At 45.7% G+C, this 71,780-nt stretch overlaps 1 protein-coding gene across 1 annotated transcript; it reads left to right on the top strand.

Moving 5' to 3' along the window:
* The first annotated feature begins 14,285 nt into the window (after positions 1 to 14,285).
* On the top strand, positions 14,286 to 65,393 carry LOC121172503 (methylthioadenosine phosphorylase). The gene is made up of 8 exons (XM_041004550.1): positions 14,286 to 14,368; positions 28,612 to 28,698; positions 29,967 to 30,025; positions 34,315 to 34,482; positions 49,693 to 49,795; positions 54,260 to 54,499; positions 59,112 to 59,234; positions 64,268 to 65,393. The coding sequence occupies exons 1-8, from the start codon at positions 14,336 to 14,338 to the stop codon at positions 64,304 to 64,306; spliced, it is 852 nt and encodes a 283-aa protein (XP_040860484.1). The 5' UTR covers positions 14,286 to 14,335; the 3' UTR covers positions 64,307 to 65,393.
* Positions 65,394 to 71,780: the final 6,387 nt, after the last annotated feature.

Below are 71,780 nucleotides of genomic sequence, written 5' to 3'. Positions count from 1 at the left end.
TGATTGAGAAGCTTCTACTGGCTGGCATGAAAATTGGAAATTAATTATTTAAAGCGGTGGAAGTTTTGTTAGGGTTTAATTTAATTTCTATGCAAGCTGAAAGGTTAGAAGATTTACTTCTGTCTGGTCCTTTCCAGCCTTAAAATACTTTTTTAAGAGTTATTTCTGGAGTATTCTCACAGAAAATTTTGGGAAAAATTAAACTTCATTTCCTTCTTTCCAAAGACTAATTGAATTACCTCTAAGAATTAAGTGCTTCCTGGACTGTAAACTTGCCATTCTACCACTTAAGTATATTCCATATCACTCTGCTTAGTATTATAATGATTTGTTCATGGGCTAAGTTCCTCTTCTAGACTGCAACTTCTTTAACGATAAAAATCTTTTTTATCTTATTTTTTTTTTGGTCCAGCCTTGGACAATTTTAAAAACAAAAACTGTATTTTAGTAAATTTTCCAGAATACGTGTAAACATTGACTGAAACAAGTAGTTTGGGCTGTGTGATCATTCTACCAATGGCCTCCCTCAGAAGGCATAATATTGGTGCAAGTGTCCGTAACCTTTGGCCACAGATAGACTTGAGTTTGGCAGCAGCAGCCTGCTTGACCTTGAGCATGCTGCTTATTCCCACTAAACCACAGTTTCCTCTTCTGTACAAGGAACACAATATGAGTATCATCTCATACCACTTGGAGAATTTAATGAGAATTTGTAACACGTGCTTAGCCCTAATCACATTATATACAATAACTGAATCAAATATCTTGCTTTATTCCATTTTTTTTTTTCCCTTTCAAGTCTTATTTCCCCTCCTACCTGTTTTTTGATGACTTCCCATTCTATTTCCCTTTGGTTAGAATAGCTTTAAGAACTTTCTGGATTTTGCCTTTCGGTTTTATTTTGATGGCAGGAAGACAGAGTTCAACTCACTCATTTGTTTAGAATTTACAAAGGATCTTCTGTATGCTCAAAGTTGTAATGGACATGTGTGCCAAGAAACCCTTTCATAAATTTATCCATTTCTGTACCTCTTTGCCCAATTTTTTTCCACTGTCTCCTCGGAGTACCCATTTTGAAATCTGTTTCATGTGTATGTTATCCTTAATATTTACACAATCTTGATTTCCTTGAATTGAGTTGAATTCCTCTGGCTTTACTTTGAAATGGCCTCCACATTGGTAAGCTCTGGTGAGGGTATCATGCTGGTTTAGTCAGTCATGCAGTCATGAGGATGATCTGTACCCATAGCTATGAACAACTAAACTAATCCTATGTGCAAGATGTAAGGCCCTTATCATTATTCTCCAAATCTCATCACTTTGGTTTCTCTGAAGAAAGCAAAAATCTTCTTAGGACTAGCACTGTTTTACTTGACTTCCCCAATATCCAATTTCCTGTTGTTCTTTACCATCAGTCATTTTTGGTGACACTGTGTGTAGGTACCATTAACCTGAAATTTGTTACCAAGTAAAGAAAATAATGCTCCAGCTTAATGAACTCATTGGGTGGACAACAAATTCATATTTCTGAGCTAGCGCTACAGTACAGCAGGTAAAGCCGTGGTGCCAACATCCCATATGGGCACCAGTTTGAGTCCCAGTTGCTCCACTTCCAATCCAGCTCCGTGCTAAAGCACTTGAGATGGCCCAAGTGCTTGGGCCTCTGCACACATACGGAGGCCTAGAGGAAACTTCTGGTGCCTAGCTCAGCCCTTGACATTGCTGAGCCATTTGGGGAGTGAACCAGTGGATGGGAGATATCTTTCAATCTCTCTCTTCCCCTTCTCCACCTCTCTCTCTGTAATTCTGACTTTCAAATAAAAATAATAATAAATCTTAGAAAAAATAAGTAAATTCATCTTTCAAGAAGTCAGTTAACTTACACAATCCTCTTTCTGTTGTTCTCCGTGTCTAGCGACGATAAAACCTGTTGTGGATGCATTTAATGTTAATAAGGCACTAAAAACAACTTGTCTTTTTATTTTCACTGGACTTTTGCAGATCCAGTAAAGGTACTCTTCAGAACACACACATGTCAGTGAGAAAAGTGGTATGTCAGTCCAACCCACAAGTTGATGTGAGAACATATTGGCAAATGGTAGCCTGTCATTTTCTACAAGTGATCTAGGAGACCGTAATAGAAATTTAAACATATTTGAGATTTTTGTTTCCAACTTATAAAGTTCAAAGGAGTTATACAAAGTGTATATTTAAGTAAATACATTTTAACCTGCCAGATATAAGAAACAGGTGATTATTTTGTTGTGAAACACACTTAGGACAACTGGAGTTTTCTAAGAGTTGAATTTTGTAATTTAAGAACACTGTCTACAACTCAAAACTTAAAACACTGAATGGTGAGCAAGACCTAAGAAACAGGAAATCGTGAGTGTCAGCCAACACTTTTATAGTTACTCTAAAGTGAGTCGATTTCAGACACAGCTTGTCATTACCACCAATTCATAGATAAATGTGAAGCCCCAGTTGCTCCACAGATCTGGCTTGTATGGCCAGATGCCATGCTGCCAGCAGGCTGTAGAGAGTTCCTATGCCTGGTGCCACATGTCTCACTCTACCTCTAATATAATTTCTCATACTCCATGTACTCGTTTGTATGATAAGGAAAAGAAGGAAAAGACTAGTAAATGTTAGCATATATCATGTAACAATATATTATTTTTTTACCTATACCTTAGCAGTTATTATACCATGCTCGTCTTATAGATAAATGTAATAAGGCTCAAAGAGTTTGTGGTTCTTGGTAAAATAGACTCAAAATGAATGAGTAGATGTCTTGAAGGGTGGAAATTTGCCCGAGGTCTCACATCTTCACACTCAGTGCCTGTTCCACCATGCTGAGTTGTCTCCCCAGGGGTTCTTCTGCAATAGACCTAGCAATAGACCCCAGAAGCAGAGTAATTGGCATAAAGCTTTGCGCGAAGCAGGTATGAGCATTTGTTAAATAAATATCGGAACTCACAGATAGATATTAGATATAACTGGGAAGCAGGTTCTCCCTCTTCCTCCAAGTCATACCACGCTAACCAGCCTGTCTGCTGATGTGATGTTTAATTCATGTATTATTTTGAACCAGGTTATAGTGCCCAGTTATATGATAAACACTATTCTAGCTTTTGCTGCAAATGTCCATTTTAGATGTGGGTAACATTTAAGTCTGTAGACTCTGAAAGGTGCGGATTACCTTCATAATGTGTTTGAAAATCATACGATCAATTGAAGGCTTAGGAGAGAAGACTGAAGTCCTTTAAGAAAAAGAATTCTGCCTCTTTACTGTCTTCAGGCTCAACCAAGCACCATCAGCTCTTCCCCAGACTGCTGACTTGCCCCACAAATGTCAGACAAAGCGTCCTACAACTATATGTGCACACATACACATATGTAGCCATGAAGAGAACAGTAATTTTTGGTTTGTATATATATACATATTACACATACTTGTACATGCATGTGTACATTTGTATACACACTGCTGGTCCTGTTTTTCTAATATACCGGGCACAAATATTCTGCTAGGAACCAATCAATAGATAGATATATAGATTATATATATAAAATAAAATATATGTATCTAATCTATTTTATAATATATATATATAATTAAAGCCAGAGAACAAGCATACGATTGATTCATCTTTGTTTTCATGGTTACCTTACCAGAACCCTACTCCCTAGACCAAAAGGAAGTGACTGTGGGATCTTTCGTGAACACCGGGTATTCTGGGTTCGTATCAGAGCACAGCTGCTTCTTCTCTTCCTCTCTGACCTCCAGGAGTCTGAACTACATTCCGGAAAAGCCCTTCCTTTATTTTCAGCCCTCAGTTCATTCACTCTTGTCTGGAGAAGAGAGGTTGTTGCTGCTGGTAAGGACAGGTTTCAGATTGCAAAACCCACTCTACCTAAAATGTGTGGTTCCCTCGCCGTTATTGTTGCTTTAAACAAGTCCTTTCCTGTTGTTTCTTCATTATCAATTCCAAGGGGTGAATGAAACTTACAGGAGCTGCTTTAAACTGGGGTGTCATTTCCTCTTAAAATTCTAAGCTTCCTGTGTATTCTTAAAACAAAAATAATACAGCATCGACTGGAAGCTCAATCACTTCTCTGGAACATAACATTAATCTTGCCCTGTTCAAACTTAGTATGTTATTAGAAAGGATTCTATTTTCTAGTCAATTTTAATAGGAAAATCCAGTAATGCTAACTTGCTCTTACATGTGGCCAGCCACCGCTTTCCATAAAAGCAGAAAGCAATTTCTCATCTTGTTGTTACATCCATCCTCAACACAAAAAAAAATGCAATTGGCTTAGTGTGGAGCATCTTGCTTACGGCACTCCGGGGCGCTGCATGCACAATAGAATGAAATCAGAACTCCTCAGACTCAAATCAGCAACACTGATATTCATTACCGTGCTGAAAGGGAGGTTAGTGACCAAGTGGAAGGGGAAGAGCTCTGGGACAGTCCCAGCAATACGTACAACATGAATGGATACTGTGTGGAATTAGAGAACATTTTTTTTATCACACCCTTCATATTCTATAAAAAAACTTACGAGTCCAGATTTTTCCATGAAGAGTATCTTAAATTTTAATTTTCCAATATTTTTCAGAGACTTATTTATTTTTATTGGAAAATTGGATACACAGAGAGGAAGAAAGAAGAGAGAAAAATCTTCTATCCATTGATTCACCCCAAGTGGCCGCAACAGCTGGAGCTGAGCTGATCCGTATGAAGCCAGGAGCCAAGAGTTTCTTTCAGCTCTCCCACATAGATGCAGGGTCCCAAGGCTTTCGGCTGTCCTCCACTGCTTCTCCAGGACACAAGTAGGAAGCTGGATGGGAAGCAGGGCCGCCAGGATATGAATTAGCACCCATATGGGATCCTGGCATGTGCAAGGGACTTAAGTCACATGCAAGGAACTTCAGGACACGCACCAGGCCCTAACTGTTCAACATTTTTTAAAAACGTTGAATGAAACCTAAAGAAATCTAGTTTTCAAATTCAGCCCATGCATCCCTCTTTGCAATGCTGGACTCAGATCTCCAGTCAACTATAGGGCTTCTTCTCTCACTCTGTATTTTTAAAGACAAGCCCCATAATCTGAACATACTTCAATAATGGCAACTGAATACATTTACCACAGTGACTCTCATGGCGGTGGCTGCAGTCATGTTTCCCAGTCCAACCTTTAGCCATATGTTTGAAGGCTCCCACTTGCCCCTTTTCTCATCTCTTAACACATGGTCATATAACATGACTTAATTTACCCCTTCCTCAAGGCATGCTTCACACCTACAGAACTCTGCCCCAAACTTTACTGAATCTCCCTACTGCACCTCTAATAGCTTGCTCTGTTTCTTTACCTGATTCTTCCGAGCAGACCTTGAGCTCCTCGGAGGCAGAGTCTTATCAGTCTCTTTACTCTCAGCACTTTACTCTTAGAGTACAGTACCTTGCACTCTGCTGTCATGCTCATCATCATTATCATCATCATCATTATCATCACATAAAGTACTTATCATGATCCAACTGCTCCACAAGTATTAACTTGAACTCCTGGGCCAATCCTTCATAATCATCTCATTTTGGAGGTAAAGAAACTGAAGCACAGACCAGAACATGATTCAACCCCAACAGTCCAGAGTCAGAATCACATTTCAAGACCATATTTCCTAAGATATGTAGCAATCTTCTTCTTGGAAAATAACATTAAATCTAAGGGACAAATATTACATATTTCCAATCTCTTTCTCATAAAGCTTTCAGTTGCTAATCAAATAGACAGGCTCAGAGACAATTTTGCCAAGAAAGGATTTTATGATAATAGTGATAAACTAAGACACTTTACCCACTCAGCCCTCCTAAGCTCATCTTCCCTTATTTCAGCCTTGGTGAAAAAAACAAACAACAAAAAACCAAAAACAAACAAACAAACAAAAAGAAACCCAGTGCAGTCTGACCCAGTGATAACCCCATTAGGCAGGTTTTTTTGGTTCAAACAGCAATTTAAGCAAACATGCCCTTTTGTTATTTCTGGTGCTCTTTGTCACTGTAGTAAAATCCAAGTGTGGGTTTCATGTGGGAAATCAAAGAGTCAAAGACAGAGGAACTTTTGTTATACACAGAAACACAACAGAATGTTTTTTTTTTATTCCCATTCAAGCACTTATTACTTCTCTGCATGACTAAGGAATAAAAGGTCTAAAGGAGAACTGAATACTAGACTGGCTTCTGCTCCTTCACCTAGGTGGAAGTTTCACAGGCGTGTTGAAAGTTTCGGGTCAAGTGCTGTCACTCTTGCAAGCCAGTGAGCCTGCATTTTCCTTTACACTGTAAGTACTCTAACTAAAACATTGTTCCAGTTTTTATCTGATTACAGATACCCAACGAAAGCAGCCAAATGTTTGGAAAAGGTGAAGATCTGATAATGCCTTAGAAACTCTGAGGCATTTTGTTGACACTTAAATAATAATGTAGCCAAGGACAACAGGGAACTGACTTAGAGCTATTAATTAGTAATCTAGAAGCATTGTATCTCTGTGTTATTGTCTCTTTCTTGGCTAACACGTGTAAAATAATCAATCATTGAAAATCTGATAAAGGACCATCCTATAAGTACATAGTAAAGTCCAGCGGTTTCCATAAACTGCAATTCATCTTTTCTAAGTCTTAAAGTTGACATTTAAAAACACTTCAGTCATAACCTTGCTTCAAAATGTGCAGTGCACCGGTGGTTAAAATTCTACCTTTCTTTCGTCAAAGATGTAATGTTTTTTCTTAATATTAATTTTACTTCAGTAGTTTTAAAAATAAAGATATGTATCCCCCTCCGGCTGCTTTATTTTTCACAAAAATCAAGTTCTGTATTCCTGATGCATAGGGAGTGCTACCATCTGGTGGCCATTGGCGTTATAATGATTTATGAACAGTGTGGGTCCTTTGAAAAAAGAGAACATGAAGTCATGTGCAAAGTTCACGAGGCAACTGACATGAATTACAAAAGGAATTTACTCACCACTTTAAAGGATCAGTGTTTAATTGATAAATTCTCAGCATTGTTCAGTCTCTCCTCTGAAGCCAACAATTCTAGCATCAGATATTGTTGACCTAACTTTGTGGGGAGGAGGTTTGGAAAGCAAACTTGTACTGCCCCCTGCTGTTTGGGTTACTTCGCATTTTTGTGCTTTTATTTTGTTCTGCTAAAAATTTGAAACATTACTAATGCGTGTTTCTGTCTTCATTTAGTCAGATATGCATTTTATATTTTATGTACCTTTGACCCATACTCTAATATTACAATTTTGTGACCCATGTAACAAAGAAGGAAAAATGGAGAATTTCAGGACAAAATATGAAAATCTGTGTTAGCCCATTGCTACAGTCCATCAGTTTAGTTGCACCAAATTTAAGATTTCTTAACAATGGTCTACAAAAGAGATGGGTAAATATGCAAGGGAAGAGGGGAAAGGAGGAGATGATGATAAACAAGGGGGGGCAATAGAAGAAGAAAGTGCAAATGAAATAATCCAATCACTGTACACCACAGAGAAAGTAACTTGTCATTTCCTCTCTAACTTCATTACAAACATAAGACTTTTAAATAAAGAGTTGAATGAGGTTATGGGAGAATATTCCTTTAGGAACAAAACGTTGTCACCAATAGACCTTGGAAAGAGTTTCTTAACCCTGGAGCATCAAAACCAACAACTATCAAAACCAATCAAATAACATCCTCAGAACATTCTTCCCCACACTTGGATTGAGAATTGGTAGATCACACATCTTTCTCTTTGTAGCTCATAAAGCCACAGCCCACAGTGGCAAGAATAATGTAGTAACTAAGAGTCCAGGCTTTGCAAGGCAGAGATTAGGTCTAACACAGATTAGACCTGAATCTAAGTTACTGTAGTTAATACATTAGAGAAGACATCTTAAATGTTCTGAATCTAATGTTCCTCTTGTGATGATAGGGACACCAATACACTTGTGCTTTTTTTTTTAAGGTTTATTTATTTTTAATGGAAATTTAGATATACAAAGAGGAGAGACAGAGAGGAAGCCTATCTGCTGATTCACTCCCCAAGCAGCTGCTATGGCTGGAGCTGCACTGATCCAAAGCCAGCAGCCTGAAGTCTCTTCCAGGTCTCCCATGTGAGTAAGGGTCCCAAGGCTTTGGGCCGTCCTCAACTGCTTTCCCAGGCCACAAGCAGGGAGCTGGAAGAGATGTGGAGCAGCTGGGGTTCAAACCAGCACCCATATGGGATTCCAATGCATGCAAGGGGAGGACTTTCAGCTGCTAGGCTAACACGCTGGGTCCTGCATTTGTGTTTTTGGAAAATCACATGCTATCTAGAATTCTGTAATATTCAATTAAGGATTACTTCCTGTAAAATTCACAGACCCCTAGGGAAAGTCACATTTAAACCCACTTTTGGACACTTAAAACTAAACAGAAGTAGCAGCAGGAGGGAAAAGACCTGTAGGATCCACACTGACAAGAAAGCTTCGGAAGATGTAAATTAGTAGAAAGGCTCTATAAACCAGGGATTGTAACGGGATCTGCATGAATAGCTGTGAAGAGCAAATAAAATACTCGGAGCTCTCACTAACTACCACCTGTTATTATTGCTTCTCAGATGCTCAAAAACATACACAGGATGTCTTACTCAACGTAACTTTTGGATTTTTGTTCCTGAACAGCGAATGAATTTTATGGGGCAGAAAAGTAATTCTGTCAGGGTTACTTCCTGTGTTTTCATTTTTTCCCCATTGCACACAGGTGTGCCTTAACTTCTAAAAGTGCAATAAAAGAACAAGTCACACTGGGACTCAGCACTGGGATATGCTTTCTTAGCTCAGATCCTGACGTGTTGGAGGGCATGTCAGATATCAAAATACATCTCAGAACCTATAGCTTTTCAGTTCTTCCATAAACAGCGCGCAGAAAGCAAGAATCGTGTCTCTTTAGATCCGGGTTGAATGTGCTCGCCCCTTCACCAAGGGAGGTGTTGGAATTAGGGTTTGCACTTTGCTTACCTTATAACAGAAATAATAAAACCTGTTTATAAGATGTAAGGATTCTGGGATAGTGGATGGACACCAGGATAGATGGCCATTCTGTCAAACAGAATACATTCTTAGTGTGCAACATTTCTTCTGGCAGTGGAAAACTGCTGTGGCTTTAATAAATCCAAATTATATATAATTTAAGTCATCTTTGGTAGAAATAACAGGATAGAGACCCTTTGAAGTGAACTTAGAGAAGCAATCAAGACGCTCTGGAATGAGATCTATTTCTAGAGTCAAATGAACTTAGCGAAAAAGAAAGGGAAGAAGGTAACTTAAAGGAGTGAAACCGTGTGGAGCACAACAAACCAACTACATAGGAAGAACTCCAGCTGTTTGGAACACTCCCTCCTTGTAGCAGATTGTCCAAACAGACCTGATTTATTGCATGGAAAACAATGGGGTTCTTCCCTCAAACGAAAATAAAAATACCAAGGAATGCCTTGCTACCAGAGCTTTCAGTTTCATTAAAAGACATTATAAGAAATTATAAGGATGTGCATATTCTTCAGAAAGCTAATATGTCACTTTTTTGCACAATATTACTTTAAGGGTAGTTTGGCATATATTGATCTATGTTTTGTTTCTTAAAAAACACCAGCCACATGGGAACACGCCCAGCTGGGGAGCTAAGGGGACACCCTAGCTGGGTGGAGGTTCCCACTAAGGGGTGCACGGGCTGGAATGGGGCTGCGTTCTGATTAGGATATAGTTGTAGTTTTTTGGCACAAGTGTGGACTAGGACTGGACACACTAAGCCAGGCCAGACTCCAACACACTCTGGTGTCCTGGAGGACCAGGCTAGATGTGGGATGGACTAGGCTAGGTCTCAACCCCTACTGAGCCATGTGTGAGCTATAAGTGGGTATGGACGAGCCATGGCTGGGCTGAAACATCCAATAGTAAGAACCAGATTGGGTTGAAGGCCAGTCAGGAAAAGCCACTGTTTCTGCTAGGACAGGAGGTGAACTGAGTAGTACTGGCTCATGGACCCCTGGTATGCATGAGATCGGGCACTGGGAGAGGTTCTGATGTAGGAGCCTGGGAAACTCCTCTGGCAAAACACAGACCCAGCAGGCAAGCGCAAGAAGCATGATAGGAAACAGCCCAGAACAGGCCATGGAAAGTTTTCCACTGGCATAAATTTGGCATGCATCGGGGGCAGACCAGGCTGAATCTGTTCACATCATCCACTGTCAAATCCAAGCACCAGAACAGAGTGTGGGTCAAGCCAGGTTGAGTCGCGACAAAAACTAGTGCACAATACAGAATGCCAATGTGAGGTTGCTTGTACTGGATGTGACCGCAGTACCAAATCAGCACCTGTGAGAACCAGGAAGGGAGGGGGCAGAGCCGGCAGGGTGAATATGGGGGGGTTCCCTTGCTGGACAGCTACTCCCACTGGAGGGCGTGAGCTGGGATGGGGGCAGAGCAGACTAAGCAGGGCTACAACACTTGTGGGCCTCATGTGGGTTAGATCAGAAAAACGTCAGGCTGGGCTGATTATTCCTACTGGTGCAAACAAAATTAGAGTGGGTGAGGATTGTTTGGGCTTAGCCACAGCACCAGCTGGCAGAAGCTGGCACTGGGAGCTAATTCTGTCAAGTTAAACCACAGAACCACCTGGAGAGAGCATAATCCGGGAGTGGGAGTGGCCTGGGAGAGAAATAGTGGGCTCCTCCCTCTTGGGTTACCACTGCCACTGGAGGGCACGAAAACTAGGAGAGGGGCTGGGGTGGCTAGACAGACACCCAACAACATCCATGAGGGCTGGATAGTTGAGCTGGTTAGATGGAACTGGGCTTTAATATCCATTGACATGTACGAAAGCTGAATGGGATGTAGGACAAACTGGGCTAGTCTGCTACACATACTGGCAAGCACGGGAATCAGGGTAGCGGGCAGGCCTGGTGGGGGTTATTATGGGTCTCTGACTAGGCTGCAGCTCCCACTGGTTTGTGTGAGGGCCAAGTGAGTGCTGGGCAGAACCAGGCTGGACTGCAACACCCGTTGGTTCCAGTGGAAGTCGGGGCTGAAAACAGAACCAACCCAGCAATCGCAACACCAGCTGATCATGACGATGGACTGTGCTGGGCCCTGTACGTGCTAGTACATACAAGAATCTGGTCTGGGAACACCTCAGACAAAGTTTCTTTGGAGATATCCCCAATCAAACTGCCAGACTCAGAACCCTAACCATGAAAAGAGAGAACAAGTCAATCAACCACCTCAGCTATACGTTGGCAGTGAAAAACTGTGCAAACGGAGACTCTATGATGGACTATGTCAATCAGTGGATTCTTCAAAGACCTCATCGGCTTGGAGTGGCAAGATTGGCAGCAATTCATAACTGTTGAAATATCAAAACCACTTGAGCAAGACCCTAGTAGCATGTCCCACATCAGGGACCTGGGGTGGGTGGGACCTGGATGGGCCTTCTCCCTTAATATCCCCATTTACCTCAGATACATGACGGAAACAATATGGAAATAATAGTCTTACCCACTTTCCTATAGCCCTTGAACCTTTTTACCCTAATTAACTATGTAAAGATTGCCAAAAATATAATTTAAAAAATGAAAAAAGAAAAAACCACCAGCCACAATCACCTTTTAAGTATACTTTTCTCCTTCTTAGGCCAAGAAAAGACTCAGTTTGGGGAAAATTTTTCTGAGAACGACTGCATTACAGGTATAGTCTCTGCTTGTGATCGTCTGCTTTTCCAACACTACATTGTATGCAGTGGTGCCATTAGGATTTTCACACTTGAATCTACACCAGTCTGGGCATCACTGCAGTCTTTGGGCTGGCATGGACTTGTCTGGTAAGGAATTTGTACAAGCAGTGATTTTTTAAATTTCTTATTGCTATTACCATTCATTTTTTTTATGGACTTCTTAAACTATTTTGACTATGTTCTGCTATATCCAGAATGGGTAGTTTTAGTTACTGACACAACTTTTCTTTTTCCTTTTAAGATTTATTAATTTTTATTGGAAAGTCAGATTTAGAGAGAGAAGGAGAGACAGAGAGGAAAAAGGAAAGATCTTTTACCCCCTGGTTCACTCCCTAAGTGGCCACAACAGTTGGAACTGAGCTGATTAGAAGCCAGGAGCCAGGAGCTTCCTCTGCGTCTCCCACACAGGTGCAGGGTCTCAAAGGCTTTGGGCCATCCTCAACTGCTTCAGGCCACAAGCAGGGAGCTAAATGCAAACAGGAGATTCATTTTCTGAAATTTTGTTCTCCATATATTCTAACCTTGTTAGAAAAAAAGGATTCAAAACTTGGCACAAAATATTACGGCCAGCTCTTTCCAAAGATGCCACGCTAAGGCACTGTCCAGCTCAAGGGTCACCTAGGTCTGGGAAGCAAGGATTATCTCATTCTGGCACTCCCCCCAGTGGCTGACAACGAACCGAGGCCTCAAACTGTTTCTCCTCTTGTGTTTGTATGGTGCAATCTGTGCGATCTTAGGTGCCCAGAAAACATAAAAATAAGACTATTTTGTCCTACATGAACATTTGTATGAAATTCACATTTTACTGTTCACCAACCAAGTTGTGCTGAATAGAGATGTTCATTGCATCAGGCACTGTCTGAGCTTTTGAGCCTTATTCATTTCTGAGTGCTTGCCTCTTGTTCTTATAATGCATTATGAGGGAAATTGCTGGGTAATCCTTGGGAGGTGCACCAAGCTTTCTTCAAATTCATGTACCGAGTCAGACAACCAGCTGGTGGGTGGCTGCCTGGTTTCTGAGAAAAGGCCAAAGAAAAGGCTTACATTTAGTCCAGAAGTAATTCTCTCTTCCCAGAAAATGGCCTGGAGATTGGATCACGCTGAACACCAGACCTGATAAGGGACAGCTTTCTCTTTGCATACAACATAAGCTCAAGATTAAATGCTTGAGCCCTGATCGGTAGGTTACAGTGGAAATAGCCTCAAGTCCAGTCCAGCCCCCTTCAACTTTCAAGCTCGTGCTAAGGGCCTTTTACCCTTACAGAATCTAACCTGCTTGTGGTGTCCTAACTTTTGGTAGAGGGGCAGTGCTGAGTGCCAGCTGGGCATGGTAAAGTCCGCACGCAGAGCTGGCCAAGACCCCCTGCTGAAGAGCAGTTGCTCTGCAGTACAGCAACCAGAGTGCGCCGACCACCTGCTGTTTCTTCCTGAGCCAGAAGATAAGAAACCTTTGCATTGTGAGAAAGTTACGTCCTAAAGCAAGCCATAGCAAGAAGGTGAACCGCCATACTGTGCTTAAGTGAGCAGCACAGCAGCTAATGCAAGCCTGGGATCTTGGGAATGAAACTGTGTTTGCGTTTTCTGTACCTGCTTCGCTGCTCTCCCTCCTCGGCCTTCTTCCCGAGGCCCCAGCATTTTTATGTGTGAGGGGTCATTCTTCACATCCCTGCCATCCAGTGTTTTATCCACTGAGGAAGGCGGAAATGAATTATGCCAGAAAGGAAGGGGCGGGAAGGGGGCTCTGAGACGAGCAATTACCCAGTTGGAGCGCTGGGAGAGTGTGTGACGAATGGAGATCCTACCAGAGTTGAGTGATGGACACCTGAGTCTGGATTCTGAATCCAGATGTATTGTTGGATGCTGCTCGGGCCGAGGAAGGGTTAAAGATGGCCTTGGCCTGGTACAGCCGGGCGGGGAGCTCAGCAGAGCTTCATTCCTCAAATACCAGTCTTTCAATCAGCACTCTGCTGATTTTCCTTTTATCAACATAGAGTCTGAGGTCAACTACACCGGAGCTCTAACCCGCAGCAGCTTAGGGAATCAATCACAACCTGGGTTGGTCTGCGGCATTGGAAAGGGCAAGCCCCACCTCCGCCTCCAGGCGCAGTCTCACCCTCGGGCGAGAACCTCTGGAACCGGGCTGGGCCCGTAAACCCATCCTACCGGGCTGGGCGGGCAGCGCCGCTCCTCCGGGAAGGGATTTTACGAAAGTTAAGTGAGCTCATCAAAATGCAAAGCACAGAGTGTGAAATAACCCTGGAGCTCTTTAAATGATCACCGTTATCATACATTCGTTTGTTATAACTGGAGGCGAAAAGAAACTAAACTGCAAACACCAGCCACGGGGGCGGGCCGCCGGGGAAAGTGCAATTGAGGAGGGGGTGGCCTGAGAGAGCCCTCCCCAGCAGCCAATCCAGCGGTGGCGGGGAGGAAGAGGAGGAGCCAGGCTGCCCCAGGACTCAGCTCGCTCCCGCCTGCCCTCGTGTTCCGCAGCAGCGCCTTGCCCAGCGCCGACATGGCTTCAGGCGCCGCCACCACCGCTGTGAAGGTAAGGTGAACCGTCTCTCCGGCTGCGGCCCACCTTGCCCGGTGCCCTCCGGCCGCTGCTTGGGGCACGGCGCCTCGGCTCGCTCCTCCTGGCCGTCTGCACCCTCTGGGCGCGGCGCCGGGGCCGAGTGGCCCTTGCGGGGAGAGGGTACCCCTGCAGACCGATATCCCTCCCCCCAGCACCACCACCACCTTTAGGGTCCTCTGCGGTTGCACCTCGCCGGTCGTTGGCAAGTCCTTTGGATGGGGGACTGTGGGCGCACGGGTGCTGCGACCTCGCCGACACGCGTTGCGGGCTCCGCTTCTCGCGTGAGGCGCGCTGGCTACCGCCAGCAGGTGTCCAGGGTGGCTGGGCGCCAGGAGCAGCTAGACCGTCAACTCGCGCCTTTCGGAACTCGGGCTTCCGCCCTTTGCCTCCTCCAACCGCGGTCCACGTGGGAGAACTGCGTACTTGCTCTTTTGCATGCTTCCGGCTCTTTCTTCGAACTGAACGCCTTCTCCTTGCTCAAGTTTTTCCCTGCAGCGCGGTGCTGTGGGCGTTCTCTGCGTTTGTTTAACACCGGGAAGGAGTCCTGGCTCCCTTGGTTCGGGGCTGCTGCCGGCCTGGAGGCCCGTGACTTGAAAATGCTTTCTTTGCTCCCTTGAAAGTTACCGGTCAGTGCTGGCGCTCCTAGGCCCTCAGGGCAACCCTGTGTGTTGGGGGAATTTGTTCGGGGAGGCCTGGGAGCTTCAGGGAGCTTCCCTAAGGCTTTAAAAAGCAAACACACACTGCTTTCCCTGTTGTTGGGAGAGAGTAGAATTAGGAAGCATGGCGAAAATGCTTGGTGGAGAGTTGTTGCAGTCCCTTTGGTAGGAATTTTTCTTTTGCCATTTGGAATCTTGCAATCAACAAGCTATCGAAGACCTGCAGTATTTCCAGAAGGCATCTCCCTGGGCAGAAAGCTTTCATGAAACTCATTGCAAAGTGTATCTAGTCCTGTTAATGAAGAGGGCGAGTTTCACTGCAGAATTTGCTGGTAGGGTTAGAGCTATCGCTGGCCTGTATTGCCACCTTATCAGACGATGGTGCTTCTGAGTAGGGGAACTAAAATCCGTTTTGGATGTTTCCTTGTCCAACAGTTAAGTGATTTAGCCACAGGTCTTTGCCTTTCTCTGTCCTGTAAGTTATCGTTGGAAGCAGAGGCGTGATATTTTCACATTGGCTCCCTTTGGTCTGGTGGCCATTCTCCCTGCCACGCGGCTCTCTGAAAGTAATGCAGTGATTTAAGTGCAGAATGGGACTAAAGCCCTGATGTAAATATTGAATGATGTGTATTTTGGGTCTTAGCAAGCTGCTGCATTATTAACTTTTTAAGAGACACAAACGTGCTAGAACAGCCAGCTGATTTGTCATTGGGCCGTTGGGAATCCTGGATGCTGGAGCCATATCCTCTGTGAAAAACCCAGTGTTGCTGGCCAGAGCACAACTGGCTGGTTCGAACCGCGTCTCATTGGCAGATCACTGAATGGCAAAGCCGAGCTGTTCACTCGAGACCAGATAGCCACATACCCCCCTAGGCAGCTAGAAGCTGAGCTCCAGGAAGGTCAACCAAGGTGTCCAGGACTAGGCAGCTGGACTTAAGAAAGATGTGGGCTTAGAACTCGACCTTCCACTGGGTACTTGGGAGGCATTTCTGGGATCTGAAACTTAGCCCTAGGCTGATTTTTTTATGAGGAAAGACGTCATGCAGCCGTAAAGAGGCGGAGTACGCAGGAAGCAAAGCAGGCTGCTGAACCCATTTCCATCCCTGCAGAACTGCCAGTCAAAGGAAGCACATGGTGTGTCTCGGCCCCATTTACAGCTCTGGCAGGTGCCCCCGTTTCTTCCAGTTGTTTACAGAACAACAGTTTAGTTGGAGGTGTAGGAGTAGGGGATGTTGCTGCTCAAATCAGAATGGTGAAGGGAGCTGTGGAGCCAGCCTCCTGTCCCAGCACCACGTGCTCAGCAGCCCCCCATGTCATGTACCTTGGTCCTGTGCTGTGGGTGAGCACCAGTCACAACTTCCCTGAGAGGCTGGAGTTGCTATGGTAACGTGAGACACAAAGTGTCCCAGCTCCGGGCACTCTGTTCCTGTCAGCCACAGTGCCTCCATTTTTAACAAACCTTACCAGGCCTTTGGAGCTTAAACTGATTCTCCTTTTCCTGCCTGAGAATTCAGATGGAAACACCATCGGGTTTGGGGTTGGCAGGCTGGTGTGTGGTCCGTCACTCACACCTAGCCCTCTGCTGGCGGACTCAGCCAAAAGCGTTTATTGGCTGCTTGCCAGCCACTGGGGATGCACATGTTCAGGAGTGAGACAGACCCTCTTCTCTTCCAGCCCGAATTCCAGTGGGTGGAGATGACCAGAAAGTGAAGCAGAGGGAGAGTCGGTGGGGATCAGAAAGACCTCTGGGCTTAAAACTAATCATCGCCAGCTGGCATTCAGAAGTGAGGACTTTGCTGAGTGATGAGGACATGGGATTGAAGCCCCCGTGAATGGAGCTGGTGCCCTTATGAAAAAGACTCCTCAGGGCTGGCGCCGCATACTCATCCTCCACCTGCAGTGCCAACATCCCCTATGGGCACCGGTTTGTGTCCACTTCCAATCCTACTCCCTGCTAATGGCCTGGGGAAGCAGCAGAGGATGGCCCAAGGCTTTGAGCCTTGCACCCACTCAGGAGACACAGAAGTTCTGGCTTCACATGGGTGCAATTCTGGCCATTGCAGCCATTTAGGGACTGAACGAGCAGCTGGAAGATCTCTGTCTCTCCCTCTTTCTATGTAACTCTCGAATTTCAAATAAAAATAAGTCTTTCCCAAAAGAGAGAGAGAGACCTCACTCCGGAGGGCTGGCTTTTTCCCTCCCTCACCATGTGAGCCACAAAGCAGGCTCCCACCAGACTGAAGGTACCTTGATGTTGGGCTTCCCAGCCTACGAACCAAGAACTAAATTTCCAGTCTTACAGCAGCCCAAGACAGGCGGATAGCTGGGAGGAGAAAAGGACTCCCCCCCAAAAAACGGGAAGAAACAAGGGTGAGGACTACTGGGAACCTGAGTCCCCAGTCATAGGGATGGCCGTCTCGCTGCTGCTGCCCCCTGAGCACTGGGTGACTGGGACTTTCTTGTAGACCCTGATGAGGAAGTTGGATTTTTTTTTTTTTTCCCTGAATGTTGTCATAGCCATTCAAGGGTTCTGAGCAGAGAGGTGGCGTGTGAATAACATTTTAAAGTGATTTTTTGACTGCCATTTTTAAAATAGCTCATGTAGGGGAAGAGCTGGCTCTGGCCGGAAGCCATGGTGCTGGTTCCTGAGTTTAGGATGACAGACGTGAAGAGTGCGGGAGGAGGACCAGGATGGTTTCTGGCTGTGACCTGGCGAGTCCACAAGCTGATAATACTGCTGGTGGATCATTGCACAGCAGCGGAGGGACTCTGCAGCAAAGAAGGACCAACCGGAGGAGTCATTCCTCTAAGCACCGGCTGGGGCGCCAGGGACATGAGATGCCAGGAGACCTCTTACTGTGAGAGTGGTGTGCATGGCAGGTTCAGGGAAGGAAGAAGCTCTTTCCTTCATGGCCCCCTCCCTCACTCCTCTCTCCATCTGTTCCCTCTGGTCTAGTTTCCCTCTCCTCTCTTCCCTCTCAAATTGATAACAAACATGTTTTCTGTGGTTCAGTGCAGGGAGAGGTGGTCCAACCAGGGAGTGAGGCTAGCACTGTGGAGGGAGCTGGAGCTGTGGGGTTAGCACCTGCTGTTGTCTGGGAGGACCTGAGCCATTCTCCGGCCTCAGTCATACGGAGGGCCAGCTAGGTCTTGGCAACCAGGTGGAGGGCGTTCTCGAGGGTTTCTTTAGTGCTTCATCGCTCCCCCAGGCTGCTCCCCACATTCCACCTGTTACTTTGGGAGATTTTTTTTTTTTTAAATAATAGCTCTTGTTAATCATGGTCGCTATGACAAGGAGGGGATTGGGTCCAGTTGTGGGTGGGTGCCAAATTATAAACAGTGGCAATAAGGGAGGCAGAAGTTGAAGTGTCTGCCTGGTGCGGAATCAGCCTTTAATGCTCTTCTTTTGGTGCTCTTAAGAGTGGCTGGCGAAAGCTTTCAGAAAAGTCCTTCTGTGGTTCTGTGACACTGGATACAACCCACAAGCCTCAATTGAGAATGCAGTGAACAAGCCTTCATTCTTCCCGTAAAGATTGATTTGTTCATTTAAAGAGTTATGGAAAGAGAAAGTGATTGAGATCTCCCATCTGTTGGTTCACTGCCTAAGTGACTGCCATGGCGGGAGGTGGACCGGAACCGGAACCGCATCAGGGTCTCCCACATGGATGCGGGGACCCAAGGACCTCTGCCATCTTATGCTGTTTTCCTGGGCGCATTAGCAGGGTGCTGGATGGGGCTCTTGAGCTTATACTCTGGAGAGCAGCTGCCATTCAGGCTGACTGCCCCAAGGCTGCAAGGGGCTGGGACCTAGGACCACACTCCCCTGGGCCTGTGCTCCCCCTCTGAGCAGCTGTCACGCAGGCTGGCTGCCCTTGAGGCACAAGGAACCTGGCCCTTTGCTCCTGGGAGCCTGGGGATGGGGGCTTGATGGAGGGAAAAGGAGATGGTGCTGACAGGAGGAACCAGCCTAGGGATCTCCCCACGTGTTGTGGTCTATAGATTGATCGGGGTGAGAGATTGGGAGAGGAGGAGATGTGTGAGAGGAAGACGGCTGAGGGAATATATTCCAGGCAAGGAATGACTTTGAAGGGAATCCCATTGACAAACTTACTTGTAGGTAAGTGAGGGCACTGAGACTGAGCAGTTCGGAGGGTGGAAGCTGCAGGAATTTTGTGGGTCAGACAGGTACACCAGCCCACATAGGAGATTCCAGCTGGGCTAGTTACCATGTATCTCAGCCAGCCACCACCCAACAATGCACACTAAAGCTAGGGCTGGGGGCCTACTGGCAGGGCCGGATCACAGTTCCCAGCAGTGAGAGTTGGAACCAGGGATGGGTAATGTTAGGTTGAGTCATGACGCTAACCAGCACATGAGAGAACCAGGTCTAAGGGCAGATTCTGTGGGGGATATGTGGGCCCACCCCTGTGGAACTGCAGTTTCCACTAGTTAGCTTAAGAGCTGGGGGTAGTGATGGGCTGAGCTTGATATGGTACTGGGTACTGGAGTTAACAGGCTTGACAGGTCCAAGCTGCAGCACCGGCAGGAGCACCAAGAATAGGGTGTGGGGCAGCTGGGCCACACAGCACCTACCATCTCATACAAAGGTTAAGACAAAGGGGACAGGCTATGCTGGGTAAGGGCCTACACCCACTGGTACATGTGAGATATGGGTCTGGGAATGGACTTAGTAGGGAAACCTGGGAAACTCCCCTGGTGGGCCGTAGCCCTACCAGAGAGCATGTGCTTCAGGCCTGGGTGTTGGTCAGGTCAGGCCAGGTAGCCCCACCCATTGGCAAGTGTGTGGGTTGGTTCTGGAGGTGGACAGACTGGGCATGGTCGGGCCAACTTACCCCGCTGGCAGGTGCAGGAGCCAGGCTGGAGTGGGGTCATGCTGGGGTAGGCTATTACTATCCCTGCCAGTTTCCATGAGCCAGGGATGGGGGCAGACTGGGCAGGGCCACGTTGCAGTACATGTCAGCAAGCATTGGGACTGGAGGCTGGCCAAGAAAAGTCAAATCTACAGCATCTGATGGCCAAGACAGGCAATGGGCTATGCCAGGCTGGGTCAGAGCAACCACTGGCACATGTGAGATCTGTGGTTGGGAACAGGCCTGGTTGGGAAGCTAAGGGGATGCCTTGGCTGTTCCCACTGGTGAGTGTGAGAGCCAAAATGGGGGCAGCGATCTGAGTTGGACATGATTGTAATGTCCCTTAGCATAGATGTGGACAGGGTCTGGGGTGTATCAGACTGGACTAGATTGCAGCACCCTCTGGTGCTCATGAGAGGCAGAGTGGGTATAGCATGAGCTGGGCTAGGCCTCTGCTCCTACTTAACCACACCAGAGCTGTATCTAAATGTGGACCAGGTGTGGGTGGGATATAGCAGCTATGGTAAGAACCTGAATGGGTGTGAGATGGTTGGGTAAGGCCACTATTCCTGCTAGGACAGGAAGTGGACTAAGTCGGACTGGGCCAAGGATCCACCCTTGTGCATGAGACCTACCACGGGACGGAGACCTGATGGAGGAGCTTGAGGAACTCCTCTGTCAGGGTGCAGTCCCTTCAAAGGAGTGCAGGCAGTTAGACTGGAAAGAGCCCATAACAGGCCAGGTTATGGTGCCCACTGGCATATATGCAGGTCATGTCTGGATGCAGGTCAGGCTGGGCCAGCTCTTAGCACCCACTGGCAGATCCAAGAACCAAGATGGACTGGGTTGTTCTGCAACAGCAGCTGGTCCACATTAGCTGGACCAGCAGCTGGTCCACAGTACTGGGAGCTGAATGGGCTGGGCTAAGCTTCAGCCCTCACCAGATTGAGTTGGAACTGGGGGTTGCCTGGGCCAGGCCAGGTTACAGCACCCGCTGGCAGATGCTGAGGTGAGGCGGGCCATGGCAGACTGGGCCACAGCACCCCCCAGCACATGTGAGACATGGGGGTTAGGGGTGTGAGCCCAGTAAGGGAGCTGCAGAGGGCTCCCCTTCTGGGCCACTGCTCATGCTGATAAACGTGAGAACTGGGATTGGAAGCAGACCAGGCCAGGCAGGGCTACAGTGACTGTTGGCCTGCATGAAAGCTGGGTTAGAGAGAGAGCCAGGCTGGACTAAATGACCCTACCACTGGTGCATGCATGAGCCAGAGTAAGTGCATGCTGGTTGGACTTTACCGCAGCATCAGCTGGCAAGTGCTAGAGCTAGGGCAAATCCTGTCAAGCCAGAATGCAGGACTATATGGACAGTGCAGCATCCGGGAGTGGGAGTAGGCCCAGTAGGGAAACTGGGCAGTTCTCTGATGAGTTACAACTCCCACTGATGAGCATGAGAACCAAGGCTGGGGGGCAGGCCTGGCTAGATAGACGGTGGCACCTGCCAATACAAATGTGGTCTGGTTACTGGGGTTAGTTGGGCTGAGCTAGGCTTCAATGCCCATTGACATGTATGAGAACTGAATGGGATGTGGGACAGACTGGACCAATCTGTTGTATGTACTGGCAAGTACAGGAACCAGGGCTTGGGGCGGGCCTGGTGGGGGGTTATTGGAGCCATTCTGATTAGGCTGCAGCTCCCACTGGTGTACATGAGGGCCAAGTGTGTGGTGGGCATGGTCAGGCTAGGCCGTAGCACCCACTGGTTCGCATAGGAGACAGGGCTGGAGGCAGAACTGACCCAGCAATTGCTACTACCTATATGTGTAGTCTGACATGGATGATGGACAGAGCTGGACCCCATACTGCAAGGCCACACAAGAATCAGGTCTGGGATTACTTCAGACAAGGATTCTTTGGGGATTCCCCCAAGTGAACCATTGAACTCGGAAGTCCAACCACGGGGAGAATCACAGGATTTGTGGTCTGATCGTGAAATGCATGTTCAGTGGCTTAGACAGAGCAGTGGATGGCATGCCCAGATGCACATGGAGGGTACTGCAGTCCATTGGAACCTGCAGAGGACATTTGATAGCATAGCAGAGGAAGGAGGGCAGAACAAATTGATCAACTACCCTTGCCAAGCGTTGGCAGCAAAAGTCTGGTCGGGTGGAGACTGTAAGGTTCAGCCAGTGAACCTTGGAAGGATTTCCTCATCCTTGGAGTGGAGACTGACAGCGTTTCAGAACTATCGAAACCACCTAAGCAGAACCCTCGGCGCATGCTCTGTATCGGACCCTGGGATGATAATAGGTGGCTGTTCCCCATCTCCTGGTACTGCGACAGTTGGAAGCTGGGTACACCTTCTCTTATCTTCCTCCTTTCCCCAGACACACACACACACACACGCACACGCACACACACTCACACATGGAATGCTGGATGGGAAGCAGAACAGCTAGGACACAAACTGACACCGATATGGGATGCTGACATCACGGGCGGCAGCCTTACCCAGTATGCGATGTGCTGGCTTCAAGCCTTTGTCTTTTTCACCTAGTCACACAATGTGTGTTTGCTCAGTGTTTCAAGCACTGTACTGCTGATTGTCTCAGGAAAGGTGTATGTAACCCGTCCTCAAATGTGCCCTAACATGCCCACCCCACAGCCGTGGCTGTGACAGCCTGAAAAGCATTCATGTGCCGCACACCTGTGGGAGAGCTGTGTGCACGAGAGAAATGCTGTGTGCGGAGGAGAGGGGGCCCAGCCAGGCCTGTGGTGAGGGACACCAACACCAGGAGATCGCCGCTTTGAGTGTTTGCAAGAAGCTTATTTTGATTGTGTGTGTTTTGGTTGGAGGTAGGAGGGTGTCCGTGAACAGGAGCTGACCGCATCGTTTCATTGGGTTCTCATGAGAATTCAACAGATTTAGCCAAAATCGTGCCCTCCTGGGTGGGTAGGATGAGGGAGGAGGTAGGCAGTGGCCTCGGGTCCTCGATGTGGCTATGGGCACAGTCCTCTGGGCCTGGGGCATCCACAGCAGGGCCTCTGTGGAGACATCATGCGGTAACTCGTCAGAAATGCACGTGTTGGAGGTCAGAAGTTCTAGGCGTGGGGCCCAGGAATTTACACTTTGCCAAGCCTAGAGAGGCTCAGGTGCCCGCTGAGTGTCAGAGCCAATGGCCTGGGAACTGGGAAGAATGGACTGTTGAGCAGGCTCTCCACGTGGGGCTCAGGATATCCTGTGGGTTTCCTGTTGTAATTTATTTTAAAAATGTATTTGAAAGGCAAGATGAAGGGTGCAGGGGAGCAGGTGGAGGAAGAAAGATCTTCCATCCACTAAGTCACTTCTCAAATGGCTGCGGTATCTGAAGCTGCTCCAGGAATAAACCAGGAGCCTTGAACTGCATGTGGGTCTCCCACAGGCGAGACAGGGGCCCAAGCCCTTTGCTGCCTTCTCAGGCACATTAGCAGGGAGCTGGATCAGAAGTGGAGCCGCTGGGACTTGAGCGGCCCTCTAATCATAGTGCTGTTATTTCATGTAGCAGCTTAATCCGCTGGGCCTCGCAGCCTCCCCAGTGTGGTTTCCTATAGTCCTGGAGGCCAGTAGTCCAGAAGGAGCCTTACAGGCCCAAATCCAAGTGTGCCTAGACTTGATACTCTGGAGCCACTGCAGGGTCCTTTTGCTTTCTTCTTTGGGCCTCCAGAGGCACCAGCATTCCTGGGCTCACATCACATCTTCCTCCACATATTCCCTTCCTTATTGACCCTGCTCCCTTTGGGTAAGGACCTTGAGATTACATTTAGTGTCCACTTCAGGTCATCCGCAATGATCTCCCCATCTCGGGATCCTTAATTCAGTGATGTGACAGTAAGTTTTGCAGGTCTGGGAAACGGGACATAGATGGACCTTTTGGGAGTAGCATCCCTTTTACCACACTCAGCAAACCCTATTTTTGAAATCTTGGACCCAGGAGCAGGGTGCTGGGTTCAGAACCCCTGAAGAGCTTTGGAGGAAGCCAGGCCTTGCCCAGTTGGTCAGAATCTGCAATCTAAGACCTGGTGCTGTGATGTGACACCTCGCAGCGACTTGAGCCGACTCAGAGCACTCAGAGCCTGCTGCTGCACGGGCACAGCAGGGCTCCGAGGGCTACTCTGTGTGCCCGGAAAACCCTCCTGCAGGCCAACCCCCCAGAGACCGTTGGCCATTTCAGCAGGAAAGGTGCCTCCCTGTCCAGTGCTGGGGAAACTTTTTTATACAAAGGGTCATTTGCATTTCTGTAACGTCATTCATGGGCCAAAGAAAATGAACAACTTAAACATTAGCCTGCTCTAGATTTTACTGAATTTTGAGGCTGCTTTGGTAGGCCAGGCCAAACGATCTCACAGGCTGGACGTTCCCCACCCTGGCATTAGTCAGAGTTGCTGGCCTAAGGGACCATTAGTCAAACAGAAGCTGTGGGGAGATGTCTGGGCCCAGCTGGCCAGCAAGGGCTGGTGCTACCTGCCGGGCTGGGCAGACTTGCTGGGGACAGACAGAGCTGCACTGAGGGGCTCGGGTCAGGAAGGGTGTGCGCTGTGGTTCTGGCTCTGACCTTGTCACGAGCTGGAAGTGCTTAGAGGGCAGCAGGGGCCACCCTCAGCGCGTCAGGCCTGGGCTCTCAGTGTTGGGAGAGCGCGGCTTCCTTGAGGCAGGCCCAACGTGCTGCTGAGTGGCTCCTGAGATGAAGAGGGCTTGGTGAAGTCTCCAGGAGCCAGGGACCAGAAGGAGATGTGGGCTGGGGTTCGTGTTTGCCCTTTCAGCCTTGCCAGAGGAAGCCATGGCACTGTCCCAGAGAACAAAGCAAACCTTCCACTCTTTTGTGGAGGTGGGTTTGGTGGTCTGTCTGTGGAAAAAAAGTGGGATGACCACCGGCTGTTGAGATGTGGCAATGGCTTTGACTGACCGGTAGGTCCATTTTCAGAACGTTTGGAGGGCTGATGCTGTGGCATAGCCCGTGAAGACGACGCCTGCAACGTTTTCATCTCGTGTTGGAGCACCAAAGTCCGGGCTGCTTCACTTCCGGTTCAGTTCCCTGCTGATGGACTTGGGCTGGGGAGACCCAGCTGGAGCTCTTGGCTCCTGGCTTCAGCCTGGGCTGCCCCCTGGCCATCACTGACCTTGGGGGAGTGAAAGGAAGATCTGTCGCTCTGTGTGTCTTCCCTTCCTCTCTTTCCTTCTGCCTTTCAAATAAGAATTCTCCCCTGTGTAATGAAAAAGTCCTAACCAAGCAAGAAAGCTACCATGGACCACCTGAGCCGCCGGCAGCCCCCTTACCTGGGTGCCGTGTGAGCCTGGACTGTGGGCTGAGCCTGGCAAGGTCTCGTGGTTGTTGAGTGGACATGAGGTTAACAGTGATGCCTTTCTGTCCTGTGAGATGGTTCACTCAGGTAGTCAGGTTAACACGGAGAAAATGAAACTTTCCTGATCGGGTGTGATGTCATGAAAACGCACATTGGTGGTAAGCCTCGAACACCTGAGACCCTCTCCCAGCCTTGCTCCTTCTGATTTGGTCTTGGACAAGTTGCCTAATTCTGCACTTCTCTTTCGCTGTGTGTAAAATGGATATGAACCACTGGGCCTGACTTCTAGGGTGGTTGTATTGGTTGAATGAGGTAAGGTCACCACAGCGCCGAGCACGGAGCCTGTGCTTTAAAACCCCCTTCATCCCGGCTGTACTTTGCTGTTTGGCCAGCAGGTGGCGACATTGGCCACATCTTGCCACTGCAGGCCTCCATCTTAGAGGTCGCGGTTCCTAGGATGGCAATACTTAATTGCTTTGTTTCCCTTACAAGATGTGAGTTGCCATAAACAACTAGAGGCAGCTGGAGGACCAGATGGGCTGGGCCTGAGTAGTTCTCTTGTCTTGCTTTCATGCTGGGTGCTACACTGTGTGTGCTGGGGGCCAGATGGTGGCTACCTGGTCAGGGTCCTCTTACCCCCGCTTAGGGCTGCCGCAGGTGAACTCAGGGACTGCATTTCAGCAGGATTCCTGGTTAGCCTGAATGAATTACTGCTGCCAAGCTGCACTAGTTCATCCATGGAAGTAGCTGTTTCAAAGCAAAGGAAAACAGCATGTGGAAAATGAGATTAAGATGTGGGCTATGTGGCAGAGAGCATGACACGGCACTGAAGCAATGCATCCCGTACAAGAGTGCTGGAATCGAGTCCTGCCGCTTGTTCTGATCCACCTCCTGGCTAATATGCCCTCTGAGAGGCAGCTGTAGGGGCTCAACGTAGTTGGGACCCTGCCACCCACATGGAGACCTGGCTGCCGCCCGGCCCTGCCCTCACACCTGCAGCCTTTTGGGGAATGGAGCAGCTGGAGGAAGAGCTCTGTGCCTCTCTTTCTACTGTTTGAATAAATCGGATTTGGTCTTAAATGAGTTCAGGGAGGACACCCATTATCAAAAAAGCTGTCATGGAGTTCTAATACTTTTTTTTGTGAGTGTTTGTCAAAATACTTTTTGAAATTCTGTTTTTCCCATGAACTTTTGAAGTACCTTTGTTTGAGTCTGAGGCCCAGGATTGGAGCGGTCATGTCCTGGGGATAAGCCGCCAATTCAGAAGCCATAGGACTTCCTCTGGGCCAGCGTGGGGACACGGGCCACAATCTCTGGCAGCCTGTACGGCATGTGAAAGCAAAGTGAAAAAAAAAAGCGAAAATTTTGAAAGTGTGGGTTGAACTGGATGAGTGCATATTGACTGACTCAGTGTGCACATCTGTTTGGTTTGGAAAGTAACACTAGTCTTCACCTGTTGACAGCATATGTGGCTTGCTGTGATTTCAACAATGCACCACAAGGTGGCACTAACGGTAAGGTTTGGATGCCTTGCACATTGAGAAACAGGGCCACACTTCAGGAAACTGGCGGATTTCTTTAGAAACCACTAAGCTGATGTTAATTGTTATTTTGTTAATATTTTTCAATATTTAAAACTGGCAGCCACAGTGGCAACCATTTTCCCACATAATGATATAAAGCAATACATAACTAATAGCAAATAAATTATCTGATATGTTATTTGACTCAAATGTTCAGTTCATTCTTAACCTCTGACATTTCCCTCAAGAAGCAAATGGATTTTCTGGAAAGTTTACTCAGGGGACAATAGATTTCCAGTGTTGCAATGAAGAAAAAAAACTGTGCTAGGATCTCCTTCCATTTGGCTTCCAGTACCACATGGTGTCTGTGGCCGGAGGTTGACTAATCCATGTCTTCCTGCTTTCGGAAGGGAGCCTTCCTGGGGACTTGAGCTCCTCACGGTTTAGTTTCAGCAGCTGAATGGGGATGCATCTTTGTCATTACTTTTGTTTGCGTCTCTTAGTCATCAAACTGGATTAACCCTTACGGGGTGGTGCTGGGGTTCTTAACATTGTGTGAGGGTTTTCAAGGTAACCTGTAAACAATGCTGTCTGTGCTTGAACTTGAAATACATTTGGAACCACTTTTCATTGGGGAGCGATTCACGAAGCTGGCGTTTCATGCCAGCGCCTTCCGCCTGCATTCTTGCCCGGCCCCTTGGCTGTGGTGCACCCGCCGTGGCAGAGGGAAGCTCTGGCCTGGTCAGCCGGAGCCATGGGGAGAAGCCGGAGCCATGGGGAGAAGCCAGAGCCATGGGGTGAAGCCGGAGCCGTGGGGAGAAGCCGCAGTGGAGACACCTGATGTGATTTTTTTAAAAGATTTTTATTATTATTTTTATTGAAAGTCAGATATACAGAGAGGAGAGACAGAGAGGAAGATCTTCCATCCCATGATTCACTCCCCAAGTGAGCGCAACGGGCCAATACTATGCCAATCCGAAGCCAGGAGCCTCTTCCGGGTCTCCCACGCGGGTGCAGGGTCCCAAAGCTTTGGGCTGTCCTCGACTGCTTTCCCGGGGCACAGGCAGGGAGCTGGAAGGGAAGCGGGGCTGCTGGGATAGAACCGGCGCCCATATGGGATCCCGGGCGTGCAAGGCGAGGACTTTAACCACTGTGCCACCGCGCCGGGCCCACCTGATGTGATTTGTCACCAGTCTTCTGAATGCTCTTCTGTTCATTTGACAGCGAAATACAATTAGCAAATGCTTTTCTGCACCCACGTGTGCCTCCCTTTAGGTTTTCTTTACTAACGGAAGCTCAAATACCTTTCTCTGATTATTTACCAACAGAAATGAATGTGATAAAGCCCAAACGATGACCTGCATTTTCATTACTTCTGGAATATCAGTGCACTTCACATGATCGTTGAACTTTAGAAAAATCGTTTTTAAGGATTTATTTCTATGAAAGTCAAAGTTACAGAGAGAGATCTGTCTGGTGGATCAATTCCCAGATGGCCGCAGTGCTCTGAGCTGGGCTGGCCCAGCGCCAGGAGCCAGGCTCTTTACCCGGGTCCGCCTTGCGGGTGCAGGGGCCCAGACCCTTGGCCCACCGGCTGCCGCCTTCCCGGGCACGGCAGTAGGGAACTGGGTTGGAAATGGAGCAGCCAGAATTCGATCACTAGCGGTGCGGGTGGTAACCTCACTCACCACATCACAGCATTAACCCCGAGCTTGTTTTTGCTTAGCAGCAATGGAGAACATACCTTGCTTAAAATAGTGATATATTTTTTCCTAATGAAAAGTGACTGTTTTTCTTCCACCCCCCCCCTTTTTTTTTTCCTCCCTTAGATTGGAATAATTGGTGGGACAGGCCTGGATGATCCGGAAATTTTAGAAGGAAGAACTGAAAAATATGTGGATACTCCGTTTGGCAAGGTCAGGTCCCGCTTCTCCACTTCTGGATGACTTCATTTTTCGGGTTAAAAATATATATAAGAATCCTCTTGTCTTAGATGCCCAGGATTGGCTACTCCAGGCAGAATGGGTGGGGTGGAGCTAGGAATCCTGGCCCGGGTTGTGCCACACAGAAGGTATTGGTGAGAAAGTCTGATTTCACTGTGTGAGAACAGGGCTTGTGTTTGTGTAACTGTATGTGTTGTCGAAACCCAAAACACATTTCAGACGTAGCAACTGGATTTTGCAAATGTGCGCATGCAATCAGATCAGCTTCTTATTTGAGGCTCAGAGGCCACACCACGCTGATGACTCATAGGATAGGACGAAGTGACAACAACATCTGTGAGGGAGCCCTGTTCTAAGGAGGATTGCCATGGAGATGCCGATGACGCGGTGTTGGCGGAGTGCTTGAGTGCGCTGGAAGGGACGCCCACATCGCTTTGTGGGGAGGCTACATCTTCTCCAGGCCCCTGGGTCCCCAGCCAGGCGGGGGTGTGGACATCCGCCTTCTCCTGATTCTGTGTGGTGACTTCCCAACATTGGAGTTCTCACCTTCCTGTGACCAGCTCTGCATCCAGACCCTCCTTTTCAGTCAACTTCTTAGCCGGGCCTCCTGCTGTTGTCAGCCTCTGCTTTGTCAACCCCATGGGCCCTGAGGAGCTTGCCCTCTGTCACCTCAGGTCATTCCTTGGCTGTTTTAGAAGACATGGCCAACTCAAGTAGAGTCCCAGTGCCGAGTTCTTAGTGCCTGAGCAGCAGTTTCTCTCACACTGGTTGGTGAACGTGCCAGTTTTTGACCACTCCACCATAAGTCACCTGGGACACTTGACACAAATTGATTTGCTAAATGGCACTGGGCAGACACCCTAACCTGTGTGCAAGGCCTTTGGTGCTCTGTGCCTGTGAGGGGCTCCAGAAACGGTAAATGACATTGCACAAACCCAACTACAGATCTTGAAGCTGTAGCAGCAGGCCATAGTTCCCATGAATCCTGTTGTGATCAAGAAGCTCAGCAGGCAAATTGTTTACATCCTTTTTTCTTTTATTATTCCATGATACGGTTCCATAGGCTGTGGGATTTCCCTCTCCCCTTCCCAAGCCCCCCCTCCCCCCAGCCACTGATTACCCCATAGCATCACAGTAGTCCTTCGCAGTCAGTCTTCCATCATTCTGCTATTTAAGTGTATCCTGATATCTTTGGCATGGACAATGCCTGTAGAGTTATAACTGTCTTTCATTTCCTACAGCCATCGGATGCCTTGATTTTGGGGAAGATAAAAAATGTTGATTGCGTCCTCCTTGCCAGGTAAAGTATTTTAAGCTGCTTGAATGTCACTAATGAAGAGGGATGTGAACTTGGACTCTGGAAAGAGCGGGGACGTGGCTGTGTGTCCATCGCTGTTAGTGGAGGCAGGGCCTTTAGTCGCCTCTGTGTATGTGCTTGCTGTTTGAATACGTGATGCTCATTCTGGAAATCACAGATCTGCACACGTGAATGCGTTGACCATAACTGGAACTAGTTTCAGTTGTCACTGTAAGAAGAAATGCTTGCTTTCATCGCTTTTTCCTTCTGTTCTGTCAAGGTGAAAGTAATGAGTGTTGTATTCATGGCCCTTTGGGTTGTCGAAGCACTGGGTGGGTCCCCAGTAGTTTTTTGCCCCTGAAGTGGGTGACTTGGGGGCTCCACGTCCTCATTGTCTTGACAAAGCTGGTGCTGCTTCATGCTATAGAGGAGGTCGTGTCATTTTTGATCACAGAGGTAAAAATTAGTGAAACTGCCAAGTGCTAGTTTTCTGTACCCCAGTTGAGCAATTTGAAAGAGTGCTTATCTCCACGTCTTTGAAGCGGGAGACTGGCACAGCTTAGCGGGGTCCCCTGCAGGGGCCATGCAAGGTGCATTCAGGGTGGGGTCCCATCTGGAATTGAGGGCCTCGTTCTTTGTGCGTTGGTTGGCTGCCTCCACTTCCTTGAGGCAGTGGGATTGAGGACCTCGGTGCCTGGAGCCGGTCTGTCCCACGGCCCGTTCGCAGGGCCACCCCGCCTCAGGAGAGAGATTGTACAGGGCATGAAGACGGGCAGTGCGTGTGCTGTGTCTGCCACTCCTGTGCTGTGCAAGATGACAGTATCTGCTTAAAATACAGTGAAACTGGAGTTCAGCGTTGGCCCGTTACCCAGGAGGAGCACGGGCAGCCTGTCTCTGTCAGCCTCTGGTTGTTCCTGGGGGATAAACCCAGCTTTCTGCGGACGGTGAGAGAGGCCCACAGGAGTGTGGGGCCCTGCAACAAGGGTTTTTGATTTCCGGAGTTGAAATGGGTTTGACCCTCTAATGCAGTGGTTTTTAGTGGCTTCTGGCCTGCAGGTTTCTTTAGGAAATGTTATTAGTGGCATTTTGCAGCTCAGCTTCACAAGTGCTTCCCGTTGAGAGGTGCTCGTGGGCTTCCCCAGCCGTGGACAGGGGGCGGAATCAGGCTGAGTGCTTCTCTACAGTTAAGATGTTTCTAACAATCCTGGCTGGGGCCTCAGAGGAGATACTGGAGACTCTTTATGAGAGCATCGGATGATTAAAAACCCTAGAGAGTGAGATTTAAAGAACCACTTTACAGATTAAAGAAAGATTGGGCTCCAAGAGTGAAATGATTTCGGTAAGGGGACGTAACTGCTGGTAAATGATCAGACTTGGCCTTGAAGTCAAGGCAGTGTTACTGTATGAAGCCCCGACTCTTACTTTGGCATCTGGATGTATTTACTTCTAGTCCTTTTTTCCCCCTAGAGATATGCCTAAGGATTGATATTACGTATATGTGAATATGCAAACATGTTCTTATGCTTGTTATCATGTTATATATAAGTTGCAGTGATGTCAGAATTAAGCAACACCAACTATTCTCATATTTTTTTCCTAAGCAACTGACAAAAGACCCAATACCCATAACCTTAGTTAGACTGAGAATAGCTATTTTTGTGTTCTTACCGCAAGAAAACAAGTGTATGAGGAACTGGGAGCGAGGGTACCAAGCTTTTATTCATCATGATACAAGGTGTGCTTTTTGTATTTCTGCATTACCACATATACAGTGCTTGCCTGTGAACACTGCTTTTCTGTGGCCACATAATCCATGTGTTACCGTAGTCTTCCAAGCAACCCAGAGTAATTTTAGTTCTCTATGAAAGGCCGCCTGTGTAGATGTCCTGTTACACATGGGACTTTTCCAAAACTAATTTTAGAAATCGGATTCCCTTTCCTGGCTGTTTACCAACATTCCTTCAAGGGTCTGTGCATGCTTCCATGGTTCCATTGCTGAAAGAATTTTAAGCACACACAGTCCCTTTGTCCAGCAGGTCCCTCCTGTGGGAGGGGCCAACAAGGCAGACACAAGGGTGTCCTCGTCAGGGCTGACCCTGGTGAGAAAGGTGACACCACAGGACGATGCACTGTTGGCGATCCTGAGTGGGGCTGGAAGAAAGCTCAGCTCGGAGAACAGGGAAGTGAGCCCCAGGCTCTGGTCTTGGAAGTTTCCATCCCTGGGATGATCCCCTGGGAGTGTGGATGAGCAGCCAGAGCTGAGCCAGAGGGAGTGAAGGGAGACAGCCAGCGTTGTCCTGGTGGGTTGTGTTTGGGCTTCATGTGGAATAAGAAGGAAGTCATGGCTGGGTGTGCATTTGCTCAGGTGGCCCTGACAGGGCACAGATGTGGTGGAATACCAGGTTTCCACGCGAGTTTCTTTCCTTGGAGTTCTGGAGGCCTGAGTCCGAGATAAAGGCGCTGGAAGGGTTGTTTCTTCTGAGGATGGTGGGGAAGGATCCCTTCCAAGCTCGAATCCTCCATTTGAGTGTGGCCATCTTCTCCCTGCATTTTCTTTTTCTTTTTTGATAATCTTTACATTGTTAATTAGGGCACAAAGGTTCAAGGGCTACAGTAAAGTGGGTATGACTATTATTTCCACATTTTTTTTTCCTATATCTGGAGTAAAGGGGGAGGAAGAGGGAAAAGTCCCACCTGGTCTCCCACCCAACCCAGGTCCCTGATGTGGAGCATGCTCTGAGGGTCTTGCTCAAGTGGTTTTGATAGTTCAACAGTTCTGAATCACTACCAATCTCACCAATTCAAGCACAGTGAGGTCACCGAGGAATCCACTGATTGACATAGTCCATCTTAGAGTTTCCGTTTGTCCAGTTTTTCACTGCCAACTTATGGCTGGGGTAGTTCTCCCTGTATTTTCACATCCTCTTCTTTCAGTGCATGTCTGGGTCCACATTTCTTCCTAAGACACCTGTGCAAAGAAATCCACCCCAATGACCTCATTTTACTCAGCTGAATCTGAAAACACTCTGCGTTGGAATATGTCCACATTCTGGGATTTAGAGGAGTCAGACCCTCAAGGTCAGAATTTTGATTGGGCCCAGTTCAGCCCACTAAAGAGTCCATGGCTTAATGTGATCCTTTGTAAGGCAAAATCTGATGTCACCTTAAACAACTGGGAATTCTCAGATTTAATAAGTTCTGAATAACTTACTTGGCTGACAACACAGAAAGGAATGGAGAGATGCAACTGGAAACTTAAAGCTTACGTTATTTCTGTCTTCCTTGGTGCCCCTAGCTTCCAAGAAGCTTAGAGCACATGCCTCCCTCTGGAGAGTTTGTGTCCATTAGGATAGGCAGGGGATTTGCCTTCCTGGAGCATCAATTCTGAAGTATTACTTACACTTGGTAGAAAAATTGATGTAAGGGGCCCGATGTGGTAACCTTGCAGCTAAAGTCCTTGCCTTGCCTGCCTCGGGATCCCATATGGGCAAGTTCTAATCCCGGCTGCCCCACTTCCCATCCAGCTCCCTGCTTGTGACCTCGGAAAGCAGTGGAAGGTGACCCAAAGTCTTGGGACCCTGCACCCACATGGGATACTCGAGGAGGCTCCTGGCTCTTGGCTTCGGATCAGTTCAGCTCCAGCTGTTGAGGCCACTTGGGGGGTGAATCAATGGATGGAAGATCTTCCTCTCTGTCTCTCCTGCTCTCTGCATATCTGACTTTCCAAAAGAAATAAAAATAAAATCTTTTTAAAAAAATTAATAATAAATTAAGGTATAGGAAGATGGACCTGGATTATTTTTTCTAAAGATTTATAAAGAAAAGGAGAAACAGAGAGATCATCCATCCACTGGTTCACTCCCCCCCCACCTCCCCAAGTGGTTGCCAGAGCTGGAGCTGAGTTAATCCAAAGCCAGGAGCCAAGAGCTTCTTACGGGTCTCCCATGTGGGTACAGGGCCCCAAAGACTTGAGCCATCCTCTGCTGCTTTCCCAAGCCATAAGCAGGGAGCTGAATGGGAAATGGAGCAGCTGGGACAGGAACCAATACTCATAGGGGATCTTAGCACTTGAAGGTGGAGGATTAGCCTGTTGACCCACGGCACTGGGCACAGGCCTGGATAAATAGTTGGTGGTTACAGTTGCTAGAGTGTGACCTAGTGATTTCTCACTCCTGCTCTGCCAACAAAAGCATCTTGGTGAGAAGAGCTAGAAAATACTTTTTTTTTAATGAATTTCTTTCCCTAATAGTGTTTAAACGCCTGTGCCTGCCACTTTCCCTCTGCTCCCCTAGGCACGGGAGGCAGCACACCATCATGCCTTCCAAAGTCAACTACCAGGCGAACATCTGGGCCTTGAAGGAGGAGGGCTGCACACACGTGCTGGTGACCACAGCCTGTGGCTCCCTGCGGGAAGAGATTCAGCCTGGTGACATTGTCATCATCGACCAGTTCATCGACAGGTGAGCAGCGGTGGGAGGGCTTTCCGTCCTCGCGGTCATTCCCAGCTCCAGTGGATGACACGTGAAAACTGGAAGAAATAAAGGGGTCGGCAGGGCCACCAGCCTACTGCAGGTTTTGTACTGTGGGAGCTTCTGTTTGATTTTGCTCAATTGACAAGTAATAGTTGTGCGAGTGGGTTAAGTGGTATTCTGTACGCATTGAATCCTGATTCATCACCTCACAGCCTTCCAAGGTTGGTGATGAGAATGCTTGATTTTTACTTTCCTATTAACCACACATGCCAAGGTGTATAGTACATAACTAGACATTTTAAGCCTCTGTCTCCTTTAATATATCTGTGACCTCCCCAGGTCTGAGATGACTGGCATTTTCGTGCCTACTTCTGTACGTTTGACAGTTTCAGAGTACACAGCTAAAGGACACCATGCAGCATTTGCCTCTTGTGTCTGGTTTATCTTACTTCACGTTATGTCCTCCAAGTTCATCTATGCTGTCACCAGTGAAAGAATTTTCTCGTATGACTGAGTAGTGTTCCACTGTGTACTCAGACCCCTCACCCGTTCATCCACTCATGGAGACTTGATTGGATCCCACGTCTGGCCTGTTGTGGTCACTGCTGCAGTGAACTTGAGACTGCACATCTTTAGCATACTTATTTCCGTTCCACTGGATAGATACTTTCAGTGTTAGAGCTAGATAATATGCTAATTCTATTTTTTTACGAACTAACAGTATTCGATGTCTCCACATCCTTGTTCTCTTTTTTTATCTTTTTAATACATTTACATTTCTCTGGTAATTAGTGATGTTGAACTTTTTTTTTTCTCACATCTATTGGCTATTTGTAGGTCTCTTGAGAAGTGTCTATTATGGTTCATTGCCCAATTTTTAATTGGGTTGTTTTCTTGCAGTTGGGTTGTATGCATTCCTTATACATTTTAGATATTAAACCCTTAGCAGATATACAGTTTGGAAATATTTTCTGCTGGTTCATAGCTTGTTTCTTCATACTGTACAAGTTTTAAATACATAACAATGGAAAAATAATCAAGAACTCTTATATGCCCGATCCCTAGCTTCAGCGTTTATCAACTTACAATTTGTAGCTTTAAAGAATTCTTTTTACAAAGGCATGTTAATATTTCTTTAGTATTAGATGCAGATGGCCTATATTGTACTTTCATTTTCCCTGTTTTTTGCAGACTTAGTTATGTTACACTCGATGTATATAAACAAAGGTGTAGGAAAGGTTCGCACATTTTTACAAGCTTGTAATATATATGAGCTTAATAACAATATGAAGAGACAGCCTACAGACTAGGAGAAAATATTTGCAAACTGCACATCTGTTAAGGGATTAATATCTAAAATATGGAAGGAATTCCAGAGCTCTCCACCCTCCCTTTGTTCTTATGCAGCGTAGCTTCTTCCTGTATCCTGCCTCTTACTGATTGCATCCTTAGCTATCCCAGTGTCTTCCCATGTCTCTCAGGCTTGCTGTGGAACTGGCAGTCAGCTTTGGGGGCTTGTTGGGAACTGAGTTTGAATTCTTTGTGACAATCCTCCTTTTGCGTCACACCAAGAAGCACTTCCTTCCTATCTGGTAGTTTATCACAGCACCAAGCTCAACCAGGTGTTGCGCAGGTACAAGGAGTGTTTTGGCACTTGGTTGTATAAGAAATGTATATGTCCCTTTCTGCAAAAATCAAATGATGGACTTCCAAGTTCCTGGTATTTATGGTACTTACAAATAGTTGAAGAAATTAAAATGGTGGGCTGTTAGGATCATCCTCCCTTTGCCCCATTCCTGCTAAAAATAATCACTTCCTAGGGAATTCAGGATGAAGTTGGAGCCTCTAGGTCTGGAGGGGAGAAGTGCCACAGGCAAGCCATTTGTCTGCTGTCACAGCACCCATCCTGTTCCCCTGTCACCTAAGTGCCTCCTGTTCCTGCCACCATCACACCTCCTCTTGCTGTAGGAGAGAGTCAGCTGTGTTCTGCCTTTCCAGGATTTGCTAGACCGTTTGCTGGCTGACCCTGTGAGGTCAAACCATGTGAAACAGCCCATTCTGTAGATTACTCCCAAGTATTGGCATTTTCATCTGGTTCATTTTGATAAACAATAAAAGAACTAAAATCAACACGTGACTTGCATCCTGCCTTTTATCCGTAGACTTTTTTTTTTATACCTTACATTAACTATTATCTGTCTTTTCCTCTGGAATAGGAGTTATGGGAGAGTCCATTTGCACTTTCTCCCCAACACACACACAGTAGTGTGTCAAAAACACACAGTACTCATTGAACCCTTTGATGTGGTCATTGGAAGGGAGGGTCAGGCTAGAGTTTACGGGGTGGAGATATTTGTGTTGAAATCATTGTGGTTGTCCAAGTCCATGTGTTTGGAAGTGATGACTTAAGAAACCTGATCACCTCGTAGAGCAGGATATAAAACTCCATGCTCAGAATCACCCAGGTTTATAACACACTGGAAGGATAAGTCTCCCTCAGCTATGGAGCCTGGGATCTTTTTCGTATTTATTATGGCTGATCCGTACATTGTGGCCTTTTCTAGAACGTTTTCTCCGGGGTAATAAGCAGATACTTCACACACTGCCCCTTTGGAAACGCTGAGTGGGCCGGAAATGCTAAAACTCAGGAGAGAACAGGTGTTGCCATGGGATCTAGCTTCATTCTGACTTAGCACCTCCTAACCATGTACTCTTTTGGGTTTTTTTTGTTTGTTTGTTTTGGTTTTTTTTTTTTTTTTTACTTTAAGCTTTAGAGGTTTATTTTGTGGTCTAGCTAAATGCTGTTTTTCATGTTTTTGTTTGTTTTGTTTTCTTAATTTTATTTTTTTAAGATTTTTTTTTTTTATTGTAAAGGTGGATATACAAAGAGGAGGAGAGACAGAGAGGAAGACCTTCTGTCCAATGGTTCACTCCCCAAGTGAGCGCAACGGCTAGAGCTGAGCCAATCTTGAGGAGCCAGGAGCTCTTCCAGGTCTCCCATGTGGGTGCAGGGTCCCAAAGCTTTGGGGGTGTCCTGGACTGCCTTCCCAGGCCACAAGCAGGGAGCTGGATGGGAAGCAGGTCCACCGGGATTAGAACTTGCCCATATGGGATCCCGGTACATGCAAGGCAAGGACTTTAACCAGGCCCTTTTTAAAGAGTTTTTATTATTATTTTATTTTTGATGATGTTTACATTATTGACCAGAGTGACAAGGATCAGGGGATAGTGGATGAGACCATTGTTTGCACATTTTCTTTTTCTTCCCATATTTAGGGGAGGGGAATACAAGAGAAGAAACCACACCCAGCTTCCCAACCACCACATTACCTGGGGGATGGGGGACTGCCACCTGATGCCATCCCAGGGTCCCCATTGTGGAACATTTTCTGAGGGTTCTGCTCATGTGTTTTATATTTTCTTTGTTTGCATTATCATTGTATGATACAGTTTCATAAGCCCTGGGATTTCCCATACCCCTCCCCAATTCCTCTTCCTCCCACTGATCATTCTTCATAAAAAGTCGTAAGTCCATCATTGTGGGCAGAGAGTTTCAATGGGAGTCCATCCTTGGTGTGGAAGTATAGGTGCATACTGCATTGTATCCTCACATCTGGATAGGATAGTCTCCATTACACAGTTACTACACATCCCCTTAAATGAAAAGCCACAATACAAAATCAATAACAGGAAGAAAAATAGAAATTTACAATGCCATCCAGTGAAATAACATGCTACTGAATGAATGTGTCCCTGAAGAAATGAAAAAGAAAATCAAGAACCTTCTTGAAGAAAGAAGAAAATGATGCTACTGTATGGTCTATGTGTCGGTGAAGAATTTAATAGGAGAAAAATACAGCTTTGAAGAAAAGGAATTTAAAACAAAACATCAAGATCCATGATTTAGTTTCTGCTGATCTTTCTTGGTGAGATATGTTTCCCATATGCAAGAAATAGATGGGTTTTGTTTATTTAATTCCAGTCTACTAATCTAGGATAGTAGATGAGTTTAAGCCATGTTACATTCAGGGTTAATATAAATAGGTGGTAATGTAGTCCTGTCATTTTAGCAATGGTTTGTTCATTGATTTAGTCTTCTGTTATTATTTTACTGGGATGTTCTTCACATCTGCCTTTGGTTTTGAGTATCCTTCACAAGGCAGGTTTAGAAGAGGCATATTCTTTTAACTTTTCTTTACTGTGGAAGAATTTTATTTCATTTTCAAAGACAAAGGAAAACTTTGCTGGGTATATTATCCTGGGCTGACAATTTCTTGCTTTTAGGATTTGGACTATGTTGCTCCATTCTCTTCTGGCCTGTAGGGTTTCTTGTGAGGTCAGCTATGAATCTAATTTCATGTGCACATTTAAGGATCTTTCTTATGTTCAGTTGAAGAGAGCTTGATGATGATGATGTGTCGTGGTGAAGATCGCTTTGGATCAAGCCTGTTGGGAGTTCTGTGCCCCTCCTGGATGCTGTTTCCCAATTTTTCCTCTAGATCAGGGAAATTTTCCCTTATTATTTCATTGAATACATTTTTAAACCCAGCTTCTGTTTCTGCACCTTTTGGAACTCCCATAACTCCTACATTTGGCTTTTTAATAATGAGTCTTAATTCTTGAGTACTTTTTTTAGCATGACCCAGCTCTGCTTCCAGTTTTTTGATTGTTTTTCCATTGTGGGAAGAAATATCTTCAGTTTCTAAGATTCTTTCCTCTGCCTCATTCATTCTATTATGGAGACTTTCCACTGAATTTTAAATCTTCCCTATTAAGTCCTTCATTTCCAATAGTCCTACTTGATTTTGTTTCAGTGTTGCTATTTCCTGTGTGACATACTCCTTAAATTCCTTGAATTCTGTATGTACTTCTCATTGTTGATAAGAAACTTTATAACAAGTGTTTTGAATTCTGTATCCCCTATTTTCTTGATATATTCCTCACTTAACTCTGAGGTTGGCAGAGGGTTTTGCTCCTTTACAGGGGAATCTTCAGTAATATTCATTGTGCCTCTGTCTCTTCTTTTGCTCTTGGTCATTGTACTTCTGGTTATCAGATTCTACTCCTTAGCACAGGTTTCTAAGCTGTGTCACCCACAAGTCTACAGTTTGATTTTGCTTACTGTGTTTGGTATCCGGTTCTTTGTTTGCATTCACTTGTGCCACTTCCTCCAGCAAGTGGTGACCAGTACAGTTCACTGAGACCATTGAGTTTTCACAGCTCAGTACATGCGTAGCTCACTGTTGTCCCTGAAGTCTCAAGGCCTTTTCCACACTGTACCAAATGGCACCTGCTGTGCCACACGTGGAGCTCTTCATCTATTGGCTGGGTCTGGGACCTACCTGAACCTATTTTGGGTAGAACCTGTAGGATGCCACATCATTGCAATTCACTGAGCCAGAAATGAGTTCATTCCCAGCTAGTGCATGCACAGTCCTGTCCCATAGCCTTTGCCTTCCTGCACAAAATGGCACCCAATTCAGCTCTGGTAGGTGTTTGCGTTATGAAATCCACCCTTTCCCCACCACTGCCCGTTTGGAATCTGCTGCTCTTTCTCTGCTCCTGGTCAGATCAAACAAACTAGCAGGATGCACAGTGTTTTTATCTGGGTTCATCTGCTGAGCTCCTGGTTTACTCCCCTTCCCACCTGGTGGTGGTGGAGTTTTGGCTGCTGATTCAGTTCAGATCGCCACTGGCTGGGCTATCTGGTCGCTGCAACACAACAGCATTATCTCTACTGCTTTCCAGTTAGTCTCGAGGTACCTCTGTGCCTTCAGGCTGTCCTGTCCTATTTCCTGGAATGAGCCCTCTCTGCTTATTAACTCTGGCTAACATTTCTCAAACTGTGTAAACATATCCTTACCCTATTCCACCATCTTGATTCCCACTCATGTGGTTTTGATAGTTCAGTGATACTGCTTATATTGCCGCTCCAAGGATGAGGAAATCCTTCCAAGGTCATTTGGTTATTGTAATCCACCTCCGAGTCTCCATTGGCCTAGAAATTTGCTGTCAAGCTTCACTGGGATAGTTGATTAGTTTGTTCTGCCCTCCATCCTCAGCAAACCAATGGTGGCTGCAGCTCAGCCCAGTCATCATGCCCAGCACACACTTGCCCTTCACATGCGACACAGGGAGGTGCAGCCCAGTCAGCCAGTAGCCCCCACTGGACCATTCCCTCCCCCACCCCCCAGCTCTGTTAACCATGTAATCTTAAGAGGAATTCCAAGGAATGGGTGTGTATTTGCCAGGTCTTTGTTCTGATTTTTTTCTGTCAGTCTTGTGGTTCAAAGCCTGAACCCCTCCTGCTTCTCACACTCACCCATGAACAGGATGCGTTAGAAAGTGATGCCCAGAAGGCCTGGAACCATGGCTCAGTGGCTAAAATTCTCACTTTGCACATTCCAGGATCCCATATGGGAGCTGCTCCACTCCCCATTGAGCTCCCTGCTTCTAGCCTGGGAAAGCATGGAGAATGACCCAAAGCTCGTGGCTCCTGGATTTGGATCAGTTCAGCTCTAGCCATTGTGGCCACTTGGGGAATGGGTCAGCAGACAGAAGGTCTTTCTCTCTGTCTCTCTTCCTCTCTGTAAATCTTAACAACAACAACAACAAAGGAAAAGTGATAGCCAGGAATAATAGCTAGTGAGATTTTTATCACTGGCTGGCGCAAAGTAAGACTGTTTTTCCCCAGGAGCTGTTTTCTTCAAAGCACAAAGCATCCATTTCCTAATCTAGTTTTTATCATATATTTCTACACATTTATTTGTCTGGCTACAAAAACTGATAATGCAACCTTTCTTTCACCCAGAGTTCCAACTGTCCTTGTTACACGGGCAGACAACCACAGTAGCTTCCATAGAAGACTTCTTCCTTGCCATTATTATAAGGATTTAGTTCACCATATTTATGATACAGGACTAAAGAGAGAAGCTCTTAATGGGCGTTGCAGTGCAGTGGGTTAAGCCGCCCCTTGTGACACCAGCATCCCACGTTGGAGTGCCATTTTGAATCATGGCTGTTCCATGTTAGACTCAGCTTCCTGCTGATGCATCTAACAAGGCACTCGTGTGTGAGACCCAGATAGGATTTCCGACTCATCGCTTCAGGCGGGTCCAGTTCTGCCTATTGCGGGCGTCTGGGGAGTGAGGCGAGACTAGAGAACATACCAGTAAGGAATGAGGTGTGACTGCCTTTCTTTTTCTTCTCTTTTTCTTTCTTTCTTTCTTTCTTTCTTTCTTTCTTTCTTTCTTTCTTTCTTTCTTTCTTTCTTTCTTTCTTTCTCTCTCTCTTTCTTTCCTTCCTTCCTTCCTTCTTCCTTTCTTTCTCTCTTTCTTTTTTCTTTCATTTATTTATTTAAAAGTCAGATTGCACGCAGAGAGGACAGTATTCCACCTGCTCACTAATTGACTTCCCACAGCGGCCAGCACTGGACCAAGCCAAAGCCAGGAGCTTCCTGCAAACCTCCCTTGTGGGGGGCACAAGCCAGAATGTTTGCACCATTGTCTGTTGGCCAGGGCCATTAGCAAGAAGCTGGATCAGAAGTGGAGCAGCAGAAACTTAAACCAGAACCCATGCTGGGATGCTGGCACTGCAAGTGGCAGCTTTTCCCATTAGGACAAAACACTGGCCTGAGGGAGATTTCCTTTTAGTAATGATCTTTATCAGAAACGGTTTTTGCAATTTTGCAGATGACTTTTTTCCCCAATGATAAAAATATGACCAAGCAATGAAGATTTATGAGCTCAGGGTGGGATCCTAGCACCAGATGGCTTTTGTGAAATGCAGTTAGCATGCTGGCCTCTTACTGGCAGCCCCTGAATTAGGTTCTGCTTAAAGAATGTAGCACAGGAAGCCCTGGCATGGAAGGAAGGACAGCAGAAGTTCTTGCCTGGTTCTGCCCCCACGTTTGTTTGCGCCTTAGTGTCCGCCTTTGCTAAACGAGGGAGTTGCATTGACTGCTGAGAGTTCTGATGTCTTCCCTTTCCAGATCACTTCTAAACATATTTTCTTATTAGAATTGGGAGAGGTGTTGGTACATTTTTGTGATGGAGTCTTACTCATCAGGAAAGTCCCGTGGTAAACAGTGCCGAGGGATTGATTTTGTTCGTTTTATTTTCCCCTCCCAAAGACACAGCCCTGTCCTGGGCTTCCCCCATGATGTCATCAGCTAAAGCACTGGCCCTGCAGCGGGGGCGCGTCCTCATGGCGAGTCTCTCTCCAGGCTCTCCATGTCATCCCCCGCCTGCCAGGGAGTAGGTTCTTGACTTTTTATTTATGTGAAAGACAAAGGATAAAGAGAGACCAATCTTCGATCTCTGATTCACTCCTCAAGTTCCTGCAGCAATTAGGGTTAAGCCTGGGTGATGCTAAGAGTCTGATATTCACTCTGGGTTCTCCGTTTGAACAGCACCAGGACACAAGTGTTAGGGACGTGGTGCCTCGCAGGATGCACAGCAGCAGAAAGATGGAAACAGATCCAAAACTGGAACCATAGCCAGACTTCCCAGGTTCCAACTTAACCACTGCACCTGATACCACCCAGAGAGGTGGGAAGCAATAATGATGGCCAGAAATGGTTTTGTGGTAAAGAATTCTGCAAGGAGCCTGGTGCTTCACTCTTTTTTTTTTTTTTTCAAGATTTGTTTTTATTGCAAAATCAGATATACAGAGAGGAGGAGAGACAGAGAGGAACATCTTCCATCCAATGGTTCACTCCCCAAGTGATCACCACAGCCAGTGCTGTGGCTGATCCAAAGCCAGGAGCCAGGAACTTTCCTCCAGGTCTCCCACAAGGTGCAGGGTCCCAAGGCTTTGGGCCATCCTCGACTGCTTTCCCATCCAGCAGGGGGCTGGATGGGAAGTGGAGCTGCTGGGATTAGAACCGGCACCTATATGGGATCCCAGTGCTTGCATGTGAGGACTTTAGATGCTATGCTACCACGCCAGGCCCTTGGGCTTCACTCTTACTGCCACCCTGTCAGCAGCTGTTAGTGACCCTTCAATTCTTAGAAGTCCCTGCCCATTACCTTCCGTCATAACTGACAGAGGAAACCCAAGCCCTCAGATGTACACTCCCAGTCTTTCTCCACCTTCACTCCTACCAGTCGCTTGCATCTCATTCTTAGTCATCTTCATGCCACAACTACAACTGTCATGGAAGTGAGTCCACTTGAGGCTTGTACAAGGTTTGTCCTTACATTCTGCTGTGTAACCCAGTTCTGTTAGTTCCTCTTCATTATGCATCTTGTTACGAAAATACAAGGCTGACAGTTTTTCAGTTCTTACTAACTGCCATAATCAGTTAATCCCATATGCTATGTACATTTATTTTTGCAGTTTAGAGGTCCAGAAATTTTGGACAGTTGCTAATCATTGGAGCCTGTGAGATTTGAGTTCAGATAAATTTGCAAAACCTGTTAGCCTCTGCTATTCTCATCCATGTACCTCGAGCTATTTTGCCCTCTGATCGTTTTGGCTGCTAGATGCAGGGTGAGGCCCCAGCAGTCACTCAATCTTGGATTACAGAATTTAGAGTATGTCTCATGGTTGCTGCCCTCCCACTCCCACTTCTGGAATGCCACTGCTTTCCTTCTTAAGTTCATTACACTGTGGCATGGCCTTCTGCTCAGTGTCACTACTGCAGACCAGTGCCACCCTCCATCTAGCCAGTCACAGCTGTGCCATTCACTCACATGCCTGTGCCTTGAACCTGCCCTGTTGGCCCTGACATATTGCCCTCAAGCAAGCCTGGCTTCCATGCACCTCCTGATGAAAATCACAAAAGTACTGGAAACCAAGTGCCTCACTGCCCTTTGGGGACATGCCCCGGAAGGACCAGGCAGTTATCAGTATCAGCTCAGGCCCAGCCCTGCCCAGGGAGAAGTGATGCCCCAAAACAAGTTGTTATGTAGAAGATACAGCGCTTCCTGTAGTTAGATGTTGAGATTTCCTAGTTTGTTTGATCTCTGGTGTTCAGGACCTTTAACGTGTGCTTTAAAATGCCTTATCATCTTTGTTGTAAATTTTGCTAGGGCTTTTATACTTAATAAAAGTCTGCTTGTTCATTTCCCCCTTACCGGTGACATATTAAAGTTTATCATTTGGTCACTTCTGAAAGTGAAGTCACATCATCTGTGGACAATTCTGGAGTAAAAATGTTCAGCTCTCAGCCCTCTGTCCAATGGGATAGAGTCGTGCTACTTCCCACTCCGTTGCTCCTTATGTTCAAATCTCCTCTGTCTCATTTCTGCCCGTGGCCGTTATTGCTGGACACTGAATGTCTTTGAAATGACATTGGTAGAATCACTTCCTCAAAACCATCCTGCTTTGTGCACAGCCATTCTGTTCTGCCAATAAATTATTGATTCAACATTCCTGACTGGGCTTATTGTGGACACCAACCATGTTCTGAAACCAGATAAGTGTACGTCTTTCTAACTAACCTTTTGCCCAAGAATAAGGACATTCTGGGAGATATGTCTACCAGGATATGTGCTTATTGTTTCTGTGAGCAGCGTAAGGCAGTCGTCTGAACAACTGCTGTATGGGATGTTGTGAAATAGATTTGATGGCTCTATGTCTGACCTGGAAAAGTGTCCACAGTAACTTGTGAAGGTACTTGCTTTTATAACTCTTACTCTACTTCTGACACTGCTAATTACCCCAATGATAGCAAGCACCCTCTGTATACCCTATTGTTCCCTTTTACAGGTGAGAACACTGAAGCCCCAAAGAGATGTCCGTCAGCATCTAACAGTTAGGATTTTTGTTCTTGCCCTGCAGGTTAGCAAGATTTCATGAACATCAATAGAAAATTAAATGGGGAACTGTGTAATCTTGTTTATCATGCTGTTTCACCTCACTGGGATATAAGCACCTGCTGGATTTCCCCCTTCGCTATGGTGCCATAGCAGTGAGGGAAGTTCGTGCAACCAGAGCAGTGGGAGGATAGGAATGAAGTGGAGCCAGTTTCTCAACTGTTCACTTCCTCCTGGCTGATGGACAGACTCGTCCCCGTTCCTTCTCTATTGTTGTTCATGTCAAAATTTCCTCTCATCTCTGCCCTTGTACATTGAAATGGCCATGGTAGAATCACTTCCTCAAAACTAGAGTGCAGCAAATGAAGCTCTGCCCGTAAATCAGTGACTTGGCATGCTTGCATGTTGGGGCCTGCTGTGCACAGGGACCATGTTCTGAAAGCACCACCGAAGTGCGTAGCTGCGTGGTTTTTTTCTGGTGGAGAGATACGTGCTTTCTTTCCGTTTGCTTGAAAGGGAAAATAGTAATGAATGCTTACCTTGAAGCCAATTTGAGAGTCTTGTTTCCACAAGCAACTGAACAGCAGTGTCTCTGGGCTTTTCTTCTTTTCTTTTTGGAAGTGCCCGATGTTCTCTTGACTGTCTTACAGATTTCTCTTATTCTCCAACATTGTCTCCTGCACTCTTTCATGGGCAGTGTTGTGTTTGTTCTGTCATACACTGCTCTTAGCACACTCCTCCTTGACAACCTTGACTTGAGGCCCATCACAGTGCATCGTGTGAGGCTGGCAGAAAAGATGCATATCAAGGTCCGGCGCAGTAGCCTAGTGGCTAACGTCCTCACCTTGAACCTGCCAGGATCCCACATGGGCACCGGTTCTAATCCCAGCGGTCCAGCTTCCCATCCATCTCTCTGCTTGTGGCCTGGGAAAGCAGTCATGGACGGCCTAAAGCCGTCCTGCACCCGCATGGGAGGCCTGGAGGAGGCTTTGGGCTCCTGGCTTCAGATTGGCACAGCTCTGGCCATTGCAGCCACTTGGGAAATGAATCGACAGACGGGGGGTCTTCCTCTCTTTTTCTCCTCTCTGTGTATCTGGCTTTCCAATGAAAATAAAATAATTCTTTAAAAAAAGAGAGAGAGAAAGAGACGTACACCAACAGAGCTTTCATGAATGGTAGTTACTCTGGTCAAGTACCATTGTCTCATTCAGCCACCGTGTGTGCTGTGTTATTCCCATCTTAAACATGAGGCAACTAATGGCAGGCTGCAGAGAGATCCAGGGGAATTTCCCAGGGCCCACGGCTGGGTAAGTGGTGTTGGTTTTGTTTTTTAAAGTGCATTTACCAGTGAGATCCGAAGCAAACAGGGAGGCAGAGTTAGCTAGGAGGTTTTACTGACTGAAGCAACACCGGGGGGCAAGCCCAGCTAGCTGTGGGAGCGCCTTGCAGGCTGTGATGGTGGTATGCTTGTCTGCAAGTTTCCTTCCCACCTAGCACCTGCTTTGGGTAAGGTGTCTGTGAGTTCCGTTAGGTGTGCATCCTACAGCTGTTCAGCTTATTGTGCACTCTCTGTGTGGTCACTCCAGGGCCAGTTCAGAGAGGGAGTAAACAATGGCATGACTGTTCCGGTACTGACTGTTGACAGTCAATCTGTGTGTATGCATTTAAGATATATTTATTTTTGTTTGAAAAGGAGATTTACAGAGAATAAGATAGAGAAATCTTCCATCTGCTAACTTACTCCCCAAGTGGCCACAATAGCCATGATTGGGCTGGTCTGAAACCAGGATCCAGGAGCCTTCTCCCAGTGCCCCCTGTGGGTGAAGGGGCCCAAGGACTTGAGCCAGCCCCCTGCCTTCTCAGACACATAAGTGGGGAGCTGGATCAAAAGTGGAGCAGCCAAGATTCCACCTAGCATCCGTGTCAGATGTTTTGTCACAATTTACTTATTTTTACTTAAAATTCAGAGTTAGAGAAAGATATTTCCCCGCTGCTGGTTCACTCCATAAATGGCTCCAACAGGCAGAACTAGCCAATCCAAACCAGGAGCCAGGAATTCTTCTGTTTCTCCATGTGGCTTCAGGGACCAAGGGCTTGAGCTGTCCCTCTCTGCTTTCCCAAGCCATAAGCAGGGAGCTGGATCAGAAGTAAAGCGTCCAGGACAAAAACCAGTGTCCATATGGGATGCTGTTGCCACAGGTTGAAGATTGGCTTGCTATGCCACAGAGCCAGACAGCTCCAGTAAGTGTGTTTTTCAAATAAAGAGCTGGTCCTCTACACTCCCGACAGACGAAAACAAGGGGACAGTCCTCCAGCGTCAGTTCTTCCTTGCTGTAGAAACCTTACTTATGGTTATGGTTAAGATAGTTGCATTTAGTTATATTAACCACATCTCACACATGTGTGTCATGTCTTGCTGATGCAGCAAATTATCACAAGCATGGTGACTTTAACAACACAAATGTATTGGCTTACAGTCCAATGTGGATCTCCCTGAGGTTAAAAAAAAGAGTCTCATCAGCTGTGTTCCAGGCAGAGGCTCAGGGGACGGTCTATGGCCTTGCCCTTGGCCACCCACATTCCTTGGTTCCTGGCATTGTCGACCTTCAAACCCAGGCATGCTGCCTCAAGTCCTCTCACGTCTCCCTAGCACGCTGGCTCCTCTGCCTTCCTCCCGCATGACACTGTTACCTCCCAGTTCATCCAGAGTAGTTCGTTTTCTGGTTGGCATGTAAAGTTAACATATTTGTAGGTTTATTTATTTTTTAAAAAAATCAACACATTCTTTATTAACCAGCTCATAAAAATAATGAGACTACTTAAACTGTGAGGTCTAGTGTACAGTCCAGCCTCTTGACTTGGAAAGGCCAAGGTATGAATTCTGGAACCGGGCCCGGCATGATAGCATAGCAGTTAAAAGTTCTCGCCTTGAACACGCTGGGATCCCATATGGGTGCTGGTTCTAATCCCAGTGGCCCCGCTTGCCATCCATCTTCCTGCCTGTGGCCTGGGAATGCAGTGAAGGATGGCCCAAAGCTTTAGGACCCTGGACCTGTGTGGGAGACCCGGAGGAAAGTTCCTGGCTTCGGATTGACTCAGCTCCAACTGTTATGGTCACTTGGGGAGTGAACCATCGGACGGAAGATCTTCCTCTCTGTTGTCTGTCCTCCTCCTCTCTGTATATCTGGAACCAATCTTTCTTATCCTTCCAGAATGAAAGATGGGTGAATCAGAACAACAGGATGATTCTTCTTACTTACTGAAGCCATTTTATGATGTAGAAGTTCCTTTTTGCTGTTTTAAGTAAGGAAAGTCCATTCTTGAAAATGCGCTGTCCCACAACCAGAACACTCTCAGGATTTGTGACTTGTCAGTGATTGTACTGACTCCACCTCCCATTATCATCCGATACCCTCGGGGGCGTCCGGATGGCATTGGCTTTGCAGCCAGTGTCCAGCACGCTTGTTCCAGGACCTACAACCAGCTCAGAAAACGAAGCTTCTTTAAACAGCTCCTTTAACAGCTGCTGGAAATTGTTGAATCTAGGTGATGAATAGATGAGGTTCTTTATACAAGGATACTTCAAGAAGTTTATAGAAAATGGAATGCAAAATAAGTTTATAAATGGTGCAGAATATTGGGAGGGCGTCTTCAAAACTTTTTTAATAGATAAATGAATGTAATAAAGTATGTGAATGGATTTCACACTTTTGGCACCAAAAGAAATCATCTTTTACTCCAGTTACTCCATGAACTTTCAGGCATATGCTGTTACAGTTTTCCACATCTGGACTGAAAAATTTCCATGTTAACTGAGTGTGTCTCACAGCTTCCCTGAGCCCCCAGTTAAGCTGTAGCTAACAATCCCCGAGTGGTCAACCCGTCATGGCTGCCAGACTTGGCACTTTAATACTGATAAGCATCATGATGCCTCCAAATCAGAACCAGAAAAGCCTAATGTCACCCTGAAGGTGTTTTTTATAAATCATTACCTTTAGCCGTCCTGGAGCTGTTCATCTAAATAAAGTTGGTCCACTAGTCCCCAGAGAATAGGAAAGCAGTTTAAAAAAAAAATAAGAAAAAGACCTTGGTAGAGGTGTCTGGCAGGTAAGATGCTGCAGCCTGTGCAGGAGAGGCTGTTTGAGATGCAGCTCTCCCACTCACTTTCCAGGTTCCTGATAATGTGCGCTCGAGGGGGCAGCAGCTTCATGATTCAGCTTAATGATTGTTACCCATTTGGGAGGTTTAGATTGACTTGTGGGCTCCTGACTTCAGCCTGGCTTGGCCCTGACAGAGAAAACCACCAGATGGAAGACTTCTCGTGTGTGTGTGTGTGTGTGTGTGTGTGTGTGTGTGTGTGTTAGTATTGTGCATGCTTTTTTCAAATAAAATGAAAATGAGTATTTTTAGCCATCAACCTTTTTACTTTAATTCACAGGACAACCACAAGACCTCAGACCTTCTATGATGGAAGCCATTCCTGTGCCAGAGGAGTTTGCCATATTCCAATGGCCGAGCCATTTTGTCCCAAAACAAGAGAGGTTTGTAGTCCTTCTGGAAGGTGTTCTAGAAAAACTCAGAAGGGCTTGTGCTGGAATCAAGGTTTAGATCTATCGGCTGGACAGGTGGTCTCTCATCTGCCCCAAATTCCATCTTTAGGATGAGGTTTTCTTAATCATTTCCCTTTGCTAGAAATGTCTCTGCTGCACTCAACTGTCTGTGAGCTGAAGCACTCAGAGTTGTAACCTACTCTTTGATTTTTCTGTCAGGATGCTTGGAACACAATTCAGTGTGCACTGGGCTATTAGTTGAGAGTCTGCAAGCTGGAGCTATATCACCTAGGATTAGATCTCTGGCTATGTGTTGTAGGCCAAATTGTTTACCACTTCTGACCTTCAATGATGCTATTTGTATAAAGAATATATTGATAGTGCATACCTTACAAGGATATGTGGGAGGTGAGAATAGTTAAACTACTTTTAACCATGTAATTAGGGAAAATCCAGTGATAGGTCAGTGCTTTGTTTTGTTAATTTTTTGATAAAGATTTTCCATCCACTGGTGCACTCCCCAAGTGGCCGCAGTGGCTAGAGCTGAACTGATCCAAAGCCAGGAGTCTTCTCCTATGTCTCCCATGTGAGTGCAGGGTCCCAAGGCTTCGGACCATCCTCCATTGCTCTCCCAGACCACAGCAGGGAGCTGGATGGGAAGTGAAGCAGCCAGGACACAAATCGGTGCCCAGAAGGGATCCTGGCACATGCAAGGTGAGGACTTTAGCCTGTAGGCTACCACATCGGGTCCCTGTCAGTGCTTTTATGAGTTAAATTATTATTGTTGACAATGTCAGAAATTTCAGATTGAATTTTGGCTTCTTTCACCTTTAACCTAAATTTGGCTATTACTGTCCAACCTCTTCCAATATTGCAGTAAAAGTCTCAGAATTGTGTGGGCAGGCATACAAAACTTGGTGTGGAAAAAACGTTCTGAATCCCAATCTTATTTCCCAGAGATTAAAATAGCCACTAGAGAACCTGGCACCATAGCCTAGTGGCTAAATCCTCACCTTGCATGCACTGGGATCCCACATGGATGCTGCTTCATATCCCAGCTGCTCTGCTTCCCTTCCACCTCCCTGCCTGTGGCCTGGGAAGGCAGTCGAGGAGAGCCCAAAGCTTTGGAACCCTGCACCCACATGGGAGACCAGGAAGAAACTCCTAGCTCCTGACTTCCGATCGGCTCAGTTCTGGCTGCTGTGGCCACTTGGGGAGTGAACCAGCAGATAGAAGGTATTTCTGTCTCCTTCTTTCTATAAACCTGAATTTCCAATAAATAAATCAGTCAATCTATCTTTGGCGGGGCAGGGCTACCAGAAATCAAGGATCCAGGGACCAGTGCTAGCCAGTAAAGCCACTGCCTGCAGTGCTAGCATCCCAATGGATGCCAGTTCATTTCCCAGCTATTCCACTTCCTATTCAGCTCCCTGACGATGCCTCGGAAAGCAGCAGAGGGTGGCCCCAGAGCTTATTCCCCAGCACCCAAGTGGGGGACCCAGAAGTGTCTGGCTCCTGGCTTCAGAGGGTTCAGCCCTGGCTGCTGTGGCCATGTAGGGAGTGAACTACCACATGGAAGATTCTCTCTTCCTTTTACTCTGACTTTTAAATAAGCAAATTTTTAAAATAATAATCAAAGAAGCATCAGTTGTTCTACAAGTGATGTGGGTTTTTTTTTTATCATAATCCCAAGTTGTAAAGATCAAAATACACATAAATACCTAAAGTACTAGTCATTCAGATCTCTTTAATACTCACATAGAGAAAAACAGATGATTTTTGTTACCTGTTATGTGAAGTCCTGAACAGTCATGAAAAACCAATGTCCGAATAGTTAACAGCAAGGACGCTTTAACTTCATGCTCATTGTAGAAATCTAGATCCAGAAATGCAGGCTGCAGGGAACTGTTCAGATCCTGTACACTGACTCTGAATTCTGTGACAGCACACATTTCACTCGCAAAACAGTGGCACATCATGTTTGTATGTGAATATATTAATGGTGTTTAATCCTGGATATTTACTGATAGAACATACCCAGGTACTAGCAGTTTTTACATCCGACCAGGTAATAGACATACTATCCAGGATGATAAGAAGTGCAGATAAAATTCTTATCTGTTTCTAAATGGAGTGAGCCTGGGAAGAAAGAGATTAAGGAGAGAATATCTATGTTAGTATGCAGTCTAAGATCTCATGCCAGGCAGAATGCAGTGACTGAGCAGACAAGATGTAGAGGTGAGGAAAGCACAGCAGTCTACCTAGAACACATAGCATTGTGGCCCTGTGATGGTTTCTACTAATATGCTTTAGCCTCCCTCGAAACCAAATTAGTTAGTGTTAGCCAAGCCAAGAACCCCACATGAACATAGAGAAAATGTGAGAGAAGGAAGTTGAATTCCAGGGCCACAATAAGCCTTCAGAATATTACTCTTCATATTGGTTCACGGTGCTGCCATTTGGTAATTTATCATAGATGCCTTCAACATGCACAGGGTCTTTCATGTACTGGTGAGAAGGGCTTGTCAAGTGGTGATCTAGCCATCCAGCAGTTGTACCATAATTCTACCATTTAAGTTAAAATCTGCCTCGATGCAGGGTGATAAATATGTGAATATTGATATGCAAATGGAGTATTTAGAAAAGTAACCAAAACACAGGTAACGATGATTTCACTTGAGGCACTAAGTTCTTACCACCGAAGGAGAGACATTCTTCAAAATAACACACCTTTTCCAGTGTTTGGGTTTTGTGCCATCTAGGTATTACTTCTTCTAAAAGTGCTGTCATGCCTAGTCATTTTTGGAGGTAACCTGAAGCTCATGAAAGTCCTGACATTGTGTATATTTAACCTGGTGATGTAATACTGCTACTGCCTTTGTGAAGCACTGGCACTTTCGGTTGTTTCTCTTTGATTACACAAGATAAGGAAATGAAATCATCTTAGCCCCTAAGCTGGCTGTTTGACCCCACATGGCTTGTATTTTCTGCTACCTTAAGCTGATGGTATCTGTTCTTTGGGAGTGATAAGTACTGGTTCAGGTGGAAAGGCCCCCATGTCCCATCACTGTCAGTTGTCATCAGCAGTGGCTCACAGCACACATCTCTGGAAGCACTGCTGCAGTGTAGCCACGACACACAGCCCAGTGAGTCGGGAACTTAGAGACTAGGCTGGTTATGGCTTAACTGGAGAGTAGTAGGAGCGAGAAAAAAAGGTGCAGATTTGGGCTCTTTCAATTTTAAACCTGTACCCTTTAGGGAATAGTTTTGATTAAGTATGATCTTATTTCCATTATTGATAACGCAAATATGTATCAGCTGTTCATTGTGCATAGCTTGTCATGGTTCTAAGTATGGAATTGTTAAGGTTCTTGTTAAGTTCCTCTTCCCAGAGCCAGTGCCGTGATGTAGTGGCACCAGCATCCCATTATGGGGCCAGTTGGATTCCTGGTGGAAAATCTGAAGAATGTTAAAAAGAAATTCTTCCTATTTGTCTTTACAAAGGGTAGCTATTTTTAGAAATTTGCTTGTGTGGTTAATGCAAGTGCAAATAAAACTTGGCCTAGACTGAAGCCAATGAGTCACTCACTTAGTTATAGTATCAAAGAAACTTTTGCCCATTACTTTGCAGATTTTGTAGAAGCCACCAGGATTAATAATGTTTATAATAACAATTTGACATTGATTTTGGTATTTATAATCCTTAGTATTTGGAAATAAAAACTTTGTTTAATTGTCTTAATTCCTGTGTTACCCAATGTTGTTACTCCCATTATAAATATGAGAAAACTTGAGGTTGGCATTGTTGCTCAGCAGGTTAAGACACTACCTATGGTACTGGGACTAAAATAGTTCACCAGGGCCCCTGCTGCTTCACTTTGAAACCAGCTCTCTGCTAATGCAGCTGGGAAAGCAGCAGCAGATGACCCAATGAATTGGGTCCCTGCCACCCATCTAGGAGACCCAGATGATATGTGAGGCTCCTTGATTCGGCCTGGCCATGAAGGCCGTTTAAAGAATGAACCAGCAAATAGAAAATCTCTAGCTCTTTAACTCTATTTTAAAGATTTACTTTTTTATTTTTATTGGAAAGGCAGATTCTTAGAGAGAAGGAAAGACAGCAAGAATGATTTTCAGGAGCTGAATGATAGAACTTTGTGTGTGATCTGAGCTCAGTTTGAGGCTGAGAGAAAACTGAAGCCCAAAGTCGCAACCCAGCTCAGTCTCCTACAGTGATTATGAAGTAAATGAGGTTCTAATGCCTAGTACTTAGGAAAGCTCAACGTTTGCTCTTTTAGTTATGAGCTAAATGAGTAAGGATCTAGAAGACACCCTTCTGTAGATTCTAAGCAACTACAGTGAAATATCATCTTCAATGAATTAAATATCAGAAATGAATAAATTGCTAAGTTGTATATTTGTATATTTTGAGTTTATGGTTTCTCTCTTTTCCAGGTCCTCATAGAGACTGCTAAGAAGCTAGGACTCAGGTGCCACTCAAAGGGAACAATGATCACAATCGAGGGACCTCGTTTCAGCTCCCGAGCAGAAAGCTTCATGTTCCGCACCTGGGGAGCAGATGTTATCAATATGACCACTGTTCCAGAGGTGGTGCTAGCCAAGGAGGCTGGTATTTGCTATGCAAGTATTGCCATGGCAACAGATTATGACTGCTGGAAGGAGCACGAGGAAGCAGTAAGTGGAATTCTCTATTCGACATTTAGGGTGCAGGTCTTTGAGTGCCTCAAACCCTTAAGAGACTGCGTGGTGTTCCTATTGTATTGGTTTCAGAAAGTACCTTTTCTTAAGTTTTTCAAGTTGTATATTATTAGATAGTTTCCATAGCTTTCACTGGAATATAAGAACAAAGATCTTCCTAGGAAAGAAAAAGATACTTTCATCTAAGGATCAACACTGTATACATGTAGATGTTAGAACTCAAATTGAGGCTTAGGCCTTATTTTAAAGATGAAAGTGGACTGTAACTTCCTTGTGCTGCTGTTTATCATATTTTATTTTCGATGGGAAACAGCCTCATCCTGGTATGTAAGGAGTCTGTTTATATTTGTTCATTTAGCACATTTTGGGCATCTGTGCTTGACATAGGAATATAATTGCAAACAGACAAGGCTTGAAGGGGTCAGCATTCTGTTTGGGGAGGTAGCAATTAAGCAAACCAGTGTTGAGGCTGTCGATGGCTGGAAAAAAAAGTACTGTTTTCAAATACAGGAGTACCTATCCAGTTGATTATTACCAAATATGTGGACACTGAGAAGCCTTCCTGGCTTAAGTGGGAAAGACATGACTTATAGAGAGAGCGGGATGAGACTTCCCAAGGCTGTGGAGACCCTGGTAAGGCCTGCAGACAGGGGTCACTGAGGCTGAGGTGTAGTCAGGGAAGATGGCAGTGCCTGGAATTTGAGGACAGACTTCCAGAATAAGTGTTTTCATTATAGAAAATGTTAAACATAAGCCAAAGTGCCAAGTATGATGAACCTCACGAGGCAGTCTCACAGATTCAGTTATCTCTATATCTGCCATATGCCACATGTACCTCTACCGACTTCTGTCTCCCCTGCCCTCATCTGGAAGTAAATATTTTTCTTAAAACTTATTTATGTAAAATAGCCGTAACAGTCCTGGAAATACACTGACATTACTTTCTTAATATAATCAAGCAACTACTAGTCACATATTCCCTCTAGTCTCAAAATTTTGGTTTTTTGTTAGTTCTTTTTTAAAGATTCATTCATTTGAAAGAGTCAGAGAGAAAAGATAGTTTCCATCCTGGAGTTCACTGTCAAATGCCCTCAAGACCCAGGGCTGTCTGGGCAGAAGCCAAAAACTTGGAGCAACATCCAGGTTTTCTACATGGATATCTAGGAGTCAAGTCTTCCCAGGATGCATTAGCAAGGGCAGCGGATCCAGGAATCAAACCAACGCTCAGTGATGGGATTGTGTATCCCACACATCAGTTCAACAGGCTCTGCTCCAGTATCTATCCCTGGCCTCCTAACTTTCTAATTTTATCAAATATAATCCCATTGTACTTTGCTTATTTATGTATTTTATTTGGCAGGCAGAGATGGAGATTTAGAAAGAGTGTGCTTACGGAGCAATGCACTCCTATCCACTGGCTCACTCCCCACATGCTCACAAAGGCGACGGCTGATGTGGGAGCCAGAAACGTGATCCAGCTAACCCATACTGGTGCAGGAACTCAATTATTGGAGCCATCACTGGGGCCTCCCAGGCTGCATATTAGCAGAAGGCTGGAATCGGGGTCCAGAGCTAGGACTCAAACCCCCAAGTCTGCAGATGTGAATGCCTTGGTGTCTGAACACTATGCTAAACACCTGCTTCCACACACACTGCATTTTAATCTTGCATTTCTTTTAATCTAATATTTCCCCTGTAGAAACCATTTCATTTGTATGACATTCATCTGACTTTACAACAGTGGAAAGGCATAAAACAAGAGACAGAATTTTGAAGTTAGGAAGAATTTAGGGGAGGTAGCACCTCCAAAGAGCCCCTTACCACCATGTCTGAGAAATGCTTGCTGTCAATGAACACACATTTTTTTTTCTTTTGTCATGAGTTTTTTTATCCTAACAGTGCAATAAACTGTTGCTAAGTGGTAGCATAGTTTTCTCTAAGAGATTTGCAAATCCTGACTTTGTTACAATGTAATACCTGGTTCAGCAGCTTTGGTAACTAGAAGAACAGCTCAGCCTCATGATGTTGACTGATTAATTAGAAGTCGGCTTCCATTTAATAAGAAACTCCAGCCCTGCCACTCCCTGAAAGTAGTTTGCTCCCTGCTGATGGCTCTCTGCCTAGTGCAGAAACATGTCTCATTCTTTGCAGAACTGCTAATTTTCATGGTCCAAATAAGAGTTGGAGAGCAGTTAATCCGAGCAGAGAACTAAGCTCTGTGGAAGTGGTAAGGCATAAAGACCAGCAGTAGTAAATGCCATGCATCGGGAGGGACAGTGCTGTAGCACGCAGGTTAAGCTGAAGCCTGTAGCACTGCCATCCCATTTGGACACTAGTTCAAATCCAGGCTGCTTCATTTCCAATTCAGCTCCTTGCTAATATGTGTGGAAGAGTAAGGGAAGATGGCGCCGATCACTGGGCCCCTGTGAAACCAGGAAGACGCGCCTGGCTCTTGGCTTTGACCTGACCTACCAAGGCCACTGAAACCATTTGAGGATTGAATCCTTCTCGGTGACTCTGCCTTTCAAGTACATAATTTTTTTTAATGCCATAAGTAAGGCACGGATAAAGAGGGCATTATCTAAATCACACATGTGTGTCTTTATGCCTTAAACCAGATGTGCAGCCTGGCATGGCAAGGTTTTAAAGTTGCCTAAACCCTTTGCCGCTTCAGGTTTGAGTTGTGATGCTAGTTCTGTTTACTCTCCTGTAAGGTAAAAGCTGTGGTTGTTTAGTTGTGACTCAGATCTTACAGAATTACTGGGAGAATTAAACCAAATGATCCATGCAGAACACTCACAGTGCTGACTCCTCTGGTGGTGGTCCTCATGGATGCTTTGCTGGAATCAGAAGAGCAGTATCGGGGGAATGTTTTTAAAGAAAGCAGCTTGTGAGATTAGGTGGATAACCCTGGAACAGAAAGTTAGATTTTATTGTGAAGTTAGTAGAGAGGGATGTTTTAGCCGACCCATAGTAGGGACAAGGAAAAGGTCAGGAAAAAAAGAAAGAGGTCTTACTCTACATAGATGTTATCACCCCAGAAAAGCTGTAAAGAAATGACTAAATAAATAAGGTAACTCTCACGGATGCTTCGTCCCCTGCATTCAATGAGTCAACTTTCACCCTGCCCTTACATGGGCTTGGCAGGTATGCAACTGCTCACTGCTGGTGTTCCCACGGCAGTGAACTGCCCTGTCTCCTGGGCTGCCAATCGCTTTTTCTTTCTAAACACATCACTGTGCGACAGATCTGGATTTCTTAATAGTGTAGCAAAAAAAGAAAGTGTAACTTATGTCTCTGGAGCTTGGGTTTCTTCTAAACATCACAAGTACTCTGGTGACTAATTTTATACTCACAACCCTCAGCTCTTCTTTTTGAAATGATTTCAGTCATACACCAAAGCAGACAGTTGTATGCACTTTCATGAGTCCAACATTCTGCTTCAGCCCCTGTTGTATCAACTGTTACAGCCAACCATATTTTGTCTGTACTTTTCATCAGTGACTTTATAGGTGAACACATGATGTGCTATGTTACATGATCACATTGCTCACAATCATACCTCAACAATGATGCCTTAATATACGCAGGCAAAATTCAAGTTTCTCTTTAAATTTCCTAAAGTGACTCTTTTCCTTTCAAGGTTTCTCTGAAACCAATTCATTTGCCTGTTGAGCCTCCAAGGTCTAAATGACTGGAATCACCTTAGTTTAACTGGGTTCTCAGCACCCTGTGTTTCTCTGTAAATTGGTAACTAAATCTAGAGGCTTGATAAAATTCAGGCATAATAAGCAGTCTTTTGTTTTTCCACCAGAAAGAATATAATGAGTAATATGGCCTTTTTTGTTTCTTTGCTTGGTTGGTGTTCATTAACACCCAGTCTGTTCATTCATTTAGAGCTGGAAAAAAACAAAAAAGGTGATACAGCTTTTCTAGTGTAGTAGGACCTATTCTGTGGCTGTGAGGGAAAAGCCACATCTTGCAGAGCTTGTTAACCCATCCTACCTCTGAGATACATTCTCACACACATTAAGAGCCATCTGTGCTATTCTGAGATGTCACTGTAAGGCTTTCCCTTAGGTAAAAGACCATCTTGATAGATAGAGAACCTGGATTAAGGATTGAATCTAGGGTAAACTGGGTTTGCCAGAACAGGTTTGTCATAGTCCATTCGCGCTGCATTTACAATCTCCAGGCTGGGCAGCTTTGAGACAATGTAAGTTTCTTGCACACTCTGGAAGTAGATTGGGAGTCCAAGATTCAGATACTTGTCAATTCAATGTCTAATGACATAACGGCTTACTTCTCTCAAAGCTGCCTTCTCACTGGGCCCCCACCAGGACGTTGTGCAGGTTGTCTAGCTACGCTTGGGGAGGGCACTGTCCCGTGCCTTTGGCAGCTGCTCACCGCTCAAATGTCCCCTCTCCAAATGCCCTTGTCTTGGGATTGGGGATGCAAAGGAATCTGAATTGGGATGAGAGGAGGAAACAGACATCCAGACCCTGGGGAAGCTAGGATTCCGAGAAATGTTCAATGAAAGCATCAGAATTGTGACCTACAATAACAATCTGGACTATTATTTCTCTAGGTTTCAGTGGACCGGGTCTTAAAGACCCTGAAGGAAAATGCCAATAAAGCCAAAAGCTTACTGCTCACTGCCATTCCTCAGATAGGGTCCACAGAATGGTCAGAAACCCTCCATAACCTGAAGGTAAGTATCCGCACACACCCTCAGCCACCTTTCACACTGAACGCTTGGTCCATCCCCTCACATCTTTTATGCTAGCCTGGATGTTTTCTGCAACCGTTCATGCCATTTACTGTCATATTGATGAAACTGAGTTGCTGTATGTTCTAGTAGGTAATACAAAACCATGGGAAGTTGAGGAGGAGAGACTGTTAGTAATCTGTGTACCAGGTTTTCCACATAGTGCTGCCTGCAGTGAGGCAAGGCTAAGGAATGAGGTTGTATAGATGCTAACCTTGCCTTCGGGTTGGTGTATAAGTGACCCCTAGTAGATGGAAGTAAGCGGTTATGAGAACAAGAATTACTTCAGAAGCTGGATATGCTTCCCCTGTGTGAGAATTTTATTGATGAAGCTTTTTCTCTTTGGCAAGCCTTTATAGCCAAAGTAATACCAGGGGATATCTGCTTGAGGTTAATGCGACATCAAGCAAAAATAATGGTTAATGGTAAATATGGGATGGGTTGCAGGTGAGAAACTTTCCAAATCTACTATTAATTCTCAGAATACAATTGAAATTGACTGTTGAACTCAGAAAACCATGAATTTCTTTTTGGACATTTTATGACTTTTGATTAACCTTGTTAGATAAAGAGTTGCCTCAAATTGAGCAGATTTTACATTCCCCTGGCATCCAGAGTCAAACATATCATGAGGTGTCCTAAAAAACCTGTAGGTCTTGTGGCAACAGTTGAAAAAATCTGAAGGATTGTTGGAAGCACTCCCTACCGGAAATACCCAGCAGCTATGGAACCTCAGCATGATGAGGACGAGTGATAATAAGTGACAACCAAGATACACTGTCTGCTGCTGACTAACATGGCATAAATGCCACTGTGACTTTGGAATGTGATCTTGCAAGTTGGGACAAGTGGACTGTAGCACAAACTTAGGAATGCTGGAATTTGCAATCCATTGGGAAATGTGTCTGTTAGTTTCAAAACGCTATACCCAGGAGATAAATGTTGCTTATTGAAAGTGTCATTTAATCAGACGCTCTTCCCCATGAAGTGTTTCAACTTAACTGAACTGAGCTACAGGAAGTGCTTTTTAGTAGAAATATAGTTATGAAGAAAAGAGAAATTCTGAGAATTAGGGAATGTCAGTTAAGTGGCTTTGTTGTTTCATTATAAGAACAGTTACTGAGTATATGGCAATAAGTGGCACAGCTTTGGCATGCGTTAACAGTCACATGCTGGTTTGCAGGAAATGACTCACACTTTTCCTGCTGCTGGGCCAGTGTAGATGTAAGCTTATGTATAAGATGTGATTTTCTTTGTTTCCCACCTGACCCCCCTTTTTCAGCTTCATTTTAAGTAAAAGAACGAAAATGGTAGAATTCAGTGTTCTATCCTTCAGTGAAGTCTCTGAAATTGTGTTGTTTTGCATGTACAGAGTTTTAAAAGAAGTTAATAGATATAGCTTTGGTCAGATTTTCAAAGGGAGATATTTATTCTAAGTGACCAAATTGAGAATTTCTGCTCTTGCCACACTTGTGTGTGTTCTCCATTGTGCAGCTTGGGAATCACTGTCCTGAGGACCTTTTTCTAGGCCAGCATGTTCAGGCCTCTGAACACTGAGGTAGAGGTCACTCATTCACACGCTAATTTCGGAAACACTTGAGGAGCACCTAGTGTCAGTCAAGCCATGGCTTACAAAGGTCCGTAAAGACTGCTTTATTACAAAAAAAATTTTTTAATGATTTATTTATTTGAAAGGCAAAGTTAGAGAGGAAGGGGGAAAGGTCAGAGAAGAGAGAGAAAACTTCCATCTACTGGATCACTATCCAGTTGACCTCAAAAGCCTGGGCTAGACCAGGCTGAAGCCAGGAAACTTCTCCCCGCTCTCCCATGTGGATGACAGGGGCCGGAACATTTGGCCCATCCTCTGCTGCTTTTCCCTGGATCACAAGTGGAGTAGCTGAGACACGAGCCAAGCAGTTTTACCTGCTACAACAACAGCCCAAGGTCAGCATTCTTAACCTCATTTCGTAAGAGAAGGCATTGAGGAACCGAGAGTGGAGAAATGACTCTAAAGCCCCAATCCACCAAGCGGTTTCTTTTTTTAATCAGCTATGCTGCCACACTGGTATAGTTAATACAAATCCATCATGAACCAGGCCCAGGACTGACTAGTTATTGGCTGCTTTTCTCCCATTAGTGTGACACTTGCCTAGGCACAAGGCAACCTAGGTAGTTGTCTACAGCTGGGGTGTTTTTTTTTTTTTTAATTTATTTTTGATGTTGTTCACATAGTTCACAAGAATGCAAGCTCACGGGAATCATCAAATAGGGTGGGAAGGATTGCAGTATCAGTATGGGAGAAGATGGATGGGTTTAATACTTCAATTTTCCTTTTCTTCCTCTTTTTCTTGTATGGGGTAGAAAGAAGGATGGGGAAAGGGCTACTCCCAGCTGCCAACACACCAGTAAGAACTGCAGCCTAGTTGGGGTGACCCTGAATAGCCTGCATCAGACCCACCCCCCAGTCCCAGTTCCTATACCTGCCAATATGTGTAGCAAGCTACATTCAGTGCTGCATCCCAGTCAGTCTCTCATATACAGCTATGGGTGTTGCAACTTAGCTCAACTCTTCCCACCCCATGAACCAGTCCACACCTATGCCAAATGGGTGTTGCTGCCTCATTCAGCCCGGCCCACCCTGGTTCTCAAGCCAGGTAGAGCTGCAGCCCAGCAGAAGAGTGCCTACACTCTCCCTACTAGGCCCAGTCCTAATTCTAAACCTTGCACCAGGGAGTACTACAATCCAGTCTGACATGACTTGCCACCTGTTCTAGCACTTGGTGGCAGATGCTGCAACAAATTCCAGTCAGTCAGCACTTACCTTGACCCTTGCTTGCACCAACAGATACAGTGATCTGGCCTAGTCCAGCCCTCTCCCAAACTCAGCCCACCTGCAGGCCTACAGTTGCTGTAGCCCTGCCCAGGCACTATTGCACCTGAATCCTCCCCAGTCCCAGCTCTCATGCTCACCAGTGGGAGCAGTGGCCCAGCAGGGGAGCCCTCACAGCACCCCCACCAGCTTCACTCCTAGCTTGGGGTCTTGTGTGTGCTGGTGGTGCTATGTATGCTGATGGGTGCTGTGTTTGCTGTTGGGTACTGTAGCCAGGACTGGACTGTGACCAGCTTCAGGTCCCGAGCTCTCCAGCCAGGGGAGTTCCCCAAGATCTATCAGAACATCTTCCGGTCACAGATCTCCCATACGTTAGTGGGTGTTTGGCTTTGCCTAACTTAGCCTACTTTCAGTTCCCACCTTTGCCGGCAGGTACTGTGTTCTTGCCAAACCAACCCACACCCATCTTGCCCTTACTGGTGAGTGCTAAAGCCCAGCTCTGCCTGGCCCACACCCAGACCCAGCTCTCACCCACATGTCGTAACCTGGCCCATCCGGTCTCATAACTACTGTGGCTTTCACAAGCACCAGCAGGCACTGGAGCCTAGCCCAACCTGGCACATCCCTAGACCATGCCCACACACATGCCGAGAGATGTAGCCCATGTTCAGCCAGGTCCATCCACATTCCAGACTCTTGTGCTCACCAGTGGGAACAGCACAGAAGGGGCATTCCCTTAGCTCCCCTACCACAGCCACAGATCTTGCGCATGCCAGTTGCTGCTCTGACCCAGCTTGTCATGGCCCAATTCCTGACTTGGCCATTGCCATTGGATGCTACAGCAGAAGTCTGCCCAGTCTGCCTGCATCCCCAGCTCTCATGTAAATTGATAGGTGTGATAGGCTAGCCCAGAATGGCCCACACCCTGTCCTGGCTCCTATGCATGTCAGTGTGCTATGGTTTGGCCCAGCCTTGCTCGATCTCCCCCACACCCCACACACCTTCCAACAAGTGGAGCAGCCTTGCCTGGTCTGGCCATACCCAACCCTGACTCATGCTCACCAAGAGGGAGCTACACCACATTAGGAGAGTTCCCCAAGTTTCCCCACCAGGCCCACTCCCAGAACCACATCTCACAAGTTTCTGCAGGTGCTAGGCCCCTACCCAGCACATTCCACCCCAGATCTGGCCTTTGTGTGTGTTGCTGGACATTGAAGTTTGGTCTGCCCCACACCCAATTCTTGGGTGTGCTTCTGGGTACAATAGCCTGGACCAGCCTGGCCTGTTCCCAATCCCAGTACCCATGAGTGTTGGCAAGTTCTAACCTCATGCCTAGATCAGTCTGTCACCACTCCCAGGTCTTGAGCAAATCAGTGGGCATTGCAGTTGCACAAGGGTAAACCCAAAAATCCCCCACAGATTGGGGGATTGGTGGGGCATTGGTCTGACCCAGAAAGGTCCTCCTATTTCCCTCCTCAAAACCACTTAGTCTCAGCCCCTTTGCTTACCTGCAGTTGCAGTAGTCTGGTCAGTGTAAGTCCCCCAGAAGTCATTTTCACCTGTAAGTCATTTTCCCTCATCAGCCCTCCCTCCCACACATCCCTATATCCCCTTTCTTGAGCAATCCATAGCCCCCATGGCAGCAAGCGTGCGATGTCTGAGCCTAGTCTTCTGGTAGTGTGGCATGCTGGCCTGAGGCTCTGCCCACCTGCCTAGGGCCCACACACACTCATGCGCAGGTCCCTAGACCTCATCTACTGGCATGCTAACATATGCTCCCCACATATCTTGAGAAATAAAAACAGAATAGGTTAACTGTGCTAGCACACTGGTATAGTTAACACAAATTTGGCATTAACCAGGCCTACAATGCTCACCAGTTAATAGCTGCTTTTCTCCCAGTGGTGTAACTTGCTTAGCTACAGAGTGGCCTAGGCATTTGCTTACAGCTTCCATCCAGTGATTCTTAATTACTGGTGAGTGTAAGAATTATCTAGAAAATTTATTAAAAGTGTGTGTCCAATGAATCCTCACTCTGATCCATAAAACTAAAACCTAACTTATTTTTGTGTTTAAATCTTTTTAACAGGCTTTTCAGATAATTACATTCAATGCTTATCATCTGTACCTACCTTTTTCTTTTCAGAATATGGCCCAGTTTTCTGTTTTGTTACCAAGACATTAAAATAACAAAGCTGCCTAGGAAAACAGTGACTTTTTAATTGCAATTTCTAACTACTTACCTTGGGGGAAAAAAATCATAGGAAAGATGTGCAGCTTTCACATGCTTGCCTGGGAAAGGAAAACGTGTAGGAAAGAGAGGGAGCAGCAAGTGTTCAAGACTCCTGCTGGAAGACCAGAACCGTTTCAAAACATGGCAGAAGACGCAAGCGCCCAGAACACATTTGGGTAAAATCCTGTGTTCTACAATAAAATAAAATATTATTCTCCCCTCCATCTGTTAAATTTGCAGTAATAAAGGGGGTGAGTAATAACTAGTTTGCTGTGTTGCCAAGAACTATGAAGAAAATGAGACTCCTTGGCTGTATATTGCTGTGACTGGACCTCGTGCAATCATTTGAAGGGCAGTTTGGTAAAATGTGTCAAAAGGCTCAAAAATAAGTCGGCACTTTGTGTCCTGTATCCTCCTGGGAATTTCTCCTTTAAAAATTATCACATACATATATAAAGCAGAATATTTAATAGTATTGGTTATAATAGTAAATATTCTAAACAATATGAATATCCATCAATTGGAGATAAATGTTGCTTAATTGTGAAGATGTCAACTGAAGAACATGTTTTCATATAACCTTTGATATCTAAAAGAAGAGATTATAATCTACAGTACTTGTTTTTAAATGCCATGTGATTGTGCAGAAATACTTGACAGAAAAATGCATAGTCTTGCATTTGGGGGAGGAGACATTGGGTAATAAAGTCGTAAAAATAAAAATGCCCTTAGAAAGTTCCAGTTCTTAAAAACACTGTGGATGCTAATGAAGTGAAATTTACGGTGTAACATTAAGAGTGTTATTTCAGCAAGTTACATCTTTAGTTTCAAAAACAAAGAGGCTCCCTGACGAAAGAGCAGAACTGGGCTTTCCTGAGAAAGCCGCATTAACTACCAAAGTCCGACACTTAACTACTTACAAATTACACGTGTACCTAGCGTATCAGATATTTTTTTAAACGATTTGACTTTTTATGAGTTGATGAATTCTCTTATGAGTTGGCAGTTTTTGTTTTTTAATAATAAAAAATAGAAGCTTGCCTCTTATTCTCCGTTGTTTTCATTGCTAATTGTATAGAAGTGCATTTCTGTTTTTGTAAATTTTCTCCAGCGATCTTGCTTTTCAGAAGTGAGTTTTCTTCCTGCTGTGGTCTGTGGCAGGATAATTTAGCATCAGGATAGAAAAGCTTAAGGACTATGAAGTCAGTGTTTTTGTGATAGACTTCAGAGTAATAAGCTGCTGGTTATGAACAATATCATCAGGTGCTCTCCAACATTAATATTGAGCTGTTTGGGTTGCATGTGGTTACTGATTTGCACTCTAAAGTCGATGACGCTAACCTGTGCTTGTTCTCGCTACACTGTGATGTAGGCCATGCCTTGTTTTTCCTCACTCCTGGTAGATGTGTAAGAATGTTGAAGCCAAAAAAATGTTGGGGTGTTTTCTTGACCCAGCAGCTTTTTCTAGTGACCTCCTGTTTGGTTTTTTTGTTGTTGTTTGTTTGTTTTGGGTTTTGCTTTATTTTGTTTTGTTTTTGGCTCTTGGAAAACATTTTAATGATTTTCATGTAAATGAACCAGAAACATGGGTTGAATTTCCCTTAAAATATACACATGTAATTAAGGGGGAAAGTACTTGACAAAATGCATTTTGTGTTTTATCAAACCCAACCCTGGAATAACCAACTGAGATGTTTGAGAAACACAAGTCCAGGGACCCCACCTAACCAAGAGCAGCTGCCATTCCACTTTCTGGGCAGCGCACCCAACCTACCTCACCAACCTCTGGTTTTTGTTTTTTTTTTTTTTTTTTTCTCAGGCTTTCTAAAGGAGTGGCGGTTATGACTCATTCTCCTACAGCCACCTGCCCTTCCAGGGCCTGGCCTCTGCTAGCACAGCAGGGCACTGTAGTCTAGCCCCAGGCCAACTGGGAGCCCTGCTGGTGAGGTGGAGGGGATGAAGAGAGAATCTAGACTTTGTGCTACTGTGCACACAGCCCCTGGCCTGTGTCAGCAGAGCCACTTCATTCCCCTAGTGCACTCCTCCCCCAGGGAGGAAGAGGCAATATGAAGTCATAGACCTTTTAAAAATGACAAACTTCATCACCTCCCACCTTGTAACAAGCCTGCACTGAACATCTACCATGTGCTGGGCACCACGCTGGGGCTCTTACTCTCATGGGGCTGTAGCCCACAGCCAAGGGCTGTCAACATAGCCAGCCAGTTTCCTTGGGTCATGCTCCCACCCTCTGCCCCAGTTTTCTCTCCACACCAGGCCCCAGAATCCACTCCTTCTCCCTCTTCAGAGTTAAGTACTCCCTAAGCCGCCCGCAGGCCTCCTCCTGACAATGCTGCCGATTGTGTTTTCCCTATCCTGCTGGTTCCCACAATCTGTCAAGTTTCACCCCACCTGACCAACCACTCCCACCCCACCCTGGGCTGTGCTGCTTCCACTCTGACTGCCACAAAGCAGTGACTCTTCCTGATGCTGCCCCTCTGCCCAGGGCACTGGGACAAGCTCCCACTGCTCCCCTCTTGGCGTCCCAGCACCAGCTCACTTTCCCAGACTTCTTCATGGCCAGAGAGGATCCTTTCTCTTGAAGAGGCTTGGGGAAGAAGTTATTGCATGAAGCAGCCCAAGGACCTCAAGAGGTTTTTCCAGCAACTCCAGGAGAAGGGCTTGTTCACAGATCACCAACTGTGAACCTGGAGTCTCTTCCAGGCCTAAGACAAAGACACCACAGCCACAGAGGGAGGCAATGACTCTTCAGCCCAGTGGGCAAGGCCCAGCCAGGGAGGCAGGAAGCCAAGAGCAGACGCCAGGCAGCACTCACAGGCCAGTGTCATCCAGGACAGGGTGCAGAGCAGCTCCAGAGCAAGTACCAAGCCATGCATGCAGGTTCACATGGGGCTCGTGCAAGCTGGAAAGAGAAAACGATCCTGGATTGGCTTCCTTGGTTGGAGATGTGATTTCCAAATGAGGAAACACAGATCCAGGGACCAAACTCTGAGCATGTGTTTTGAGTACATGTCATCAATAACTAGATAGGAGCTGGGGACCTTTCTAATAATGAAATACATTTCTGCAACCTGAAAAGAAGAAAAAGAAGACTGTGGGGCTGGTTTGAATTAGATAAGAGTAGAAACAGGAATTTTCATGAAGGCCCCTCCCTACTCCCTTGAGCAGCTATTCATTGGCTGGCTAAGACACTGTGCCTAGCTTACCTCAGTCCGTGACCTGTAGCCTGGCTGGAAAACACATAAGTCCAAGTTGGGCAGACCCCTCAGAGTTATCTGAGGATGACTTTAAAAATCACCATATACGCCCATGGTTCCAACAATTGGCTATCGGGCTTCTGCTTACCAAACCTCACAAGTATGAGGCTATAGCCTGCATGACCAACAGTGCTGTGGGTCCCTTACATGATGGTGCCATCCAAAGGAACAATTATGCCTTTAATACTCAAGGTGCAGTTAAGTCTTGATAATGGCACTAATGGCTCATGCAACTTTGAAGCAACTGTCACTTTTTTTTTAAAGATTTATTTTTATTGGAAAGGCAGATATACAGAGAGGAGAGACAGAAAGGAAGATCTTCCGTCCGATGATTCACTCCCCAGGTGAGCACAATGGCCAATGCTATGCCGATCCAAAGCCAGGAGCCTCTTCCAGGTCTCCCACGCGGGTGCAGGGTCCCAAAGCTTTGGGCCGTCCTCGACTGCTTTCCCAGGCCACAGGCAGGGAGCTGGATGGGAAGCAGGGCTGCAGGGATTAGAACCGGCGCCCATATGGGATCCCGGGCGTGCAAGGCGAGGACCTTAACCACTGTGCCATTGCACCAGGCCCACAACTGTCACATTTTAAAAGATCATTGCAAATTGCTTTATGCCTGAAACCACTCTGTAAAAATCTTGTTAATTTTTCACCTGCTGTTGAAAAGACATTCAATGTGAAGAAGATGGCTGTCTTCCAGCCACACTTCCCAAAAAGGAGCAGCATCATTTGGTCCTGGTCCACTGATAAAACCATCCTGGAGAATTCACCATTACCAGATGAAGCTGAGCTCTGCCATCCAAGGGCTCGGTTCCATGTGTGTCTTAAGAATCCAAGGCCAAGATCAGGTCACAGCACTGGGCATGCCCCAGACTTCCTTGAGAGTAGTCTAGATGACCAGCACTTTGTTTTTTTTCTTGCTGTTGTTGTTAAACTTTTATTTTTAATTTTTGAATTTTATGGTACAGTTTTATAGAGACTGGGATTTCCCCCTCCAAACTCCCACCCCTCAACAAATTGTCCCCACATTGCTACAATAATATAGTCCTTACAAGGAGTCATGATTCCATCAGCCTGTTATTTAAGTGTGCCTCAACATTGCTGGTACAGTGTCAGACAGTCTAGCATCCCATTGTCTACACATTCAACAGTTTCACTGGATTCCATCTTTGATTTGGAAGCAGGAATGCATATTGCATTGTATCCCCACATCTGGATAGGATAACTTCTATTACTCCATCACTATACATTCCAATAAATGAGAAGCCATGAAATAAGATTAAAAAAAAAACCTGGTATGAATTAGAACAATAACAACAACAAAATCAGCACCATGATAAAATGTGCCACTGAGTAATCAACGCATGGGTGACAAAACGCTCATGGGTAAAATGATACCTTCTTATAATCCATGAGCCAGTGATGAATTCGACAAGAGAAAAACAGTATATGGAAGAAATGAAACAAATCAAAAACATCAAAACACATGAGATGCAGCAAAAAAAAAAAAAAGGACCACACATGATGGTTTCCTTATAATAGAAAGAACATGTGTTATTTGTTCTTTTGGAATTGACGTATTTCACTGAGCATAATAGTCTTTAGTTGGGACCATCTAGTTGAATGTAGAATGTGGTTGAATGTAGAAATTATTTCATCCTTCCTAAAAGTTGAGTAATAATATTCCATGGAGTAGATGTACCACAGTTTCTTTAACCACTCTTCTTTGGATGCACATCTGGATTATTTCCATGTCTTTGTTATTATAGATCGTGCTACGGTAAATACAGGATTACAGATCCCCTTCTCAAACTATTAAGGGAAAACATAGGAAGCACACTCCAAGATACAAGAACAGAGACTTTTTAGAAAAGATGCCAAAAGCAAAGCCAAAATGAACAAATGGGACTACATTAAAAAAAAAAAAAAAAAAGGCTTCTGAACCGCAAAAGAAACAATTAACAAAGAAGCAACCAACAGAATGGAAGAACGTTTTTGCACACTACACAAGTGATAGGGGACTAACATGCGGGATTTATAAAGAGCCTCAAACCCAGGAAGAGTTTAAAAAAAAAAAATGTTAAAAAATGGGCAAAGGAGGTAAACAGACTTTTCAAAAGAACAGATTCAAATGGCTAGCAGACATATGAAAATATGCTCAGGCTCCCTAACCATCAGGGAGATAAAATGAAAACCACATTGAGGTTCCAACTAACTTCAGTGAGACTGGCTTATGTTCAGAACTCTACTAACAACCCCTGCTGGCGTGGATATGGGGAGAAAGGTACCCTCCTTCACTACTGGTGGAAGTGTAGGCTAGTACAACCACTGTGGAAATCAGTATAGAAAATGCTTGGAGAATTGCAAATAAACCTGTCATATGACCTTGCTATTCTGCTCCAAGGAATATACCCAAAAGAAATGAAAACAATGCTTGCTTTTTAATGGACAGAGGACAGAAAATGTCACCTTCATAGGTGACCAATGGCCCTTACATGCAGCCAAGTATTCTAATGATCTCATCATCCATCTGTTCTCCAATTATAAGCCCCTTGAGTGAGATGCTGATCCCCCAGTAACTTGTCAGGGCAATTAAAGGATGGATAATAGGTGAACTGGCAGAGGGGGGCATTAGGCATCTTTTATTGTACATGTTCGTTGCCACTTGGATTTCACTCAGACTGATGTTCACAAGCAAATTATTAAAATGGTCATTTGGGCCTAAAATGAACTCCTTCCCCAGCTCTAGAAAATTTCCATCTTTGTCCCTCTTGTTTATCAGCACAGCATTGACGTGCTCATAATCAGTCTGCTCGGTCCCATCTAGGCCACTCCCCGGTTCGCTCCTTAGCCAATTCCCAACCTGGGCTGCCACAGCCACAGACACTGCCCAAGGCCCCTCTTGTTGTTTTTACCCATTTACTCCAGGTACAAACCCAAGATAATTTTCCATATACCTCATGATTGAGGACATTGTTCAATACTTCCAGGAATACTTCTTCCTGCTTTCATCCTGTATAACTTCTTTCCTTTAACACTTGTTTATTTGAGGGGCCAGTGCTGCGGTATAGTCGGTTAAGCTTACACCTGTGGTGCCAGCATTCCAAATGGATGCCAGTTCATGGCCTAGCTGCTCTGCTTCTGATCCACCTCCCTGCTTTTGACCTAGGAAAGCAGCAGAAAATGGCTCTTGCACCCACACGAGAGACCTCTAAGAAGCTCCTGACACCCAGCTTTGGATCAGCTCAGCTCCAGCTGTTCAGATCATTTGGAAAGTAAACCAGCAGATGGAAGACCCTTCTCTCTGTCACTTTTTAGACAGAGACAGAGAAGTGACAAAATGACAGATACACTTTTTCTTTGGTAATTCCTTTCCTAAATGGATGCAATAGTTAAGGAGGGCTTGCCAAGGTTGAAGTCAGGAACCAGGAATTACATCTTCTGCTCCTGTGTGAGTGGCAGGGGCTCCAGTACTTGGGTCATCATGTACCACCTTCTGAGGTACATGGACAGGAAGCTGGATCAAAAGTGGAGCAGCTGAGACTCAAGCTGGCACATCAATAAGTGATGCCTGCATCACAAATGACTACACTATGAGCTGCACACAATTATTTTCTAATATTGTGATCCATATCGAAGTTTCCTCGGTGGCTGATGGGAATATGGGAAATCTGTAACCCACTATCTTGGCTCCTTACTGGTAAATGCCTCTTTCATGATCGAATTTTCCCTACTTACTGGATCATTTCACTTACCACACAAAAATGTCCCACTTTTCCCATTAAAAGTTTTGCCTCAAATGCTGTGTGCTATCTCATTACCAGGTCACTAGAACAAAACTCCTTGGAGCGTTACCATTTTTCTGTTTCCAGTTCCTCTTCTCCATTCTTCAATTCATAAAGGCAGTGGTATTCTGGAGCAGCAGAAACCAAAAGTCCACTTTTTTTCCAACAAGAGAACAGTGTGTTTACAGATTTTGTGCTGGTGCCTTAATGTTTCTAGGGCCCTCTTCCTGTTTTTTTTTTTGTTTGTTTGTTTTTGTTGTTTGTTGTTTGTTTTTTCCTAATCTGTGTTTCCTTGTTACCTTAGCAGGGGAGCAAAGTCATCAGGATTTAATGCAGTTGAAAAAGCACCTACAATAGAAATAAACAGGA

The sequence above is a fragment of the Ochotona curzoniae genome, unplaced genomic scaffold (assembly GCF_017591425.1).
Source record: "Ochotona curzoniae isolate NIBS_2020 unplaced genomic scaffold, NIBS_Ocur_1.0 scaffold_3208, whole genome shotgun sequence".
In the NCBI taxonomy this organism is placed as follows: Eukaryota; Metazoa; Chordata; class Mammalia; order Lagomorpha; family Ochotonidae; genus Ochotona; species Ochotona curzoniae.
This window is presented reverse-complemented; position numbering and strand designations above follow the sequence as displayed.

What these genes read in the sequence shown, in the direction of transcription:
- LOC121172503 (XM_041004550.1), top strand. Translation starts at nt 14,336, where the DNA reads ATGGCTTCAGGCGCCGCCACCACCGCTGTGAAG. An exon ending in ATCGACCAGTTCATCGACAG is followed by an intron (nt 34,483 to 49,692) that starts GTGAGCAGCGGT and finishes TTTAATTCACAG; the next exon opens with GACAACCACAAGACCTCAGA. An exon ending in GGAAGGAGCACGAGGAAGCA is followed by an intron (nt 54,500 to 59,111) that starts GTAAGTGGAATT and finishes TTATTTCTCTAG; the next exon opens with GTTTCAGTGGACCGGGTCTT.